This window comes from Nuphar pumila, chromosome 4, assembly GCF_984573655.1.
Source record: "Nuphar pumila chromosome 4, dmNupPumi1.hap1.1, whole genome shotgun sequence".
In the NCBI taxonomy this organism is placed as follows: domain Eukaryota; kingdom Viridiplantae; phylum Streptophyta; class Magnoliopsida; order Nymphaeales; family Nymphaeaceae; genus Nuphar; species Nuphar pumila.
In genome coordinates, this window is record NC_143252.1 from 143,763,214 (window position 1) to 143,835,302 (window position 72,089).

Consider the following 72,089-nt stretch of genomic DNA (forward strand, 5'->3'; position numbering starts at 1 on the left):
CCTTCTACCAAAATCGTTTTCTAGTCTAAAATACCACTTTGCCCTTGACTAAACTACAAACTAAATAAATAACTAATATATACTAAGGTTAATCTAGATATATTAAATCATACACTAAACACTACAAGGGTAAATAAATAACCAACCTACGAAATTAAAATACTACTAATTTAACACTACACAAAGATCAACTTTACTTCTAAATTACTTAAAACGCATACAATAAACCTAGACTTATGAATAAAAATTAGAATTTGCTAAAACTTAATGACTTATCAAATAGAATTAATTACCTTGCTGGACCTTTAATGGCCGCCCTACCTATGTGGAAGAAGAAGACACTTACATGAAACACGACCTAGCTAAAAAAAATATCACATGAGTAAAACAAAATTATCTAAATCTAAATATACTACACAACCTCTAAACACTCTTAACCTATATGAATCAAACCTTATAAGCTAGGATATTCCGAAATTACATACTATGAATTAAACAAAGCATTACATGAATCTACGAAACAAAACTACATCAATTCTATCACTAAGACACGATAATGGCAAACCTAAATTAAACTAAGCCAATACACGATTATGACTAACTAATTAAACTAAAAATATATAGACTAAGCAACTAACATGCTGAAACTTAAATCAAAACAGAAAATGACTTCTAACAAAACCCTACAAATCGACTAAACAATGAACAAAACCGAAATTCATGAACTAAACTTCTACACTATTAAAAATCTAATAAAAACCTAACAATGATTGACAAACTAAAATTAAAATAGCAAGCAAAAACAAATGACAAACTGCTGGACGTCCTACCTAAAAATCAGAACAACAACAATCGGCTAGACACTTTCACAAAATCTAAAAACGCCTAAGACATCCAATGACATTTACACATCTACTAAAATACTAAACTTGATTAAACACAATATATGAACTTGGAAAACACAAGAAACCATAGACACACAGATCTGAAACTCACAGTACACGCACACACCCAAAGGATACCCAACGTTGGATTGAAAAACCTAAAAGTAAATGACCCAAACACCTAAACATCATATGTGCTGGCTTTTGCATGAACAAAAGCTACACTAAGGCTGACAAAAATACAGAAAAACACCCACATATTACACACGCACATGGTAGGTTTTAACTAGAAGCAATGGGTGAGAAGACCTACCTTTTGGCCGATCCGAAGAATGGGGGGATGAAGAGAAGAGCGGACTTTGCTTGGCTTCGCACCGTTCGGGACCTCGTTGATGCTGGAAATACACCATGGTACCATGTCCTATAGCTGCAACACGTTGGAAATCCACCGAAGATGAAGTGTGAACCGATTCTCGATCGAGGGGCGTAGAAGACCGGATGGAGATAGAGCCGGCCCTTCTCGTTGGAGTGTTTCGCACTTCCACCCGAGAAAAGTGTTTCCCATCTCTGCTGCACCTGCAAAACACAACAACAATGGAGATTAAATAACATGGAAGATAAAGAAATGAAAAGAGTTGAAAGGGAGACAAGGTAGAATGCTTGGTTCTCAAGCTTTTCTCCATGTCTTCAATGGAGATGGAAGGAGGTGGAAGATGAGAAGGGGCTGAAGCTAGAATCGTTCCCCTAGGGCACAAAAATCAAGACAAAGACAGGTGGAATGGGCACCCCCTCTCCATTTTGACGATTTGGCTTCTTTTGGCTATTTTACAAAAACAGGATTAAAATAAAAATAATTGCTGGGCGCCTCTTTCTGCAGGGGGTTTTTAGAAAATGTTTTTACAAAACTTAAGTGGGCTGGAGCTGGGTTAAATCCATGTACTTTGGTCCAGATCCAAAGTCCAAATGGGCGTCTGGATCCAAATCTCTCAAATCGGATCCGATATTTGACCTGTTACACTGTAAATGTCATAATTCTTTCAAATTAACTCCGATTTTGATGAATTTCAAACCAGAGCTCCCTAACATCATTATACACCTAAGTGTATGCTTTAAACCTATAGATGATGCATTTATGCAGTGAAAATGTATTAATAAAACGTGATATTTATGCATCATCAAATACCCCCATGCTAAAATAATTGCTAGTCCCTAGCAATACACTCTAACATGCAATAAAAATATGGACTACCCAATAATCATGAAAGCTCTTATTAAATAAATAAATAAAATAAAACTAACTCACTTTCATAGGAATCACGGTTGCATTTAGCACATGCAACAAGCCCTTTAAACCCCTGGGTTACCTCAGTGGACGAGTAAGGTCTCGTGAGGGTTTGCAGAGATGCTACCCACAAACATCAAAATCATGCATGAATAATTTTTCAGAAATAATAGGCAATTAAGAACTTATTGTAAACAAATATTTCATGTAATCTACATTTTCAAAACAAATTCAGAAATTTCTATGCCACCATAGTAAAAATCATTTTTCTTTCACTTCTCTAAACTTGTAATTATTTATGAATCTTTTTCAGAAAATCAAGTATTATCATGTTTTACTCATTTATCCTCACCTGTATATTTTCTACACAGTAATTCAGTAATTATTCTTAAGCATTGAATTTCTCTCTTTAAGCTCATTCTTTTTCTTTTTATATTCAATTTTCACTCTTTTTCAATCTTCTAAATTGAGCACTATTTCGAATATCAAGTCTCATGACCCGTGTAGCGAGCTTTAGGTCAATGACTCCCAAGTCGGCCGGCCTTAGGGCACTAGATACAAAGTATCCCTCAGACTTAATTGCTCGAGTCACTAAACCTTCAATTCTAATAGTTACGTATAGTTTTCCTCTCATCATGTGCAATGTCTATATCTCTTAGGCTTTCTATGCAGTCCATGTAGCAAGTTTTCGAATCGGTGGCTCCCAAACCAGCTGGCTTTAGGGTACCAGGTGTAAAACACCCTTCAGACTCTACTTACTCGAACCACAAAGGCCACAGATATCGACTAGATAAGAGAATGATCTCCTTCGTTATCCATTTCGTAAGAGACTCAAACATTTCAACTCGTGTCTGAGTTCCACTACTAGGATTCACAAAGAAATCAACAACTAAATGTAGCTCTATTCTATTAAGCTCATTTTTCAAAACATAATTAAATTGCTCACTTTTCTCATAAAACACACTGTGCATACTTATACTACAGTGATTCAAAACTTTATAACATGTAAATACTATCTTTTCTTTAACTATTTCATAAACAACTACTCTATTTAAATCAGATAAAAAAAAATCACATGGGGCTTATACATTTCTAAATTGTCAGATCATGCAGAAATACAATCATAAATGCTACAAATAATTCTTAAACACCTACTTTTTATGAATTTTCAAGCTATCAGACATAAAGAAAAAAATTTTAAAATCTGTGCATCTAAACCATCCCCCCATGCTTGAATGAGACTGTCCCTAGTGGCATACAGAATAATGTAAACATGTAATACAGATGCACACTATAGAACAATAAAATGAATAAGGAGAAATGATTGATTCAACCTGGCATACTCGACCCTCTGGAGTTGTCGATTGACTGGATTCTGCACTACCATTATGCATGTACAAATGCATAGTTTTCTGCTCATTTGGTCAATGTTCTAATCTTGAAGGCTTCTTCATATCCGATTTACTTGGACTCATACATTGAAGGATCGATTGTTCATACATGTAAACAATGAAATCCGAAATGAAATCAAAATAAAATTCAGAATAAAATACATGAATACTACTACTTTATTTTAATATACATATGATACATCATACACTATAGTTAATAACATAAGAACATTAATACATAAAACGACTAGACTATGTCAGAATAATATATCAATGCAATTAGTAAACCTAAATCTAGGTCTAAATCAGTAAAACAATGAACAAAAATAGCAGCTAACCTATGTTAGAATTAAACTAAGATAATCAATCTAATCTAAATCAGCAAGTTAACAACTATTCTATTTTAAACTATGTTAAACTAATCTAATTACTTTACAAAATAAAAGACAAATCTACTCTAAATCAGAAAGTTAAACAAGTAACTATTTTAAACTATGTTAAAGCTATCTAATTAAACTATTCAACTATGTTAATATTGTTAAACTAAGTTGATTACTTCTATGAAATAAAAGATAAGCAATTCTAAATCAGAAAATCAGTAAATAAAGGAATTCACACTATTTTATCTAAGACTCACATGTTTAATAAATCATTGAAGCATGGAATTCAGTGAATCTTTAAGAAAAACAGCAAATGAACCCTATATTTTTCTAACAATGTTAATTCTACAAACTAAAACAATTAAATAAACTAAGCTAAACTAAACACATATATTAATAAAATGATATCTCAGAAATAATCAGAATAAATCGCCGTTCCCCGGCAACGGCACCAAAATTTGGTTGCACTTTTGGAGTGAATATTTTTAAACAATATTTTGCAATAAGAACATGGGAAAATCGTCAACCAAAGATATAAAACCGACTTTCCACCGAAGTGGCGAGTACGGGTCGAATCCACAGGGAACGGGATATTTCTGAATTAATTCCAAAATAAAACTTTATTAATAAAAACAAAGTTTACAACTATGTCAATGTTTACAAGTTACATTAAATAACATTCTAAACTATGAAAATAAAATAAAATCGGAGGCTAAGTCTTCTGTAGGTCTCCAGGGGCATTTCTATCTTTTTACATCAAGTGCAGTCGCACATCACAATTGAATTGCATCTGTTAACCTGTTCTAACTTAACAACCTACATAATAAAAATAAAAAGTCAGTAACTAAATCAAGAAATCATCTAAATTAAATCTAATACTAATTCTAAACTATTTCTACATTAAACTACAGTTAATTTAAATATCTAAAATTAAAATTATACTAACTAAGTAAACTAACTAAACTAAACAACTCTAATTACTCTAAATATTGTTAATATACTAACTACAATGTTAGAAAACAGTAAAACTACACGAAATCAGACAAATAAGTAAAAGACTGTTTTGTCCCTAAAGAAGGCAAAAATGGATTCTGACAGCTTTTCGCAAAACGACTGTTTGAGGGGTCAAACGAATTTCAAATTTGGTCAAATCACTTCTATTATGTAAAAGACAGATCCGAGAAGCTGACACATTTTACAGAAGTGAAAAATACGTTCTGGATCTCCAGAACAAAGCGTTTCAAAATCAGGATAATTTGAGAAATCGCAGGACCCGAAATTCCAAAATCAGAAAAAGCTGTTTTCATAATACGCTTAAAAACCAGACCAAATCAACTCGGATCGAGCTAAAATTTGGTCTTCAGACAGTTAACACACCAATGTAGAAAATAGAAAAATAATATTTAGAAAAATCACGAAAAATCTATATGAACTAGCTAGTGCACGATCGGGTAAAAATTAGGGTTTTGGTTCAGTGCACTATTCATCTCTTTGAATCCATAAATGACATTTGGACATTGAACCACGTACAAAAACAGTCCTAACTGAACCTAACCTACTGTTAAACTACAACAAAGAATAACAATTAAGTTAAGTTACAAAATATAAGAACTAACCTAACCTAAACTCACTAATACTCTAAATAAGATACTTGAATTAATCTTAAATCTAATTAAACCTAATATATAACATCTAATATCACTAACTAAATTAACTATCTATTCTAATATTAATTCTACCCACCTAAAACAACTACTAACCTACGGTTAGTCTAACTAACTAAAATTACTTACTAACTAAATTAAACACTAACTATATTAACTAACTATCTAGGGTTATTTTTCTAACTACGGTTTACTATGGTCTACTAAGGTAATTAAGGGGTCGGTTAAGATGACTAGGGTGGATTAATATTAACTAACTAACTAAATAGGCTTTGATCTAACTAGTTCTAACTAAGTAGGGTTAATACCTAGGGTTAGGATAGGGTTTGACTATGGGTTAAGCACTAACTATGATTAACTAAGGGTCGGTTAAGGTTTAGAATAGGGGGTCGGTTAAGGATATGGCATTAGATTACACGCCACCCTAAGGTTGGCTTTTAACTAGGGTTAAGTAGGCTAACGTTCCTATGGGTTGACAAAGGTCGGTTAGGGTTAAGAGGGTGATTAGGGTAACTAACTAGGTTTAGGTAAGGGTTGACTAAGATTCGGCTCAACTAACTAACTAGGTTAGTTACATGGGGTAAACTAGGGCTAACTAGTTAATTAAACTAAGGTTAGGGTTAAATATCTAACTATGGTTAGGATATATTAACTACGGTTGACTAGGGTTTACAAGGGTTGATTAGGGTTTACTATGGTGGACAAGGGTCGGATGGGATAAGGTAGGGTCGACTAGGGTTTAGTTAAGACAAATGAGGGGTTTGACTAAGCTAGGGGCGACTAGGGTTTAGACTAAGATTAAATGCTATAATAATTAAGGGTTAGTTCCTAAAAACACTAAATTCAACCTAAATTAATTATTACATTAAATCTAAACTAAGACTAGCAACTACCTAAATAAGTATACACGATTTTAGAAAATCTAAATTATTACAAACATGCCTAAATTAAGAGCTATCTAATCAATGCTAATTCCAAATAAGAAACTAATAAATAGGGCTTTCAAAATATGAATCCACGAATTTGGAAAAGGGCCAACTCCTCATCTTCTTTATTGCCTTAATTGCACTTAGGGAAAGTTCTCAACTTCAAAAACCGTCCAGCCCATTTTCATTAAAAGCATTAACTTCTTTTGAAAACCTTTCCCAAAACACCAAACCCGTTTTTGGATTAGCTTTAAATGCTCATTTCAAATTTCCAATCTTTTCCAAAAACGTGTAGCCATATTTAGCATGACCTTTGGAATTCCACACTTTGAAAAAGTAACTCATTTAGAGCTGGGTTAGGCAATAGAATTTTGCTTAAATGTAATCCATGAATTTGAATGAAGATTATCGCTCTTCTTAATTGCCTTAATTGCACATTGAGAAAGATCACCTTCAAAAATCGTCCAGCCTCTTTTGAAATCCGTTTTCCTTGGTTCACTAAAAACATTAACTCCCTTTTTAGAAATCCTTCCCAAAGCATCACTCACGATTTTTGTGGGATGCTTTAAATGAGCATTTGGAGTTTCAAAACTTCCACAAAATTCGTGTAAATGCTTTTGGAAGGAATTTTGGAATTCCAAAGAGTTTCCAAAAGTCGTGTAACCTCTTTAAAAGAACCTTTGGACTCCCAAAGGGTTTCCTTGTTGGAAAAATACATCATTGAAAACTGGACTAGGAATTAGAGATTTCCTTAAATGCAATTTACGATTTTAGAGGGATTGGCCTTCTACCAAAATCGTTTTCTAGTCTAAAATACCACTTTGCCCTTGACTAAAATACAAACTAAATAAATAACTAATATATACTAAGGTTAATCTAGCTATATTAAATCATACACTAAACACTACAAGGGTAAATAAATAACCAACCTACGAAATTAAAATACTACTAATTTAACACTACACAAAGATCAACTTTACTTCTAAATTACTTAAAACGCATACAATAAACCTAGACTTATGAATAAAAATTAGAATTTCCTAAAACTTAATGACTTATCAAATAGAATTAATTACCTTGCTGGACCTTTAATGGCCGCCCTACCTATGTGGAAGAAGAAGACACTTACATGAAACACGACCTAGCTAAAACAAATATCACATGAGTAAAACGAAATTATCTAAATCTAAATATACTACACAACCTCTAAACACTCTTAACCTATATGAATCAAACCTTACAAGCTAGGATATACCGAAATTACATACTATGAATTAAACAAAGCATTACATGAATCTACGAAACAAAACTACATCAATTCTATCACTAAGACACGATAATGGCAAACCTAAATTAAACTAAGCCAATACACGATTATGACTAACTAATTAAACTAAAAATATATAGACTAAGCAACTAACATGCTGGAACTTAAATCAAAACAGAAAACATCTTCTAACAAAACCCTACAAATCGACTAAACAATGAACAAAACCGAAATTCATGAACTAAACTTCTACACTATTAAAAATCTAATAAAAACCTAACAATGATTGACAAACTAAAATTAAAATAGCAAACAAAAACAAATGACAAACTGCTGGACGTCCTACCTAAAAACCAGAACAACAACAATCGGCTAGACACTTTCACAAAATCTAAAAACGCCTAAGACATCCAATGACATTTACACATCTACTAAAATACTAAACTTGATTAAACACAATATATGAACTTGGAAAACACAAGAAACCATAGACACACAGATCCGAAACTCACAGTACATGCACACACCCAAAAGATACCCAACGTTGGATTGAAAAACCTAAAAGTAAATGACCCAAACACCTAAACATCCTACGTGCTGGCTTTTGCATGAACAAAAGCTACACTAAGGCTGACAAAAATACAGAAAAACACCCACATATTACACACACATATGATAGGTTTTAACTAGAAGCAATGGGTGAGAAGACCTACCTTTTGGCCGATCCGAAGAATGGGGGGATGAAGAGAAGAGCGGACTTTGCTTGACTTCGCACCGTTCGGGACCTCGTTGATGCTGGAAATACACCATGGTACCATGTCCTATAGCTGCAACACGTTGGAAATCCACCGAAGATGAAGTGTGAACCGATTCTCGATCGGGGGGCGTAGAAGACCGGATGGAGATAGAGCCGACCCTTCTCGTTGGAGTGTTTCGCACTTCCACCCGAGAAAAGTGTTTCCCACCTCTGCTGCACCTGCAAAACACAGCAACAATGGAGATTAAACAACATGGAAGATAAAGAAATGAAAAGAGTTGAAAGGGAGACAAGGTAGAATGCTTGGTTCTCAAGCTTTTCTCCGTGTCTTCAATGGAGATGGAAGGAGGTGAAAGATGAGAAGGGGATGGAGCTAGAATCGTGCCTCTAGGGCACGAAAATCAAGACAAAGACAGGTGGAATGGGTGCCCCCTCTCCATTTTGACGATTTGGCTTCTTTTGGCTATTTTACAAAAACAAGATTAAAATAAAAATAATTGCTGGGCGCCTCTTTCGGCAGGGGGTTTTTAGAAAATGTTTTTACAAAACTTAAGTGAGCTGGAGCTGGGTTAAATCCATGTAATTTGGTCCAGATCCAAAGTCCAAATGGGCATCTGGATCCAAATCTCTCAAATCGGATCCGATATTTGACCCGTTACACTGTAAATGCCATAATTCCTTCAAATTAACTCCGATTTTGATGAAATTCAAACCAGAGCTCCCTAACATCATTATGCACCTAAGTGTATGCTTTAAACCTATAGATGATGCATTTATGCAGTGAAAATGTATTAATAAAACGTGATATTTATGCATCATCAATAACCCACTAAACTTCATGTCAAACCAATAATGCAGTCGATTGGACATCACAAAGAACACTACATAAAACAATCTCCTGCAGAAAATTATCCCCAAAACACTTCCACTGTATTTATTTAAATTTCCAATTACTAAATTCAGTGGGGTTAGTATTGTATTGGCTTCAAGCCTTCAATTACTAAATATGGATTCAACAAGCCTACTCGCACAAAAAATTTTCAATTCCAACTAAGGATCCTCAATACAAGGCTCTGAATGGTCATCTGTCTTAATTGCTAGATATCTAGCCAACAATTCATTTTAAGCACAACATGGCATACATTCAAATTGGATCATACACTATGTTTTCCAGCATATCTTAAAGATGACTTTGAATTTCGACTTAATCCAGGATATCTCCTCGAATATATGCAGTCCCAGTAAACAAATTAGCTAAGTTTCGAGCCGATGAAGATGACGATGAATGCAACACTAACATTAATGACATTCAATCTCATTTGCACTAAAAAGAAGATGATATAGGATCCTTTCCTTCAATATACCTACATGAAAATCACTCATATCCACCCGCCACCAATAGAGCAGTTGTAATCTCATATTCATTGGGTGAAACCGGTTATTACAGAAAAAAATCCTTCTTAAAAAAAGATCCCTTAGGCTTTGTTTGGGAACCACTTAGATATTTCAAAGAATCCCATTTCTTCCAAAAAGACCGTTTCAGGACCCAACTCTTCACTGAAACCATCGCATACAAACCTCAGTTGGATGAACTCAAGTTATTGTCAATTATACATAAAGGTACTAAACTGCCCCTGCTGCATAATAAATAGCCAAAACATACATTTTTTTACCAAAAGGCTAAAAATGACATTTTACATGGACCCTAACCACGAAACTAATTTTCATTTCATGTCTCTGTTAGACAGTTTTGAGGGAAAAATCAGATCCTGATATCTTTTCAGAAAATATGGCTCTTTTTGAAATATCAGGCAAAAGGTGGGTCTCTAAATGAAATTTTCCAAAAAAACGTATTCAATTAAGCTTGTCTTGAGATGTAAGTTAACAACAATGGTCAACTCACAACTGCCACATTTTCATTCTAAGAAGCAAAGCAGATAACAATGAGGTGCCATCTTCCAATAGACACCAATAGGCTCACTGGGGTGATGCTGAGCAGTTGCGCTGCTAAAAGCAGCCAAAATGCATAATATAGATAACTTGTATCACAACGAAGGAAGCCAATAAATGATACTTAATATGATTAATCCATAGCAAAGAGTTCTATTTATCAAACTGCACAAAGTTACCATCAATCTTATTCCTCATGAATCTACTCAAAATCGAATTTATATACACAGTCTTCTTCATACAAGCTTGCGAATTTCTAAAAATCATGCCCATTGCTAATAAGAATCTTAAAACTTTCTGCCAATAACAGAAGATTGAAGGTGCCACACTTTTCTTAAAGATTAGGGAAACAAATAATGCTCTATTCAACCATATGAATAACATTAATAAGTTTGCAAAGATGCTTATAGTGAACCAACTACCAAGCTTATGAACATCTTGGCGTACACAAAAATGAAAGCTAGAAGAAAAGGTCAGCCAACCTTAACAACAGATGAAAGCACAATTACCTCAAATCCGAACAACACAACATGATACAGAACATAACTCTCACTAACACCAAATTCATGTCAGCCTCATCACTTTAGAGTGCAAATTTGCTAAATATGTACGTCTCAAAATATAAATAACCTTCAGACCCAAAATGAGAGCAGGATGTCCACCCCCATCATGAAAATTCTTATAACCATAAAGCTTACACACACACACACAAGATTCTAAAATTGAACTAGTACAGAGAGAGAATGGATCCTCCACATGCTAAACCTTCAAATATTCTATTGCACACAAAGAGCAGTGCACAGTGAACCACAACACCCACACGAACCCGAACCAATGACACCCCAACCCACCCCTTCTTCTCCCATCACATAACACATGCATACAATTCCATAGAAAACTTTTCTTGGGCAAGGTCCTTAACATTTGAAGAATAAAGCAGATTAACTGGCTCACCTTAGCCAAGCTGTCTCGGACAGAAAAGCATAACAAGTTTATTGATACATAACAAATAAAGATTGATCTCATATTCAATCTGAGCCTCTGAATTAAAATTTGCAAGTGGAAACTTATCCATACCTGGAAACGAAAAATAACAATTTCATGTCCATTCAATCTGTGCAACTAAAAACTGCCAATCAAAATCTGTACAAGATAATGTGAAACTGATTGCGATGACACGAATGACAGAATCAATGAGATGCAAGAACCTTTGCTTCTGTATATATAAGCGACAACAATTGAATATCTTATCCCTGCCAAATCCAGGCAAGCACCAAACAGATAGACAAAGTACTTCTTGAAGTAAAAGAGATTTTGCAATGACAGATGAAGGGTTGTGATTAGGATACACTAAACTGCAGTAAGAAATGAAATCTGCAAGGCATCACCATCTCTCCATAAGCTAGATATAAACTGAAAAGAACACATCTCCCAAATCTGCCCAGGAAAAGTAACTACTTGGTGCAGCTCCTTCTGTATAAGCTTAAGCCAGTAACTATAATATATCAAACTCCCATGTTTCACAGCAATGTCATTGCAGACCAGCCAGTGATATAACTCCCATTGCATTGCCAACTCTAATGAAAAGGAAAACCATATATAGGATGATAAGACCAACTCCTAACAGCTTACTTAGATGCATGTCATTCTTAGGCAAAATTACGAGAGCCCAGATAAGTCCACAAACAAGAAAAGCCATAGTATAAATCAGGTTGTTGTCTCTTGGAACTATGAATTCTCCAGGCCTATTAGACCATGCTCCAAGCAGCATTGAAACCCCTAATCCAACAAGTGTGTTAAACATTGGTCCAGCGTAACATCCTGAGAAAGCAATCTGCATGCCATCCCTCCCATTCATAGCCAAAGCAACATTAGACATCAAATCACCCATTGAGTTTCCCCATGCCAATACAGTCAATCCAAGGATTTAAGGGTTGATCCCAAGTATTACACCCAATGCAACTAAGAGAGCCACAAGTTCATTGGCAACAATGTAGAACCAGATGATACTCGTAATGAATCCTCCTGAAACCCATGGAAACAAGAACCTCCGAAGGGGATGTTCTGAATCTGTGAAGTAATAATATGCAAGAGTTCCAAGAGCTGCACCAATAACGGTGCTTATAACATAGACAACCACATCAACTGATGATGCCTTACTTTCTTGAGTATTATAAAGAAAAGCTAGCAGGATAGGAGCTAAGGTAGCGCTTGCAACAGCATATCCCTTAGACAATCTTTCCTCCTCAAAAATGGGTATTGTCAATCGCCTTGGAAATGTTAAAGGAAGCTCTAAAACCAATAATAAGAGCTTCAAACAAGAAAATAAAGAAAAATCACGCTCCTGATCATCGCTCCAACCCCATAAAGGCCTCAGTTCATCGATCACTGAGTATATCGCAACATTTGACGCCCACATCCATTGAGGCAATGCAGCATACAAGTGAGCAACATCATCAGGATTGTCCCCAAATGTTTCTATATCCAACAATGGACTGTACATTGAATCATCTTCTTCAATCCTCTGAGAAAATACATTTCCTCTTACAGGAAGTAACGACATCACTGCATCTAAACGCAATTTCTTGACATGCTTTCTCAGCACCTCATTCGCAGCAACCACGAATGCATACACCAAGTATATAGAAACAAAAACAATTGCTCCCCAGACACTGACCCGACCAACAATCAGAATCAGACCAAGAGATGCAAGGGTCACTAGAAAGAAGCAGACATCCCTAATAAAGCACCTTTGATCGATCTGAGTTTGGTACCCGGAGATACACAACGATACGGTGCCAACAACAACACAGGTGACAAAAATAGCACCTCTCAACACGCTGTTAAGTCCCACCTCGCCGGTGCCCGAGCCCACAAATGCAGCAATACTGGGAAAAACATCTGGTGCACCATTGCCAAGAGGAAGAAGCGAAACACCGGCAACTGTGGGCGGCAAATTCAAGAGGCTGGAGAGCTTCTCCAGGCAACAATAGAAGTAGTCCGCTGTTGTATTACCCAGCATATAGAAGAGGGCAGCAAGCCAGACGCCGAAAACCAGATAACCAACAAAACTCGCTCGCATGTGCAGTAGAAGAACGTTATGTAATCGAAGTACCCGCCAGAACCGCATTGCCTATTCGATCGTAAGAACTCGCAGCGATTACCATATCCTTTATGATCCTTCAATCCCGTGCAGAGTTGACGCCAAATCCCAGCGATTACCGTATGCTTATAATTTGCCGAGAGTTTCTCAATAGTGAACATATATTTAAGTATATCGCAAGAATTTCCCTTATAACGGGTTTGTTTCATTCCCTTTCACGAGAAACACAAAATTTCTAAAAAAATCCTCCCAGCTCTTCCTTTTTATATGAATGCTTGAATAAGGGGGTAAGCACTCAAGGATTCACACATGAAAAGTGGTAGGTGGTGAAAACATTGGGATTCATTTGTACCAGCATGACACTTTCTCACAATAAGGATTTGGTGTTTGTTTCATTCATCGTGAAAAAAAAAGAGGAAACGATGTCAGCTCAGCAGTTTCTTACGAAAGTTGCATGAAACAAGCAGGCTGCTGATAGAAATGGTTGATATGAAAAGGATTGCTTATAGAGTTGGTATAGATTGATGCCTGATTCCACATTTTAAAATATGGGAATAAGAGTAGGGCTGCACATGATCCTACTTGTATCAATTTGAAGCTTGCTTGAGCTCAACTTGATTCATATGTTTCAAGTTCAAGCTTAGCTCTGCTCAAGTTAAACAAAATTATCTAAGGCTATTATTTTTTAATATAAAAAGCAAATGTAATATGTTACAAATGTAACGTTCCAAGATTTTAAAACACGAAAAACACATGATTTTTTTTATCAACAAAACCTTTTTTGACTTTGATCTAAAACCTTAGGCTGGTTACGAATCATACAATAACGAAAAGACTAATTTTTTAATGTGGATAACATTTCTAAAGTAATTCAGTTCTAGTAAACAAAGAATTTTTATTTCAGAATAATTTATAATGTTTTTTAAAACCAGTAATAATATGTATCCAACATTTAATTTTCGAAAAAGAAAAACGACTGGCACTCGATGCTTTCACAACTTCTCGCAATCATTCCAGTAGACTATTAATTACCTGAAATTTTGTAGGGGGGCAAATATCCACAAACCCCTCACTAAGAATACAATAACAAAACATATATACATAGACAAAAGCATATATGAAACAACATTCTTTTCATGCGCATATGATAAATAAATAATTATCATTGCATAATTGGTTAACAAATAATTGTAATACAACAATTTAATATCCTATACAATAATCTTACTCATGAATGATCATTTAATTTATGCACGATTTAGCAGTGCAAACGAAACATTCACCTTATGCATGGGTAATTTATAATTTTTTATTTATATTTTTTTTCTTAAATAATGTATGTCATATTTCACTACATGCACAATACACTTTTATTTTTCTTTCGCAATACTTTGTGAGTATATCATAGACAATATATGGATTAGAGGTACGATAGGGGTATATTTAATTAATTTGTGTCTTATTATTCTGGTTTTGCATATCTTTTTTAGTTATAGGTGAGGAACAAACCTGTCGAGAGAGACCCTAATACCCTCAACCTAACATATTAAAATTTAATTTCATTTGAAACAATCTCACTACCATCCCATGGCATCAGTGGTAACCATCTCTTATCTTCGTGGTTGAAAAAACAACCCTCTGTGCTTACAAAACCCCACAAAGCCTAGTGTACCACTTACCCTCTCATTGTAAGTCACAAGAGAATTAACATGCATATCATTCATTATTTAATTAATTATCTTGATATATGTGCTTAAACATAATTAATCACTTAAAAGATCAATGGCTTTCATAGGGCATAAGTACACATGATTTTAATTAACCAATCACAAGTTTATTGGTCACCGCTTTGGAAGACTAACTCATACAAATCCAGTTGACCACATATAAAGTTGGGAGCCACCCATTTGAGGTCAAGCATTCACTTGAAAAGAAACAGTTGCATATTATATTTTTATCATGGTAAAGTTTAATCATTATGCAATACATACATGCATCATTCAACATGCATTACATCATTCATTATACACTACATCATGTTATAGGCATAAGCATCATGCTAACACACTTTATAAATCTTGATTTTTACAACTGCACTCATGCATTGTCAATTTGATTTTTTATTCGTACACATGCTTAAAACAAACTTGATTACATAACCATAATCAATTAAGCAAATCGGTTTCACTGCATCGAAACTTATTTCTTTTTTTTTAACAACATACAGGTCGAAAACACACATAGTTAATATCTCAAATCATTTGAAATGCAGAACATGCATAACCAACATTTTTGAAATATTTAGGATTCATGTATATACATATTCCTATAAAATAAAAAATATGCATTTGTAATTTCATTCATGCATATATATTTTATACGAAAAATATTTGTACTTCACAAATATACAAACTTTGAATCATGTAATCTAAATCTATGCATACACGCTAAGTCAAAGCAAACCTACAAAATTCCAAAAATATTTGTAAGAATTTTTCTCCAAAAACATGCAACCTGGATTGCGCTTGCCAACGGATACGAAAGCAAACACAGTTTAACACATGCCTCAAGTTCTGTGTCTCAAGTACAAGAGTGCATACGTGGTCTATCGCACTTCAGCAAGCCCGACGACGAAGGTGGTGGAGGTAATCATGCCGAAAGGCAAAAAGAAGTATGGGAGAGAGCGATGAACAAACCGAACATAAGGGCTCAACTAGCCTAAGCACCACTCGGTTGGGCCGAGCCTAGTTCAATAGACAGGAAGGGAGAAATGGTGGTAGTAGTGAGGTTGGTGGTTGCCTTTACCTCAAGGTAACAAAAGTGAGAGGGGGTGTTAAGGAAGAGAAAGACTTGAGAGTGAGCGAGGGTGTAAACGGTATTTATAGGAGTTTGGGCATGTTTTCAAGCTTGAAACAAGGGATGTGAAGGAAGGTGAGAATTTTAAGTGATCATGCTTGAAACAAGGGATATGAAGGGAGGTAGGTCAGGAATTTAGGAGATCATGCTTGAAACAAAAAATGTGAAAGGAGGTAGGTGAGGATTTTAGGAGATTGTGCTTGAAACAAGGGATGTGAAGGGAGGTAGGTGAGGATTTTGGAATATTTAAAGAGGGTTTGGTATGGGTTTTAAGGGATTTTGGAGGCTTGAGTGCACTAGGGATTTGATGGGTGAGTAAAGTGATGGTTTAAGTTTTGGGTCCTTTGATCCAAACCCAAATCCATAAACTAGCTCTAAATAGGGATTGAAAACATAAATTAGTTTTAATTTGGATCAGATCTGCCAAGTGGATCCAATCCCAATCAAGTGTGTTGATCCATTTAAATCTTCTGGATCCAAATAAGAATCCAAACACATCGAGTCCAAAATTGTTTCTGGTGGGTTGACTCGTGTGGATCTATTAAAATCCAAACCCAATTGTCTTTTGAATCTATTGGATGCAACATGTCTTAATTAGATATTCCAAATTCAGAATTTTGTAGGTGGGTCTTGATTGGATTCTTACTAAGATCCAGATTCAATTCTTAAATATATATATATATATATACACACACATTATAATATATTTTGTTAATTCGAATTGGGTCCACCAAATAGATCTAATAAGAGTTAAAGATCCAATTAGTGCAAATCCATTTGAACTGGGTTCAAATTCAAGAACCCTAGGATCCAAATAGTGTGGATCCTTATTGAACTAGGTCCAAAATCCAACCTATTTGGGTTGATCATTTTGGATCTCCACTAGGATCTATATCCAAATGGTTTTGAGATCCAATCCTAATTAAGTGTGTTGATCCATTTGGATCTCCTACAAAGATTCAAACCCGTATATTATTTTAAGATTCAATAGATCTTGTGTGCCCTAATCTGACATCTCGATCTTAAGTTTATGTGGGTTGATCCGCTTGGACCCCCCCCCCCCCCCCCCCACACACACATTAGGATCAAAACCCAAATATGTCTCAAAAACCTTATAGATTCATATTTTAATAAAATCTCACTTATAATTGGATAAAATTTAAAGTTTATCATCTCCTAAACCATTAGTTCATTTGCGAACCTCGTACAAATGTGAATTAATCATTATTTATTAATTGATTATAAATGATAATTAATTATAAAATAATTAGTGTTTACCCAAAAATATGCCAATAAATTATCAAATGAGGTAAATAATAATTAATTGTGAAGGAATTGAAATGTCACCAGTATTTAGGCTAATATTTTGTTTAAATATTCTTTAAAATTTGCAGGTCATACAACAAAGGCATAACACCTCGCCCCAAAGGGGTTTGACAAAGTGCAATAGGACCTAGGCCGCTAAGCTCACGGTCTAAGTTTAAATCCCATGGGCATCATTCCTTACACAAACTGAAGAATGGTGACTCCTTGGGAGTAAGGGGTAAGCCCACAAAGTTTTGAGCTATTAGGACAGTGATAATAAATATTGTTAAATAAAATGAAACGATAAAGCACGACAAAGGAGGGAAAATAATTTCTTCTCATTATCAAGATTGACTTAAGGTGTTAATATATACATGTTATACGGTTTGGAGAGAAAATTGGTTACAAGAAAAAATGGTTCATGATATCTCTTGTGAAAGAGATATATGTGATTCCTTGAACCAGAATGGGCAATTGCTACATCTCAAATGTAGCAACTGCACATATGATACAATGCACAAAATGGTTCATCCATATAATGTCTTATCCACTTATCGTGGATCTATCCTAACAACCTCCATGATAGTTGCAAAGAATCAGCAACAACCTCCACTTATCATGGAAAGATTTCATCTCCACAATAAGTGAGATGAGCCAATGAGTCCAACGTCATTAACAACATTCACTTATCGTGGAGTAAATCCCACGATAAGTGGGATACATCAATTACGCTTAACACTCCCCTTCAACATAGTGTGTGAGGGTTAATCACACCCATCTTGCCAAGAAGATAACAGAGTTGATCTCTGTCAAGTGCCTTAGTGAAAATGTCATCACGTTGATCTTGACTAAGAATGAATTGGGTAGTAATGATGTGTCGTTGAAGCTTTTCTCTGATAAAGTGACAAATCAAGATCAATGTGCTTAGTGCGTTCATGAAAGACTGAATTGGCTGCAATATGTAAAGCAGATTGATTGTCGCAATGTAGAGTGGCAGGTCCATTAAGAGGGAAACCAAGATCACTAAGTAAATATCTTAACCAAATGATTTCATTGGTAGTCATGGTCATAGATCTGTATTCGGCCTCATTAAATGAACGAGACACAATGTTTTATTTCTTGGTTTTCTAAGAGATGGGGTTGTCACCCAAGAAAGTGCAATATCCGGTGGTGGAGCACCTTGTAATAGAATAACAAACCAAATCTGAATCTGTATAGTAGAAAAGGTGCATAAAGTTGTTAGCACTCAATAAGATTTCTTTACCGAGATTTCCTTTCAAATATCTAAGGAGTTTCATGGTTGTATCTCAATGAGGTTGGCGCGGCTCCTACATAAACTGGCTAAGAATATGTACAAACTATGTGATGTCGGGCCGTGTAATTGTTAAATATATGAGCCTTCCCACAAGCCGTCGATATGAAGTTGGATCTTTAAGTATTTCGCCACTATGATCCAACTTTAGGTGTTGCTCCATTGAAATGTCATTGAGTTTGGATCCAAGATACCCAACATCTTTCAATGAGAGTGAGCAACCTCAATGTTGAGAAAATATTTTAATTTTTTGAGGTCTTTGATGTGAAATTGCTCATGAAGCAGGGCTTTCACTTTGAAAATGAGAGAATCATCATTCCCAATTACAATCACATCATTCACATAGACAATAACAAATACCTTTTTAGGCCCCATAATAAAAAAAAATAAGGAATAGTCGGCCAAAGATTGCTTGAAGCATGCGTGCTTGAGAGCTTGAGAAAATTTTACTGACGAGACACATGTTTAAGTCTATAAAGAGACTTGTTGAGGCACCAAACCAATTTCTCTCCCTTTGTGGTGTATCCGGGTGGCAGCTTCATAATCTCTTCCTCTAGGTCTCCATGTAAGAAGGCATTATTGACATCTAGTTGATATAGGGGCCAATGAGAAACAACTGCAACTAATAATAAGTACTTCATTGTAACAAGTTTGGCAACCAAGGCGAAGGTATCATGGTAGTCCAGACCCTCTTATTGTGTGTATCCTTTTGCCATCAAACATGCTTTGTACCTCTCAATGGCGCCATCAAAATTATACTTGATCTTGAAAACCCATTTGTTTCTAATCGCTTTTTTTCTTTAGGGCAAAGTAGTAAGAGTCCAAGTGTTGTTTTCTTCCAATGCCTTGATCTCATCTCTCATAGCCTTACACCATTTCTTATCTTTCATAGCAGCATGGTAATCCGATGGTTCATCATGACAAGATATAGAAACCAAGAAAGCTACATGCTCTTTAGAGAAAGAAAGGTAGTTTGAAAGTGAAAATGAGGACTTCTTTACCTTAGAGTCAGATGTGTATGTGTAAAGTGTTGTGTGCGAACATTGGTAATCTTTTAGGTACACAAGTTGGCTTTTGTTTCTGGTAGATCTCCTACATTGATCCGGTGGGTCTATAGGAATTGTTTTAGGTAGGTGTGCAGGATCAATTGAATTGGGCGAGATGGGTTTCAGATCTTTGTGTTGGTCATCTAAGATGGGAAGAGGTAACACGTGATCACTGATGGCTTTCTCAACATATGAATGAAAGAGAAATACCTTCTCATGAAAGATGACATCATGGTTCACGAAGATTTATTGTTTATCAAAATCAAAAACCTTGTATCCTTTTTTACCATGAGGATATCTAACAAAAATATATGTATGCGCACGAGCATCAAATTTTTGTTTGTAATTTATATTGTGTGCAAAACATAAACAACAAAAAACTTTTAAATGTTAATGCTTTGGCTTGGATTTATGTAACATCTCATATGGCATTTTGCAAACCTCTTTATCCAACCGTGAAGTGGGTAATCTATTTATTAAATAAGCTACCGTGAAAATACATTCACCCCAAAATTTGATAGGCAAGTTTGCTTGAAATATCAAGGCTCTTGCAACTTCTAAAAGATGTCTATGTTTGCGTTTAACAACTTCATTTTGTTGGGGTGTTGAAACACAAGAATGTTGTTGCAAAATGCCATTAGTAGAAAGAAAATCATGCATGTCATGAGAGAAGAACTCAGAACTATTATCAGATTTAATGCATTTAACATGTAAATTAAACTGCACTTTAACCATATTGATGAATGTTTGAAGTAACTTTTTAGTTTGGGATTTGAAACACATAAAAAATAGTCAAGTAGCACTTGAAAAATCATCCACAATAGTGAGAAAATAATGTGCCCCAATAATGAAAGGAATGAGATATTCTCCCCAAATATCAATATGAATTAAGTCAAACAAAGAAGAAGCACGCGAGTTACTTTTGGAGAAAGGTAAAAGAGTTTGTTTTGCCAACAGGCATATAATGCATTGGCAATTATTAAAGGGAATATATTCATTGTTTTGAGATAAATGCTTTTGGCATTGGGATGATGGATGGCCTAATCGCCAATGCCATAGGTCAAAGAGTTTTATTTGGTTCGTGGAGGTTACAACAATATGACTCAATTCCATCTCTAGGTAGTATAGTCCTAGGCGCACTTTACCCATACCAATCATCCTCTTCGATCGATGGTCCTGTATTTCACAATGAGTAGAAAAGAAGTAAACTTCACAATTTAAGGATTCAGTAAGTTTACTAACAAATATCAAATTGAATTTAAAAGATGGTACTTGAAGGACATGGTCCAATGCAATGTCTGGGGAGATGACAGTCTTTCCAATATGGGTCACATAAGAAAGTATGTCATTTGAAAGTCTAACGGATTGTAAATAATGAGGTTCGAGAAAAGATAATGTATATAATGGGCAACACATATGATTGCTTGCTCCAGAATCAAGAATCCACACACTAGAAGGAGATTGAGTTAAGTTGGCAAAGTGATTACTTGTCATGTTCAACATTATTTCTTTACCTTTTGATATGAGAGATAAGAATTTGTTGTATTGATCCATGGTGAGTTGAGGAGCAAAGCTATTGGTCGAATGTGCTGGTTTAGATTGAACTTGTGCTGCAAAGCTTTGAGAATGACGCCTTTCTGCATTTGGGGCCCTAACACATTGATTATTGAAACCGATAGGTTTGGTTGGAAACCCCGTGAATATGATAACAACGATCCTTAGTGTGTCCTAACTTTCCACAATGAGAACATTTTGGTTGTCCCCCTTGGCCTTTACCCTTGGAGCGAAGTTTTTTTGGTGGGAATCGATTTTGTCATCCACCATGTTCAACAATTGTCACCACATTATTCTCAACTATGGGCTTTATTCTAAGCTCTTTTTGTTTTTCTTCTTGCAACAAGTTGTATGCTTTATTAACGTTTGGCAATGGATCCATGATTAAGATTTGACTCCTTATAGGAGCATAGGATTCATTGAGACAAATCAAAAAATCTATAAGTCTCTCTTGTCGAAATAGATCCGAGCGAGATTTAGAAACTTTGCAAACACATGTAGGAATAGCGAGTTGTGTTCATAACTCGTCCCATAGAGTTTTCATCTTTGTGTAATAATTTGAAATAGATGGATTTTTTTGATGAAGTGTCATAATGGAGTGACGAATTTAAAAAATTTATGGTCCATTGGTTTGGGAAAATTGCTCATGAAGTTCTTTCCACACCTCGGCTATCGTTTCTCCATAAAGCATGTTCTCTGTTAAATCCCTTGATAACGAATTCAATACCCACGAGAGGACCATGTTGTTGCATCTAGTTCATTGGGCAAATGTGGGTGAAGACGTGTTCGATTTCATAACGGACCCATCAACAAATCCCAATTTATTTTTGGCTGATAGGGCTACGGTCATGGCTCGATTCCAAGATGCATAGTTGTCACCTGTGAGCGGGTTGGTAACTAATATTTGTCCAGGGTTATCCAAATGATGTAAAAAACATGAATTATTATTCGACTCATTGATAGTCGACTCTTGTTCATTCCTGCCACTGCTGTGAATTGATCAAGCTTCTCCATCTGCCATGGTGAAAGTATCAAAAGAGAACAATTATCGACTTAGATCTGATACTTTGTTAAATAAAATGAAACAATAGAGCACAACATTGGAGGAAAAAATAATTTCTTCTCGTTCTCAAGATTGACTTAAGGTGCTACGTATATACATGTTACACGGTTTGGAGATAAAATTGGTTACAAGAAAAAATGGTTCACGATATCTCTTGTGATAGAGATGCATGATTCTTTGAATCAAGATAACAATGTAATCAGCAACAACCTCCATTTATCGTGGAAAGATTTCATCTCCATGATAAGTGAGATGAGCCAATGAGTCCAACATCATTAAGAGCATCCACTTATCGTGGAGTAAATCCCATGATAAGTGGGATACGTCAATGACGTTTAACAAATACGACAAGCAGAGCTAGTGCGGGTAAGTCTCTGACCCTAGGGGCAGTTTCTCCATATAAATATTAAAAAAGGCATAACACCTCAACTTGCAAGGTGAATTCTCTTTTTCGTCATTATATAATGCTAGATAAATTGTCAATTTGGCCATGATGTTTTTCTTTCCTTAGTTTATCTATAAAAAAAGACAATCAATTTCCCATGATGGTGCGCTCATTTGGTAGGGGTGACTCATGGACATCACCAAGGTGAAGAGACATCATGCTTTTAAAACCCACGTGTGTACCTCACTTGTCATGAGGTTGAAGCCAAATGGACTCTCTAGTGGACAAAGGGAACACTTGTTACCAATGAATTGGGTGGTTTTCTTCAAAAAAGATAAATAGTCCATCCTCTCTCTCGTATAGTATTTGGACTCTTTATGTTTTTTTTTTCCTCATTGGTGTCGACATTCCTTTAAGGGAAAGCAAGAATTTCTTTCCTTGCTTGTTATTATTTGTTTCTAAGGGAAAGAGAAGGTTTTTCATTCAATTAGTAGTAGTGCATTGCTATTATTATCCCAACCAGTTTTTTGATGTTACCTGCTGCCAGGGGCGGAGCCAGGAATCAAAATTAGGGTGCCCACCGACACTCATTAAAAAGGGCATGGTATCCACCTGGTCAAGCAGGTTGAGGTAGAAAAGAGAAAGATCATTTATGCTAATTAATTAAACAAAAAATATTAATATTCTAACCAAAATAAGCATTCATTGTTCATGAATTCATGCTTAATGCTAATTGAAAAAGAAAAGCACGTAAAAACCTCAAAACCATAACTAAACATTCACGCCAATATAAAAAAACAACTCAAATCCCTATTCTTTACAAACAACATAAATTATACATTTATGATAATTGATAAAAAAAACTAAAATCAAGCATTCATTATTAATGAATTCATACCTAATACCTAATAGTAATTAGAAAAAAAACACAAAAAGCCTAAAAACCATAGCTTAATATTTATGTCATAAAAAAAATCAAATCCCTAAATCCTAACAAACATCACTCATAGATATATTAATTAAAAAATAATACTCCTAAAATTCTAACTAAAATCAAGTATGAATTCATAAAACCATGTTTAATGCTGATTGAGAAAAAAATACAAACAACAACAACAACAACAACAACTACGCCTTCATCCCAAAACAATTGGGGTCAGCGATATGAACCAAAAAAGAAATTCATTTTGGGTCTTCCACATGAATCCTTTTCCTCCAATCATTTCTATCCAACGCCATGTCCTCGGTGAGGTTCAAAGCATTCATATCCTTTCCTATCATCTCCATCCAAGTCTTCCTAGGCCTACCCCGACCTCTTTTAACTAATATATTTTCCCATTTCTCCAACCTTCTAACTGGAGCATCATTAGGCCTTCGCCGAATATGTCCAAACCACCGTAAACGATTCTCTCGCATCTTATTTTCAATGGGTGCAACACCTACCTTCTTACGTATCTCTTCGTTCTGAATCTTATCTTTTATTGTATTTCCACACATCCATCTAAGCATCCGCATCTCAGCTACACTCATTTTTTGAATATGATGTCTCTTGGCAGCCCAACATTCCGTACCATATAGTAAAGCGGGTCTAATAGTCGTCCTATAAAACTTTCCCTTCAACCGCAATGGCATTCTACGATCGCACAGCACTCCAGTAGCACTTTTCCATTTCATCCACCCAACCTTTATCCTATGATTTACATCTCCATCAATTTCTCCATACTTTTGAATGATGGATCCCAAATATTTGAAATAATCATTCACCGGTATATCTTGCTCACCAAGCTTCACTACACTCCCATCACTACTTCGTTGCTTACTAAACCGACATTCCATATATTCAGTCTTACTCTTACTCAACTTAAAACCTCTAGCTTCCAATGTCTGTCTCCATAATTCTAACTTAGCATTAACCCCAACTCTAGACTCATCAATCAAAACAATATCATCAGCAAACAACATACACCACGGTACATTTTCTTGAATTGATCTCGTAAGCTCATCCATCACTATTGCAAATAGGAAAGGGCTTAAAGCAGATCCTTGATGTAACCCAACCGTTATCGGGAAATTGGTTGTCACCCCTCCACAAGTGCGGACATTGGTTACTACTCCTTCATACATATCTTTAATTATACTAATGTACTTGAGAGAAACACCTTTCTTCATCATTGTCCACCAGAGAACGTCCCTAGGTACTCTATCGTATGCCTTCTCTAAATCAATAAAAACCATATGCAAATCTTTGTTCCTCTCTCTATATCTTTCAATAAGTTGTCTAAGAAGATGTATAGCTTCCATAGTTGATCTTCCAGGCATAAAACCAAATTGATTCTCCGATATCATGACAACCTTCCTCAACCTAGACTCAATCACCCTCTCCCAAAGTTTCATAGTATGACTCATGAGTTTTATACCACGATAGTTTGTGCAATCTTGTATATCACCCTTATTCTTATATAAAGGCACCAAAGTACTCTTCCTCCACTCATTAGGCATCTTATTTGTTCGCCAAATCAAGTTAAAAAGATTTGTCAACCATTCTAAACCTTTCTCTCCCAAGCATTTCCAAGCCTCGATAGGTATACCATCTGGGCCAACTGCCCTTCTTGATTTCATTTTCTTCAAAGCCTCTGCAATTTCTTTCTTTTGAATCTTGCGCATGAAGTCACGATTTATCTCATGAAAAGGAATGGAGAAGTCTCCAAGATCTTGAGCATGACTATCATTAAATAGCTTATCAAAATAATCTTTCCATCTCTCCTTAATCTCCTCATCTTTGACTAAAACCCTTTGCGTTTCATCTTTGATACATCTAACCATACCCAAATCCTTCGATTTCCTATCTCTCATCTTTGCAAGCCTATAAATATCCTTCTCGCCTTCTTTGGTATCCAACTTGTCATAAACCTCCTTATATACCTTAGCCCTTGCGTTTCGAACAACTTTTTTAGCTTCCTTCTTTGCTATCATATACTTCTCCAAATTCTCATTATCACGACTCTTACTTAGATTTCTATAACACTCTCTTTTAACCTTAATAGCTAATTTGACATCCTCGTTCCACCATGATGTATCCTTACCTAGTGGTGCACCGCCTTTAGACTCACCCAATACCTCCTTAGCTACTTTTCTTATACCACCCGCTATCTTATTCCACATTGATTCTGAATCCTCCTCGAGACACCAATCAACTTCCTTAACTACCTGCTCTACAAACATTCCTTGTTTAGCTCCTTTCAGTGCCCACCACTTAATTCTAGGATCTATCCTATGTCTATCCCTTTTGCGGCATTGTCTAATTCTAAGATCTAAAATTAAGACTCTATGTTGTGTAGCTACACTTTCTCCTGGTATAACCTTACAATCGATGCAACAACCCCTATCTCTCTTTCTAAGTAGGAAAAAATCTATCTGACTCGTATTAACCCCACTTTTAAATGTTACTAGGTGAGACTCCCTCTTCCTAAACCAAGTGTTTGCTAAGATCATATCATAGGACAAACAAAAATCTAAAATCCTTTCTCCACTTTCATTTCTTTCTCCTATACCATAGCCTCCATGGATATTCTCAAATCCATCCCTACTAATGCCTACATGTCCATTAAGGTCACCACCGATGAAAAGCTTTTCTCCATAAGATGTCTCTTGTACTACTCCATCTAAATCTTTCCAAAATTGATGCTTAATGGAATCATCTAAACCTACTTGAGGTGCATAAACACTAATAATATTAATAATATCCGTACCTAATACTAATTTAATAAGTAAAATTCTATCACCCTTCCTACGGACCTCAACTACATTATCTATAAACTAAATCCTCATGTTATTGAAAAAATCAAAATAAAAACCTAAATCCTCAAAAGAATCAAAGCTTTAGGGGTTTGATAAGTGATAACTAAAAACCAAACATTCATTAATAGAATCATGCTTAATATTAATTAAAAAAGGAACACACATAAAAACCCTAAAAGCCTAATTAAAAATTCGTGTTATTTGAAAAAATCCAAATCAGCACCATAAATTCTAAAAAGATCATACATTTGTGCTAATTAAAAAATTCTTAATATTATAATAAAAATCAAGCATTCTTTATGTGTCTAATGTTAGTTAAAAAAACTTAATTAAACATTCATGGTATCTAAAAAATAAAATAAATCAATAATCTAAATATTAAAAAATACCATGCATTATACTAATTAAAAAAAACCAAATATAACCCCTAAAATTAAAACTCTATCAAGCACTCATAAAAAGTATGAACTCATAAAAAGTATGAAAAGAAAAAACGAGAGGAACAAGACCCAGTGGCCGGCCACAAGGGGTACATGACGGAGAGGCTATTGATGGCCGATGGTTGGATGTAGTTTGAAAGTTTATATATATATATATATATATATATATATATATATATATATAGAGAGAGAGAGAGAGAGAGAGAGAGAGAGAGAGACTCAAGGGGCGCTGCCTGCGCACCACCAAAGAGGTTGTCTGAGGTCCACCGCTATCCGGCGGCGGCACCGAACAACGAATGGGCCACATAGGAGAGAGAGAGAGAGAGAGAGAGAGAGAGAGAGAGAGAGAGAGAGAGAGAGAGAGAGAGAGAGAGAGTCGATGTCGGGAAAAGGGAGGAGGTGTTTGGTGTGTCATATGTAAAATGGGTGAGGTTAGGTCAGGGTGGGCAATCATACCCGATCTTTCACTAGGTGGGCAGTCAGGTTAGGGTGGGCACTGACCCGATCCTTCATTGGGTCGCCACCCTGACCGGACCCCCCTTATTATGGGATGTCATGCCCACCCTGACCTCAATGTGGCTCTGCCCCTGCCTGCTGCACGCAATGGGATCCGAAAAAGACACCACCTTTGTTATGGACACAGTCACAAGTATCGATCTCAACTATATCTCGGTGGAGCAATTTCTCGTGACACTATTAGTTATGAAAATAAATATTGAAAAAAAAATTAGAGTTTAAAATATATATGTATATATATATATATAATAACAAAAATAAGAATAAGAAAGAAAATATCACCTTTAGACAATAAAATACATATATAATAAAAAACAAGTAAAAATATAAAAGCAAAAACAGATTTAAAATATATAAAATAAAAAAATTGATAATGCTGTGATATTATCTTGAGACTATTATGATATTCTCGTGATAATCTTGTGATATAATTAAATTGGTGATATTGTCAAAATATTGCAATATTTTACCGTTCTCTGAAATACAACCATCATATCATGATATTTTTTAAAATGTCATCGATATGTAACTATGGTTACAGGCTGCATTTCGTAATATAGAAGTAATGCTCTGTAGAGGTGGGCAATGGGCTGGGCGACCCGGCCCAGCTTGAACCGGGCCTCTGGCCAAACACGGGATGGCCCACTGGCCTGATCGGGCCTGAATATATATATATATATATATATATATATATATATATATATATATATATATATATAGATATATATATATATATATATATTAATATAACAAATTTTTATAATATATATTATGATTATATATAATATATATGTATATATATATATATATTGTGACGTCCTGTCAACTTGACGACATTCAGAAGTTGTTCAGTTGTTCTTGTGGACAAATAAAAACGACAAAAGTTGGCCGCTTTATGCTATTCATAAATAATGTTTCATATGAGAAAAAAAAAGATAGCCGCCTCTGTAACAAGTTAATAAATTTAACAAGGTGATGGAGGAGTCGGTAGAATATGAGAACTGAAATATGAGCTATCCAACCATGTGGATTTGCTTGGCATGTTGAATTTGATAGGAATCAACTATTGGATAGTGTATTTTCTATGAAAAAATATGATTTTTAACGCTTAAATATTTATGAAGATTATGAGTTATTGTTTCTTTAAAAAAATCTTGTTTATGCATCAAAATCGAATGATTTCAGAGCGGATTCTTATAAAATCAAATATGTAGATCACATTCATACAGTTAGATTCAAGAGAAAAAACAGAAAATCCATAAAAATCACCGGTTTACAGTTCTCGTATTTACAGTTCTCGGTTTCTATTGACTCGGTGATGGGGTATTTGATGACAATGAAGATGACTAGGACGACAACAACAAATTATAAAAGAATGGCTAAAATATCAATACTTTTGATTTTATTCCAAACCTAGGGAAACAATCCCATTAAAAAAGCAAAAAGAAAAAGTCAAGTAAAAGATGAGTGGTTTCATTCATATATGATGCCATGTTTTAGTATGGTAATAATTTCATGTAGATACCTTTATTAGAAATTTAAAGCTAAACCAATATTTGCTCTAATTTACGCATGTTTTTCTCCAAAACTCCCAAAGAGAGATTGAAGCTAACCAAAGTCACAAACGTTAAAAACGGCAAAATCTCTCTCTTTTTTTTTAACTCACAAGAGTTTGAAATTTTTTCATAAATCTTGCATTTTTTTGGCAAAATCTTGCAATAAAAAATAAATTAAAAATATAAAATTTATTTTCACTACAAGAAAATTGTCAATTAGCGACAGATATTTGCGACAAATTTTTTCCGTCGCCAAATTGCGGTGGATTAATGAAAGAAACTAATCCATCGCTAAGATTTGTAATATTTACGGCCTCCGTCGCTAGTTAGCGACGACAGGTTTTTGTCGCAACACAACCGACGGTTAGCGATGGATTTGGCGACAGAGGTTTTTTCGTTGCTACGTAGCGACGACGTTAGAGACGGAATTCGGCCATCGCCAAATCTGTCACTAATTTTAGCATAAATCCCTAATCAGAGCTTTTTTTTTCCTCTTTCCTGTTTCGCCTCTCTCGCCCGCTCGACGCAATCCTCCGCCGCCCGATGCAATCCTCCGCCGCCCGTCGCTCCCCGGTTCGCCGCCCGGCCTGTCGTCCCCCGGTCTGCCGCCCGACGATTCCTAGGTAAATCCATTTTTAGGTTTTTTTCGATAAAAAGGGCGCCTGCCCCTTTTATTTTTTTCGGCAGGGGGGCGACCCCCTGCCTCGTTGTTTTATTCAGGCAGGGGGTCGCTCCCCTGTTTTTCGGTAGGGGGTCGCCCTCCTGCCTCGTTTGTTTTTTCCGGCAGGGGGGTCAACCCCCTGCCGCGTTTTGTGTTTTCCGACAGGGGGCGATCCCCTGCCTCGTTGTTTTATTCGGGCAGGGGGTCGCCCCCCTGACGCATTTTGTGTTTTCCGGCAAGGGGGCGACCCCCCTACCTCGTTGTTTGATTCGGGCAGGGGGTCACCCCCCTGCTTTTTCGAAGGGGTTGTCCTCCTGCCTCGTTTGTTTTTTTTCGGTAGGGGGGCGACCCCCTGCCTCGTTGTTTTATTCGGGTAAAGGGTGGCCTCCTGCCATTTTTTTTTTCGGCAGGGGGAACCCCTGCCTCATTTTTTTTTGGCAGGAGGTCGCCCCCTGCCTCGTTTTTTTATTCGGGCAAAGGGTCGCCCTAGTGCCGCTTTTTTTTTTCGGGCGAGGCTGAATGAATCACATAGATAGACACGTCTCAACAAGAAAATTGTTATATTTGTTCAAAATAGCTTTAAAAGTCTAAACTTATTTTGGTAAATGTAAGAGAAAGTGATTCTATGTATTGAATTAGTTTGGGAATGACATGCATTTTTTGTGAATTTTATAACCGGAAGAAACTGCACTCGACATGAAGGCCTGATAGTACTGGCTCAACCTGTCATACTTACAATCGTCTTGCCGATCGATAGTATAAAACTCTGAGGCTAGGACCCCTGCCCCCGAGGCCTATGCTATGCATTGGCTTGCGTAGAGGGGCAACACCCGTGATAATCAAACCTTGATTGCTTGTCTAGCATCCAAGGCCCCCACCCCACTGCGCAAACCCCCTTGGGTCGTGTATAATTTATTATTATAGAATTTATTTATTTTTTATTGTGCATTTGTGAGCTTAAATTTCTAACTCCGCCATTGGTAGTGGTACGCCTGGTACAGTATAGTGCATGGAATACCAATGCAACTGTTATTTTAGAGTAAAATTCAGAGTTTTTATAAAATGTAATTATCAAATATCTGATACTTATTTGAAAAAATCAGTAGAAGATAGGCCCTCACATGAAATTCTCGCTTTGCTAGCTTAAATAACCGCGCAAAAACGGTACAGTACGTTGAACCTCCCACGTATTCCGTTGTGTGTGGCATGCGTATACACCCAAGACTTTCCAAAAGAAAATCATATTAAACATGTAAATGCTCTCTGACCTTATGGTAAGATATAAAACAAGCATAATGACTTGTGCTGCCACGTATGAAGTAAAAGTTCCAAAGTGTCTTTTGTACTTTATATAATATATATGGCGTCGTAAGAGTAATGAACCTTAATTTATGAATTCACATTAAAGAACTCCATAAATGGAAGTCACCTGAATATTAAGTAAATGACGGAATCACCCTTCTGAGTTGTGAATTCACAGACAAGCGGTCGCTGCAAACAGTAAGGGACTTTACAGTCAATTATGATAATATGGACGATGTTTACATAATTTCAAATATACGAAACGGATCACATTAACTGATGCAGAGGCCCCATCAGTCGCCCGCGATCACTTTCGCTTCAGTTCCGTGAGCGCATCGTCGCCTTCGTAGGTCCTTCCGTTGACGTCTTCATCGTCATCCTTCTTTTCGTACTCTTCGTCGAACGAATCGTCGCGTCTAAACGCCCCCGAGAACTCCCGAGATCCCAAAAAGAGAGGGAGTTATTTCTCACTCTTTCGTCTTCCCGCTCTCTGCCGGAAAACTCTCTGATCGGCAACTTCTCGTCTGGAGAATCCATGGCGTCGAATTTCTCCAAGAAGGAATATCAATTCCTGAGAGATTTAGGGCTAGCGCCTCGGAATCACGGGTGCTATGGAAACGGAGTGTGGAGGGGCCACGGTCCCTTGCTTACGTCCCTCAATCCCGCGACTAATCAGGTTCGTTTGGTGCCCTCTGCGTCATCAGAGCCCGATCACTTCTGTTTCTCAATCTGTTTGTCGCATTTCATCGTCGCGCCTCGATCGGAAGCGTTTCGATCTTAATCGGAAGCTGCAAATTGTTTGTGGTTTGTTACGGTTTGGCCGAGCATCCGTTCATGTTTGGTTTAGTTTGTTCGTGATCGGGATTTAATCTTGTTTTTTCTTCTTTTGATCGGTTCAGCCCATAGCGGAAGTGGCGGAGGCTTCGATTCAGGACTATGAGGAGAGCATGGTGGCTTGCGTTGGAGCTTCTAAGATGTGGATGCAAGTAATAGCGTTTCTTGTTATATTAACCGTTTTGCATTTCCTTACGCCTTCGTTTTCCGTTTTTTGTTGCTAAAAAATCGTAAAAAACTGCTAAGATATGAACGCAAATAGGAGTATTTATTGCTTTCATCTCGGTGCGTTTTCTGTTTCAGTGCTGGATCAAAAAAGATTGTAAAAAGAAGTGTGGTTGTTTCGTTTGAGATAAGCTGGTTTATGAGATCAAGTGAATTATGATGCTTATGCCGTCGAGCTTCATAGATGTTGCCTGGTTCCTTCTTCTCTTATGAGAATTGGGTATAATTATAGTTTGTTTGTGTTGATAGCTGGTATCATTGTGTGAGTGTTCATATTCGCAGAGATGCATCTATGTATCTACATTTCATCCTGGGCTTGTAGATTCGTGGTGTGTTTAGAAGCTTATGTATGTTAAGCACCAGGTCTTGTATATCATGCAGTCGGTAGTCTTTATTCGCTTTTTCTGTGAAATAGTGTTAAATTTTTTAAATTGAGCAGTTCTTGTAGTTAGTCCGATCCGACATGGTAAGTTGTTGATCTGGCGTTTGAAAGTAGATTGCTTCCATCTCCAGGGGATCTCAAGTGCACTTCAAGGAACTCATCTGAGGTACACCTGATCATCTGGTTGGACTGGTACAGTAAGAACCTCCAGTATTCTTCAGTTCTTGGGACAGTGCTCGTTCACTCAATCCTTTGATTTATAGGACTCACCTATCAACATAGATTATAAGTTTAGAAATACATTCCATGTTTAAAAGTGGTAAATTGTCAGCGTGAAAATCCATTGCCTTCAAATATATGAAATGGTCTGTCATAGGGTAAGAACAGGGGAAATCGTGAGAGAAATAGGTGTAGGAAAATCCTAAAGTTAAGAGGACTGTGAGAAGGGAAGAAAAAAAAATGCAAACAAACAGGTGGAAGATGATTCGTTTGAGATATGATTAAGAACAAAGTCTCTCCTTCTCTTTCAGGATCTCGGGGGCTTTCTTGCTGCATCTGTTTTTCCAGAAAAGTGGGATAAGCTGGGATATTGCATATAAAAAATGTAATATCCCAGCTTATCTCACGTAAAAAAACCGGTGCATCGGAGTAGACCCTTAATTGGAAAATTATTTTCTGGAAATAGCGTGAAAAGGCATAAAAGGTCTCGCAATGAGGTAATGCATTAGAAATGGGTAAAATTTTAATGCAACCGGATTCTTAGTTGTTGTGAATTGAGGTCCTACATATTTTCTAAAGGTCAGGGTGATTAAGTCAGGAGCCTTGATTGTTATGCATTGAGATTTCTTTTTTTGTTTTAATGACAAAATTCACAGTTCAGAGACTCTCCTTTCATGTGGGAAGCTGCACATTCTTTGTCTTTTTGACTGTCATCTACTAGATTATATCTCAAGTTATTTTATATGTCTGTTTGTGTTTTATTTTCATGAATAAAGTTGGTGATTTCGTGTGCTATTATTTTTCTGTATGGATCAGATTCCTGCCCCAAAGAGGGGTGAGATTGTTAGACAGATTGGTGAAGCCTTGCGTAGCAAGTTGCAGCAACTTGGTAGGCTTGTGTCACTTGAAATGGGAAAAATTCTTCCTGAAGGAATAGGGGAAGTTCAAGTACGTACTTGTGTTTACTTTTCTATACATTCTGTTATCAGCATGCATTTCCTATTTCTGAATTCTGAACAGCACCTTGATACGTGATTTGTTTCAGTTATGCTCTGAATGTGTAACTAATGTCTGAAGGGGGCATCTTTATTTTTTATATCTTTAATACTTCGAGTTATTCACTTTACCTTTCTTCAAAAATAAAACTTTTGTGAGCTATTCACTTTGTGATAAATGTCTATCATCTTGTGCATGACAACTCGATTGCAAAATCTTTCTAAAATTTACCTCCATTGTATTTTTCAATATAAGCAATCTGAACACCATATATACATATATATAGTTTTAAAATCCCGTATTTTTCTATACATGACTAACTTGTTATTCCTCTCTCTCTCTCTCTCTCTCTCTCTCTCTCTCTCTCTTTCTCTCTCTCTCTCTCTCTCTTTGTGAGTTCTTGAAAAACTATATTTCTGTGTATACCTAGTTCGGGCAACTAATTTGAAGCAGTGATTTCATTCTGTGGCCATGCATTTGCTCCTACTGCACATCTTGGCATTAATAGGGCAGCTGTTTTAAGTCATATGGAGATTTCCATTTATCTGGTTTACAGGCGCTCCTTCCCTTTGCTGGGATGTATCAGCTCTTCTACTGCTTGTAAACTTGGGTAGAAGATGTCGACAGTTGAATCACTATGTTAGTGTACCTCATGAAAACATAAAAATGAGATATGCATATTTATTTATTTTGAAAGGCAATCTGGGGTTAGGCGGACCCCTACCAGAAGAACAGCTGCCCCATGTGGCAGAGGAATTCGTTCCTGGGCCTTTAGCTTGACACAGGACTCCGCTTACCACATGGGATACCACCTCGGTGGTGAGACATGCATATATGCCCTTTCTGCTTTTTGTTTCTTCTTTTTCCTTCTCTGGTGAGGGCTCTTTTTGTTGCATTTTAGTCTAGTATTTGCATATAGTTGAAGTTTTATAGTTTCTGTTGGTTTAATGTCTGCATATTGGAAATACCAAAAATTTTCTTTTGTATTAACTTCTGAACCATGTTTCTTATAATCATTAATTGCAGGAGATCATTGACATGTGCGATTATGCAGTTGGATTAAGTCGCCAACTGAATGGATCAATCATTCCTTCAGAACGTGAGCCAACATTTCAATTTCAAGTATTTGATATTTGATATTTAAGCTCAGATATTTCAGTCATTTGACTAGTAGTAAAATAGATCACTTTTTATGCTTTTCACTAGAATTTTTTTTCATGTGTCTGGTTTGAATTTTGTGTAGGATTGTAAAAGTATCTCCAATAAGATACTAAGATCAAGACCTTAATATTCTTGATAATAAACCCGGCACGAATGCACAATAAGAACACTTGTGCACAAAAGCACAACTCACAAATAACTCACAAATGCGCAAAGGCATAAAAATAATGGAATCAATTTATTGAGCACTTGGGCTTTGACTCCAAGCCATAAGAAAATACAAAGGGGAGAACCCCTATTTATAACAACACAAGAGGGGCCTTGGAGGGGCTCCACTCATAGACGTTGGAGCCCCTCCAACGGTCACAAATGTGACCGTTGGAGAGGGCTCAACGTCTATGTTAGTGGCCCCCCCAAGGTACCTTTTGGTACTTTACATAAAAGAAATAAAATAAATAAAAAAAGAAAATAAAAACAAATTTACAATCACATCCATAAAGTGAATGTGCGTAAAACAGGGGAAAAGACTAAACTACCCATACGGCTAAACAAATAGAAATATATATTTTATATATATAATAAGTAGATACATATACATATATATTAATATATGTATATGTATTACCATATATATATAAAATATATATATTACATTATATGATTATGTACATAATTTAACACCCCCCCTCAAACTTAGGGTAGGATGACCGAGAGTTTGCTAAGAAAGAAGTTGAAACGCGGAGCACACAAGGCTTTAGTGAAGAAATCCGCCAACTGATACTCGGACGTGACATATGGAAGGTCAATGATTCCTTGGAGGTACACCTCCCGAACATAGTGACAATCCATCTCGATATGTTTGGTCCGCTCATGAAAAGTGTGTTTTTTAGCAATATAAATCGCATTTTTGTTGTCACAACATAGCTTGGTGGGCCCTTCAATTGTGATTCCCATGTCTTCCAACAACTGATGAATCCAAACAATTTCCATGGTAGTAGTCGCCATGGCACGATATTCAACTTCAGTTGATGATAGAGACACCTTTTGCTGCTTCTTGCATCTCCATGAGATCAATGAGTCTCCTAAGAATACACAAAAACCAGTGGTGGAGTGACGGTTATTTGGGTCACCTCCCCAATCAGAGTCAGTATAAGCAATTAATTTTAACTCAGAAGTGGAAGACGGAAAACTCCCTTATTAATAGTGTGCTTTAGGTATCTCACGACACGTAAGATAGCACCCATGTGAACAGAAGTTGGTGCATGCTGAAACTGACTTGTTGTATGCACCGCATGTGAGATATTTGGTCTGGTGATACTTAGGTACATCAACGATCCTACTAGCTGCCTGTAGGGAGTAGGATCGGAGAGAGGAACACCATCATCAATCTTCATTTTAGCTCCTACTATAGCAGGAGTTTCACAAATTTTATCGTCCGTAATACCTGACCTGTCAATAATCTCAGATGCCAACTTAGTTTGAGACAAAAAATATCCTCTATGAGAGTATGCTACCTCAATACCCAAAAAATAAGTTAAGAAACCCAAGTCAGACATTTCAAACTTATCCTTTAAAATGGATTTTATGCTTTTAATCCCGTTAGAATCGCTCTCAGTTATAAGCATGTCATCCACATATAGTAGCAGAATAACAATCCCTGCATTAGATTTTCTAACAAATAAAGTAGTATCAGTAAAGCAGGATGAAAAACCATTATCTAACATTACAGAGTTAAACCTATCATACCAAGCCTTGGGAGCTTGTTTTAAACCATAAAGTGTTTTTCGAAGGCGAAACACTTTTCCTTTAGGAGATTCCATTCCAGGAGGAGCATCCATATATACTTCTTCGTTTAGATCTCCGTTTAAAAAGGCATTCTTAACATCCATCTGATAGATGTTCCATTTATTGAATGAGGCAACAGTTATAAGACATCGGACGGTGACCATCCGAGCTACCGGGGCAAAGGTCTCCTCATAATCAATCCCATATTTTTGACCATATCCTTTTGCAACTAAGCGGGCCTTATATCTCTCAAGGGACCCATCACTCTTAGTCTTGACTTTAAACACCCATCTACACCCTATTGCTTTCTTGTCTTTAGGGAGGTCTTGAAACTCCCATGTCTTTGCTTTCTTTAGAGCTTCAAGTTCATTATTCATAGCGACTATCCATTCTGGACAATTTCGTGCTTCCTCGAAGTTCCTAGGTTCTATGTAAGAGTGAATGACGCTTAAACAGGCTCTATATTTAGGCGAAAAGGACTCATATGAAATGAACCTAAAAGGGGGTCTTCTTAGTCTTTCGGTCCTACGAAGGTTTTCTTTACTCAAAGGTGTAGACTCATTATCATATCTTTTGAGGGCACTTCTGAAAGTATTCCTATCTCTATGAGAGTAGGTTATGGGATCTCTATGTGGTTCTTCAGTGATATGTTGATGAAGTGTTCAGGACTCAGAATGGGTTTCATTATTACTTAAGTTATTTTGATTTGATTCATCATCACTAGTATCATCATCATCAGTCAATAAATCAAACAGAAATGAATAGTCAATATTCTCGTCATTAGTTTCAAGTTTTTCGAAACCACTAATATTTTCCAAGAATCTTACATTTCTGGAAACATATAGTTTATCACTTTTAATATCATAACAGCGAAAGCCTTTTTGAGTTTCAGAATAACCAAGAAAGGCACACGAAATGGCTTTAGGAGAGAGTTTGTCATTTTTATCAGTAAGGACAAAACATTTGCATCCAAAAACTCTTAACCTGCTGTAATCAGGTTCTTTTTCGTATAATTTTTCAAATGGGGAAATCTTGTTCAAGTTTTTAGATGGAAGTCTATTTATGAGATAGACAGATGTAAGGGCTGCCTCAGCCCAAAGTTTTTTCGGAATATTTTGTGAAATGAGCAAAGTTCGTGTTGTTTCAATAATGTGCCTATGTTTTCGTTCCGCCAACCCATTTTGTTGGGGGGTTTTAGGACAAGACTTTTGATGGGCGATTCCATAATTTTCAAGATAACTTTTGAATTCATTGGAAAGATATTCGCCACCCGAATCGGTTCTAAGAATTTTTAAATTTCCATTGAATTGATTTAAAACCATCATATGAAATGTTTTAAAAGTTGAGAAAACTTCATGTTTATGTTTAAGAAAATATATCCAACTAAACCTAGTGAAATCGTCCACAAAGATAACATAGCATGAGAAACCTCCCTTAGATATCACCGGAGCCGGACCCCATACATCGGAGTGAACGATTTCAAAAGGTCTTGTTGTAAACATGGATCTTTGAGGAAAATGAAGACTTCTCATTTTTCCAATAATACATTCATTACAAACAATGGAAATTGATTATTTCAAATATTTGGGATCCATCATTCAAAAGTATGGAGAAATTGATGGAGATGTAAATCATAGGATAAAGGTTGGGTGGATGAAATGGAAAAGTGCTACTGGAGTGCTGTGCGATCGTAGAATGCCATTGCGGTTGAAGGGAAAGTTTTATAGGACGACTATTAGACCCGCTTTACTATATGGTACGGAATGTTGGGCTGCCAAGAGACATCATATTCAAAAAATGAGTGTAGCTGAGATGCGGATGCTTAGATGGATGTGTGGAAATACAATAAAAGATAAGATTCAGAACGAAGAGATACGTAAGAAGGTAGGTGTTGCACCCATTGAAAATAAGATGCGAGAGAATCGTTTACGATGGTTTGGACATATTCGGCGAAGGCCTAATGATGCTCCAGTTAGAAGGTTGGAGAAATGGGAAAATATATTAGTTAAAAGAGGTCGGGGTAGGCCTAGGAAGACTTGGATGGAGATGATAGGAAAGGATATGAATGCTTTGAACCTCACCGAGGACATGGCGTTGGATAGAAATGATTGGAGGAAAAGGATTCATGTGGAAGACCCAAAATGAATTTCTTTTTTGGTTCATATCGCTGACCCCAATTGTTTTGGGATGAAGGCGTAGTTGTTGTTGTTGTTGTACATTCATTACAAACAAAATTTTCATTACAAAGATGCTTAATAAAAGGCAAATAAGAGATTTTAACAATGTTGGGATGACCCAATCTCTTATGCCATACATGAATATCTCTGTTTTGAGCAATATTACAAAATTGATTCTTGGGAATTTTAAGAAAATCAACATAGTAGAGGTCTCCTCTCCTAGAGCATTCTCCAATCAACTTCCCGGACTGGCGATCTTGTATCCAACATTTATCAGAAGAAAACTTTATATCGCAACCATGGTCCGAGAGTTGAGAAACGGAAAGTAAGTTTAAGTTTAATTTTGGTATAAGACGAATTTTTGGGATAAAGAAGTCTTGTTTTTCAAAATTGCCCATTCCTTTAATTTCAAGAGGTGTTCCATCCGCCGTTGAGACAAAAGATGAAAGAAAATTTTTAGAATAAGCAGAAAGAAAACAAGGACTTGGAGTCATATGAAATGAAGCACCGGAATCAAGGAGCCAAGATGTCTTACCGAGAGAGGATGAGGATGACATAGCGGCTCCAGAAATGCCTCCTTTGAGAATAGGTTGAAGAGCATCCATAATTTGTTGAAGCGAAAGAGACTCATTTGATGACGAAGGTCGTTCCTCTGATTGGGATGCTAAAGCCGCGACAAGAAATTTCTTCCATTTGGGACAAAGGGGTTTGATATGCCCCGGTTCTTTACAAAAATGGCAAGTTAATTTGCTATAGTCTCTCTTGCCATATCGATCATTTCCTCCTTACCCTTGATTTTTGAAATGGGGTGGTTTGTAGGTTTTCAAATTATTTCCCGGTCTTGACACGGCATTAACCACTTCATAATCACTTTGAGAAGGTGTAGCAAGGATACTCGGGTTATTTTTACTAATCCCCATACGTGTTTCCTCACCACTTAGCTTGGTGATGACATCTTCAATAGAGGGAGATGTGAAAGCGGATAGGAGAGAGGACCGAATTTGCTCAAATTCGGGTCTAAGACCATTTAGAAAGTTGAAGAATCGATCTTCCTCTAGTTGCTTGTGTCTTAATTCAATAGCTTCTCCGCTCCATTTTGGTTCGAGCATAGCAAGCTCGTCCCAAATAGATGATAGTTCGGCAAAATATTCCCGAATAGACAAATCATTTTGTTGAAGAGTCGAAGCTTTCTTTTGGAGATAATATTTGTGAGATAAGTCCCTTGAAGTATACATTTTTTCAAGGTACAACCAAGCTTCGGAGGCCCTTTTAAACTTAATGATGTTGACATTGATCTTGGTTTCAACGGATGAAAAAATCCAAGATAAAATTTTGAAGTTCTTCATTTCCCACTCATCATGCTTTTTGAATATTCTTCTAGGGCCTTTTGTCTATCTTCATCTTCAAGAATCTTAATATCTCCTTTTTCTATGATAGAAAGTTTGGGTTCGGGTTCCGATATGGAACCTTGAACGTATCCCCAAAGGCTTTTCCCTTTGATATGGGCTTCCATATTGCCGGCCCAAACATGGTAGTTCGAACCACTAAGTTTAAACCCAAGGGAGAAGTAGGAGTCTTTTTCACCCATTAGAGAGGTAAGACGATAGAAAATAATGCGTACCTTAAAGGTTTTTCAAACTTTTCTTGACAAAAGTTGCTTCTAAAATATTGCCCGAAGTAGATGATTTACTCCAAAACTTCACTTACTTGAGGGCACGATTTTCGAGGTACTTCACAAGTGGCGGGATGCACGATCCTCCTCCTTCAACGAGGCTCTGATACCATGTAAAAGTATCTCCAATAAGATACTAAGATCAAGACCTTAATATTCTTGATAATAAACCCGGCACGAATGCACAATAAGAACACTTGTGCACAAAAGCACAACTCACAAATAACTCACAAATGCGCAAAGACATAAAAATAATGGAATCAATTTATTGAGCACTTGGGCTTTGACTCCAAGCCATAAGAAAATACAAAGGGGAGAACCCCTATTTATAACAACACAAGAGAGGCCTTGGAGGGGCTCCACTCATAGACGTTGGAGCCCCTCCAACGGTCACAAATGTGACCGTTGGAGAGGGCCCAACGTCTATGTTAGTGGGCCCCCCAAGGTACCTTTTGGTACTTTACATAAAAGAAATAAAAGAAATAAAAAAACAAAAAGAAAGAAAATAAAAACAAATTTACAATCACATCCATAAAGTGAATGTGTGTAAAACAGGGGAAAAGACTAAACTACCCCTACGGCTAAACAAATAGAAATATATATTTTATATATATAATAAGTAGATACATATACATGTATATTAATATATGTATATGTATTACCATATATATATAAAATATATATATTACATTATATGATTATGTACATAATTTAACATGGATTACCACTGGACTATGGTTTTGTTTCCCCATTCTATGCAAAATGTCTGACTACATGATGTCTTCTGAAAGTGCATGTTATAGAATTTGGCTTACATTAATGTCATTGTTATTTTTTCCAGAAAACTGGTTTATTTGGCTGCAAGGTCGAATGATCAACTTCATGTCTAAGTAAAATGTGTTTATCCATTTTTCTTCTTGACTGAAATTCATAGTCCATCTCATTATACCTTTGAAAACCTACTTGAGAATTATAAAGAATTCTTGTAATTGGTTATGTTGCAATGATACTGTAAAGAGATTGGTTGGGCCTTTTGTCCTATTAGCACCAGTACCATGACTGTAATTTATTCTTTTACATGAATGACTGTTATTCTTCAAGATGTTACCCTTATTTCCTTCTAGCTTCCTTTCCATCTTGTGTAGCTGCATCTCCTTTTGGTTAATTACATCTGATCTTTCACTCCTGCATGTGCAATTTATTTGATATGCTCATGTTTGTGCATCAGAGTGTTTTTCATGAATATGTATGGGAATTTTCCACAGCCCTCAGTATTGAAATATACAAATGGTCACAAGAGAATGCAAACTTTCTTCTTGACGTTTGGTAGGATTGTTCTTCAACTTTTGTTTGGTGTTTATTAGGAAACAAGGCCCATGAGCCTTGTTCTTCTTCTTGTTAGAGAACTTCAACCTGCAAAAAAATTGTGGATTACAGGAAAGTGTAGGACATGAAATTTTGCCTATCTACAGATTTGGTAACTAATAGGTTGGAGAAGGACTACTTCAAGCCCTTTATGTTTGTGGTTATGCATATATGCTTTAAATATTATGCTGTTGCCTTTGAGAATTTGCTTTCCATTGTTAGGACATATGATGCCTGGTAACTTTATGCCTATGGGGCAAATTGGGGTTAAAATGTCGTTAGAATTTGGCAGCGATAGTCATGTTCAGCCAAACAGTTTGAGTCTGAGTTCCTGTAAGGGAGAAAGAAAGAAAACCCAAAACCTACACCAAGGTTAGATTTAGGTCGGTTATATATTTCCAACCCAGCCTAGACCCAATATGACTTGTTTTCAGTTTTTTGTATCTAAAGAACACATGATCTACACAGATCCAACTCTGTTTTGATCCATTATTATGTTTGATTTCATCCATTTGGAACACTTGGTAAACTTAATCTGGATTTTTAGGCATTGTTGTTCTCATAGTCACAGATATCGGTGATATTTTCAAATATTATCGCTGTAAATTCGGCAAACAATAATATAGGTAAAATATCGTGATATTTTGAAAATATTGCCAATTTGATAATATCACGATATTATCAATTAGTTTTACCGTTTTTATTTAGTTTTTAGTTTTTAAATATCTTTTTCTTCTTTTTAAACATGATATTTTTCTTACCTTTTTTTATTTTTTTATTTTTTAAGCCCCAAGATTTTCCTGAGATTTATCACCAAATCTATAATATCGTGAGAAATAACCTCGCCTAGATATAGCCGATACCGATATTTGTGACTATGGTTGTTCACCATTTTTTGGAGAATTGATGATTTCCCACCATGACTGGCTACTCTTGGTGTATTTAGTCAAAGCTCTTTTATTGGCTTATGGTGTTCAGACTTCAGAGTTAGAAAATGGGTGCATGAAAAATAAATAAATAAATATATATATATATATATATATATATATATACATATTATTTTTTGGGCTCTGAAAGTGCGACAATGACATATTACTTCAAAATTCTAGATTTTGATGCCACCATTATTAAGAAGATTTTCAAGAACAAAATTTACATAAAATATTCAGCCATTCTCTAGTCAATATGGGTATAGCTGATTATCTGCATCCCGTGCTGACTTTGGGTTAAGAAATGATTACAATATGTCTTGGAATTTGACCATTTTCACCCCCAATTAAATCACACTGTGGTTTAGTTTATGTATAGGAGATATGAGGTTACTCATCTAGTGAGCACATAGAGAGCTTTTGGGCTGATAAATGAGTCAAACAAGCTGAGCTTTTTCCATTTGCATCTGTCTAATTTTGGCTCATAGCTTGCTTGGGCTTCATTCACCAAAAGCTTGAGATGAGGAGCACCCAGCATATTCAATGGAAGCCACAAATCCTAACAAACATTTCTACAACACAACTTGTGATATGCAAGGGATAAAATATATAACTACTCTATGTTAGTTGTCCTAATCAAGCTAAACCAGGCCAAGAAGCCCGTGTTTGGGTTCCACTTGACAAGGATCATAAGCTCTTAAAATAGTCTTGTATTCAGCTGGCCAATTTTATAAGCCTGACTGAGATGGTGACCGAGGCAAGTCACAGGTGGTTTGGTTCATTTACTAGCCTAAGGAGCTTGTGAGAAAATCTGGATGAACATCCTAGCGGATGATCTTGCATAAGAGTTTGTGTTAGAGAGAATTTAAAATGGCATTCTACTTAATTATCGCTATAGTTTCCATTTAGAATTGCATTGCTTTATGGCTATGTGGTTCTGTCTAATGCAATGCAATGTCCAAGCTGCAGGTCAATGAATGACTTTGCTACCATATATGATGAGGATTCTTGTAGGATTTCCCCTAGAATTGGAAGATTTAAGGGCATCTGTTTTCTTTCCTTCCATCTTCTTTGTTGTGTGGGTATGAGATTCTCGTGATTAATGTTTTCCTAGATTGTATGGGATTTATGGTGGCATCTTTTGATTTACTTGTTTTAATGGACCTTTTCTAATGGTTACTCATTACAAATCTTATCACATGGCAAGAACTTGTGAATAATAAAACGTCTCTGACCTATTCTATTTCTTAGGTTACATGCTTATATTGTTTGGATGCTTTTAAGTAGGTATGAATTCTACTCAGAGTTATCAGAAGCTTCTTAGGTAGGTGGGAAGCTCGCTTCCCGGAAACTCGCTTCGGAAGCGCGATACTCCTCGCTTCCAAAACTTCATGGGAATCTCGATTCCCCCACGCTTCTTTATGCTTCCCATACACATGGTCTATCCATACTATATGCTTTTCTCACGTTTCTTTTCATTTTTTTCATGTATTTTTTCTCAAGCTTTCACTCACTTTCCATGTATTTTCTTTAAATTGGTAACCATCATTGTTAGATTTTAACAAAAATTTAACTCTTTTACAAAAAAATCATGAAATATAAAAATGATCAATTTTATTTTAGTTTTTATTGGTTTCTTGTTTGATTCCTATTCAGTTACCATATTGCTTCATTTTTTATTCATATTTCGCTTTTAAATTGATGCTTCGTTTCCCACTTCGTATAAATTTTAAAATGCCTCTCTTCTTGCTTCCGCTTCCCATATCGTTTCCCGCTTCCGCTTCCTAGTTTGGCAACCTTGATTCTACTGAGGTGCTCATTTCATTTTTAATTTGTTGACAGGTCCAAACCACATGATGTTGGAGGTGCAATTTACACTTTTCTTGTTGTCAGGGAGTTATGCTTTTTATTAATATGGAAGCATGCTAAGTGCTTATTGACAAGTTTCATATGATCTGAATACCCAGGTCTGGAATCCTCTTGGGGTAGTAGGAGTAATTACAGCTTTCAACTTTCCGTGTGCTGTTCTTGGTAAGTTGGTTTACAGCTACTGTATCATACTTCTTATCCAATATGGCATATATAACACTTCCATAAAGCGGAAGGCTGACTGGAAGGAGGTAGTTACTGTGTATAAGGTTTAGATGGCTGACTGGAAGGAGGTAGTTACTGTGTATAAGGTTTAGATGGTGGACCATTTGGATTGTCATTGGAATTTCAAGGAGCTGATGTTTAAAATATGTGTATATTCTTCTGATTTCCTCCTTTATTCACCATGACCCTGTTGCCAGGTTGTATTTCTAGCATTATAGGTTTTACCTTTTCTTTTACTTCTTTCTGTAGCTTCTTAGCATCCTTTAAAAGTCATGGACATTGCCCATATGCACGAACACAAGCATGTTGATGATCATCAGCATCATCATTATTTCCTTATATCTATTGCTCATAGCCATATCTGTATTCTGGGAGTAAGACATATCTAATCATAGAGTTATAACAGTAGATGCATATTTTGAATATGTGAACCATCTTGCAAATTAGTTATACTTGTCAAAATTTGATGATAGTATCATGTCTTTTTTTCTTGACTAATCCAATATAAGGCTTTTTTGGATATATTTTTCTTGTTTAAAGTTTGATTCGAGATGAGTCCGAAAACATACGAGTGCAGAGTGATTAGTTATATTCCCTAATCTGTCAGCTTAGGTTTAATTGGTCCTGCAATATTTTACACTTTTTAGTAACATTTTTTTCTCTTTTGCCTTAGGGTGGAATGCTTGTATCGCTTTGGTCTGTGGGAATACTGTTGTTTGGTAAGTCCCCCATTTGACTTTGTCATGTTTTTCTTAGATCATCAGTTATATTAAATTGTTTTCGTATTGGCTAAAAAGTTCTTGTTTTTATCCCTTTTGATGACAAATACTAGGAACTGTAGCTGCTCTAGTATTCTTTCTACATGGAGATTTCATCTTTATTTAATCGTTATGATTGCTTTTGTTGGCATACTCATGGATCTTGTTATGGGAATTTCTTGGTAAGAGAATATCTTGGGAGAACAATTTTGCTGTATGACAAAAAATATCAGATTAGGTTAAAAAAGAAATGCAGAAGTGATTATTAATTGCATTCATATCATGAGACTCTGAAAATTTTGTATTAGCATCATGACTATTGTTGAATGTATCCATATCAAAAGAGATTAAATTTCTTGGCAGTGTCTGGGATGCTAAATTAGAACATTTTAGGGAATTTAGCAGTGGATTTTCGACACCTCAACTTAAGTATTATCTTTTTCTTTTTCTAAATTTATTCTTCCCTGCCTCCAGTAAGCTGCTTTTTTCTAAATCAGTCCACAGGAAGCTTAAGGTATTTGTTTTAATTACATATCTAATTGTCCACTTCAAAATATTTTCTCTCTTTAAGTTTCTCAACTTTCCTTTTTAATTCATATACCTCTTGTTCATTTTGATGTGCTTACTTCTAAGATTAAATAGGTTCTGTTTTGTTGATTTATTAGTATCTAAAGTAAAGTAAGAGCTATGTTTAAATTTTAAAAGGACCTTTCTGTCACGATAGCAGTTTTCTTTAATGGATGGCTGAATAAACAAGTCAAAACATATGATAAAGATTAGTGTACATGCTAAATATATACCTCTATTTTGTGACACGAAAGATTCATGGGCATGCTTACAAAGTGTATCTACCCACTTGCACACATGCACGTGCATGCACTCAGACACACATGCACAGAGGCTGATGAGAAATTCCTCTTTTTGAACCTTGCATTTCCATAATTTTGTTCCAACCTGACTTTCATTCTTGGCTGTTGCTGTTATTAAATTTCAAGTAATGTGTTTTTTTGTTATTTGTTAAATTCCTAATAATCATTGTTTTTACTGGGAGATTGTTACTTCCTGTCTGTAGTCATGATTTAAAAAAGATTTTTCCAATCTTATTCTGATATCTCACACAGGAAAGGTGCTCAAACAACACCATTGATCACTATTGCGATGACCAATTTGGTGGCCGATGTGCTTGAAAAGAACAAGTTACCAGGTGCAATTTTTACATCTTTCTGTGGTGGTGCTGAAATTGGGCAAGCAATAGCTCAAGATACACGTATTCCTCTAGTGTCATTCACCGGAAGTTCCAAGGTATGAAGTATAGATTTTCTTGTAATTACTGAACTTTTTCTATAAAAGTGCCACTTTACTTCAGGAATATTCTCTTAAGGTTTTGAAATTAGAACATTGTTTCTCATCTTTGATTCCCCAAAACTCGAATTTCCAAGGATCATTCATTGGTCTTCATCTCAAACAAACCATTTATATTTCTTGCTTTCCATGCAGGTTGGGCAAATTGTTCAGCAGTCAGTTAGCAAAAGATTTGGCAAATGCTTACTTGAACTAAGTGGAAATAATGCAATAATTGTCATGGATGATGCTGACATCCAGCTAGCTGTTCGTTCTGTTTTATTTGCAGCAGTTGGTACTGCAGGACAACGTTGCACAACATGCCGTAGGCTGGTTAGTGTGTTCATGCTATCTGTCATTGAAGTAGGTTCTAGAGCTGAATGTTTTCAGTTTGTTGCAGCTTCTTCATGAAAGTATTTATCAGACAGTGTTGGATCAGCTGATCGAAGTATACAAGCAGGTGAAAATAGGGTATCCCTTGGACAAAGGCACCTTGCTAGGGCCTCTTCATACGCCTGCTTCAAAAGTGAGCTTTGAGAAAGGCATTGGGATAATCAAATCCCAGGCATGTTTCATCTCCTTAATTTCCAATTGCATTATCTTGTTAATTGACTTGTCCCTGAATTTCTACACCTACTACTTAATCACCAATTGGATAACAAACTCTCATTTGTTAGAACTAGAGTTAATAGATCTAAAAAATCAGTCTGTTCAAATAGTAAAATTTATCCAATGCCCAAAATTGTGTGTGGTAGTGATATTTCAGTCTTTTGATCTATGTTTATCATTCATGTAGTGTTCTCAATGCTAGTCTAACCAATGAAATTAAAATGGCTTTATGTCTTCATAGCTTACTTTACATGATAGTGAATTTGGGTTTCTTTCTGCAATTGAGATGGTGGCTCCTAATTTTCTAATCTAGTTCTTGTGTTCTTTTCATCAAATCAAGTCTCTATTCAATGGTGGTAGTATCACTTCATCAAGAACTGAACCTTGATATGATGTGCAAATAAAGTACAAAGCTAGATAACCAAAATAATGTATTATTCCCAATTACCGATACAAGTGGTAGCTGTTCACAGATGATGCCTCACCAATGAGGTGACATCCAAAGATGCATGTTTGTGCATCTTGTTATTCTGTCATTGCTTTGGGACAGACATTGCTTCCATTTCCTACAGACCTGTATGCCGTCTATATGCAGAAGTCATCTTCATTTCTGATGCTCTTTCAAATACGGTGATTCTGATATAGATGAGTCTCTTTCCCTATTAAGACACCTATTCAGAGGGAGGTGTTCGCAAATTACTTATAGTTTGCTTTGACTTTGACTTGTGCAACTGTTGCAGGTACTCTCTCTGTCTCTCGTCTTCTTCATTTTATGTGTTCAAGAGGATATCCCTTTCTATCCCTTTTTGTGTGTTTCCCTTAATCTCTCTTCCTACAACTTGAATCCCTTTCATAGTGGTGTTCTCTTGGCTACTATTAGATTGATTCCAGTTCGTGGGTCATGACAGAATGAAATTCCTAGTGTCTTTTTTGTCTGCATTTTTCTCACATGCCTTGGTTTCACTTATGAGTCTGTAAGGGAAATTCCATAATGAAAGAAATGCTCTGCTTTAGTTTTTGTGTCTGAGCTATTCAGATAGCAGTATCATTCTCACTATTTGTTGATCATCATCTTTTTTATATTAAGCACATTAAGAAGATGCAAAAATAACAGTTTCCCTGTCAAGGTAATTGTCTGTGCTTTTCTCTCTTTGTGCAGGGTGGAAAGATTCTATGTGGAGGGTCGAGCATAGAAAGTGAAGGAAACTTCGTGCAACCCACGATTGTTGAGATATCTCCTGATGCACCAGTAGTTAAAGAAGAATTGTTTGGTCCTGTTCTTTATGTATTAAAGTTTCAGGTTGCTTCATCTAATGAATTTTGCTTGTGCAAGATTGTGCTTCATTGTCTTATACTTGGTATCAGTGCAAAAGCTAAAATCTACCCACTATGCAGACACTGAAAGAAGCTATAGAAATAAACAATTCTGTACCACAAGGTTTGAGTAGCTCAATTTTCACGCGGAGGCCAGAAGTTATCTTTAAGTGGATTGGGTGAGTGTTGGAAATTGAATCAGTGAATTGGTTATTCAATAAAGATGATTTTCATCTTAGGTGTTCTCTTGTTGATTAAATAAGGATTAAACTTTTTTTTTATCTTTTTTATCTACTTTTTCTCTAAATAGATCATTATATTGTTGGATAGAAATACGACTTTGACTACAGGATACTGAAACCTCTATTACAGAGAACTGTGCCTTTAGAAACTCGTAGTTATGTCTGCTTATATTGTGGAGCATACAGGTTTCCCAGAACCATATGCACCTCCTTGTAAAAGTGTATCTCTACAAAGAAAAAAAAAGTGCCAAGCGATAACCACTAGCATGTCTGAGTCAGCTTGGGCACTGTAAATGATGACTTTGAAATGTCTCCTGCTTAATAAAATAATTATTTTTCACACAGTAAAAATTAATGAATTATGTATGATGTATCTCTTTAACCAGTCAGCCCTTTCTTCAGTTTTTTGCAATCTAATGCAGAATTTCTGTTCTTTCATTTTTAGAGGAAAACTTATTTTTCTCTAGGACTGTCTGTTTTCTATTTTCAAGGATCAAAGCGCCTGGCATAGTCGCATTGCATTGTGTAAGAAAATGCCCATATATCTTGTTCATGTAATGTTTTTTGGCATTTGAATAACTGGTACTGATCCTCCTGCTGTAATTCCCTGGTTCGACCATCAATTAAATGAAGAAGGTGATGGCCAGGTGTGGGCTGGTGAACATATAAGGCCATGTTCAAGCACCTACATAGGGCACAGTGTATGATATTGTATGTTTGTTTTTTGGTGGTATATAGCCTTTGCAGCATTATTGACGTAGTTGCTAGGTGAAAAATGAAGTGACCTGGTAAGATAGATCAGGACAACATTTAGAGGCATAAGAAAATTTGGCAAGCGTCATTTCCTCATTAATCAGTTTTTCAAAATACTGACCTAAACAAACACATTGTTGTACAGATCCCCGTGTTTGGGTGTGCCATATTAATGTCAAGAATTATACCTTTTATCCGTGTTATCCAATAGCTCCATAAGTGGCATAGAAGCTCATGGCCCTCTTAGATTTACGTTTTCCTGGGAGTGTACTTACAATATGTAAACTCTTTGCACTATTCACAGTCATGAATAGCTTTGAAACTGAAATTTGCGAAGCTAGACATCCAAATCTGAGAAATTTGAAGTTTCTTTTAGGAGGGAACATTTTTCCCCAGGGGGAATCATATGATTGCATCTCGAAAGCTTTCTGTAGGTTTTGGATTTATAACCTGAATGCTGTAATTTTAGCAACATGCTGCATTTTAATAATTATTAATAGGATGTCCATTTGCTTTTATGAGATATACTGTTATTTTTTCTGTTCTGATCATCTCGCAATACCGCTCAAGGTTTTTTTAGTTATAAAGGGAGGATGAATAATGGGGTTTTCTAGTATCATGTGACTTGTTTTGTTTCTTTTCACCTTTTTTCTTTGGTCAAATACTATGGAGAGCACGTCTATATTATTATTATAACAGTAGTAATATTCTATTGATTGCATTAAGTTGCAGCAGTAATTACTCTAAAAACAATATCCAGGAGAGCCAAAATTTTTAAGAAACTATAATTGCACCTTGATGAGAACGAGCTGTTTGCTTGTACTTCATGTTGACTAAGACACGTGGCCTTTTACCTCTATTCTTTCTTATCCACTTGTGCAGACCACATGGGAGTGACTGCGGCATTGTGAATGTGAATATACCTACTAACGGTGCTGAGATTGGAGGTGCTTTTGGAGGTGAAAAGGCAACTGGAGGTGGTCGTGAGGCAGGAAGTGACTCCTGGAAGCAATATATGCGTCGGTCTACATGGTATGCACATGCTTAGTTCAGTTGTCATATTTCCTTCGTCTTTTCTCTATAATTTATGCACCAAATTGCTTGATGTGATGTTACTGCAATCTGCGGTCTTACCTTTCAGTCTCAAGCCACAAGATGCGAAAACAGACCAAGTTCACATGCTAAGGATGGCCATATGTTGTATTATTGAATCAATCAGGATTTCAACTATGATGGGCCAATGGGTTTAGTAACTGAATCTTCAATTAGTGGAACTTTTTCATTATTTTTCTCTTTCATTATAGCCCTTGTTATCTCATTATTTAATGTGTTTTCTTTAATCCTAAGATGTTCTCCACCTATGTCACATAGGTGCGGGTGCGGCTATGGGTGCAGGTGCTTGCGAGTGGAGGAGGAGAGGAGGGGGAGGACTCGGGGTCGAGGGAGATGAAATGCCCTAAACTGCCTCCCCCCCCCCCCCCTTACTTTTTTTAGTCCAAAATGGACTCGGTCAGAGTTGATCGAGCCCGTTTTAGACACATATAGCCCTGGGTGCAGTTGACCGCACCGGGTGCCACACCCGCACCCACATTGTGTCGCGTCATGCAGGTGCAGCACGGTTAGCGGAGTCCATGTGACTTAGTTCTCCACATATTCAAGCCATGAGCCATTAATCTATGTTAAATTGGTTAACCTCTCATTTACAAACTTCTTTTCATTATATCCCATGCCTTAAATGGAAGCTTTATCCTTGATGGAAATTTTTGGCAGAAGTCGAGATTTCATATTCAAATATATAAATAAATGCGAATTTTGATATGTCTGCACGTGCAACAAAATAAACAATGAATGTTTATTCTCAGGCACTTCTTTTCATACGGTGGGTGCATATAGATTTTACTGTTATCCTTCACGAAAACACAAGTTTTCAAATTCTAGTAGAACTTCAAGTTTCATGTTTGAGAATGTATAAATAACCAAATCTGAAATTCCTGTTGCAGTACAATCAATTATGGGAGTGAACTGCCTCTAGCACAGGGAATTAATTTTGGCTAGACCATCTCAAGGTGAACTCATGTCATTTTCAATATTAATTTCTGTTGGTAATTTATTATCTCTTTCTCAGACAGCTACACATGCCTAATGTTGCGGAGGAATCTGGTGTGTGGGTTATATATGTATAAGAACAGCTTCTGACCAGTTTCAGTGAAAAGAAGAGGATCCGGGGAGGAGGAGCCGGTTGAATGTGGACCTGGTGGAAAAGAAAAAAATTCAACCATGAATTTGGGTGAACTGTGGAAACAATGATTTTCCCAGTGAAATGTGGTTTAAACTGGATTCACCACAGTTGGATCTATTGAGCCAAACTCGCTATCCAACAGCTCAGTTTAATAGGGCTGCACAGCGAGCCGAGCTATCTCAGGCTCAGCCCATTTAAGCTCTGCTGAAACTCGTCCAAGAAAATAAATGAGTCGAGCTTAAGCAAGGGCTGAAGCTTGGTTCATATAAATGAGCCAAGTTTGAACAAGCAATCGATCTCGATTAAGCTATTATATGTAGATATATGAGTCAAGGAATTCGGCATTTGCATGGGTGGGGCTGAGTTCGAATCTCAACCAACTTGTATTCTATTAAAAAAAAAATTAAAAGAAAGTTGTTCAGATTGAGCCCAGCCGCTTAGCTTGAGCTCGACTGGAGCCGGTTACCGACAAAGAGTGCTCAAGCTCGTTTCCCAAATTTATTTGGCTAGTCGAGCTGATCGATCAAGTCCAAGCTGAGCTCAAACCTGGTTCGTGTTCTGCCCTACAGTTTAGGTGTGGGCAACGGGTTGTGCTTGTTGTGGGCTTTGGTCAGCCTAACACGCTTGGGCCAGTTTTAGCTGAAGCTTTGTGCCTGAAACCAAATAGGTCAGGTCTTAGGCCTGGCCTGACAGAACTGGGCGTCAGCCTGCTGGGGTGTCCAATCACGGGCTGCTTGGGCCATTGCCCGCTCCTCACTCAATGATCTAATACTTGAAGCTATATTAGCTGGTAGTAGCTGGGCCGTCCCGACTAGGGCGTCTATGGTTCTTTATCCCTGTGTTTGTACCGTCCATGTGCTGTAGTTTGTCATTGGGCAGACTAGTAAAATTCAGGCTCTACGTTTGAGCATGAAAACTTTTCCCTCTAGACTATGAAATTTGAATTCTGGGATTGTTTCTTGTCATGTTTGCCTTCAGTAGTGGCCATGTAGGAAAGTAGATTGGCCTATTGTTCTCAATATGAATTACTTGTGCTTTTTATTTTCTGCCTAATGGAATTACGTACTTTCTGTACCAAATAATTATAATTGTTGGATTTCAGGGGGGCTTCCTTTTTGTTCTACTTGGCTCTTCTGCAAAAATAAAGGGATCCTTCTGATCAGTGGCAGCATTAAAGTTGGACTTGCATCGTGCCTGCATCATACAAATGTGCATGCAGCTGGTCTTACCAACGCTGTGCGTATGGGAACCTGTTCTCTGCGGAAATGGAAGGCTGAAAGGTGGCAATTTCTCTGTGATGCCCGAGTCATTTTTAATGTGGCGTCAATTGTGATGGTAATAAACAGGTTGCTGCTGGTACATGTATTGGTGACTTTATTTAACCTTTCGATGTGTTGGAAAACTCGTTCCTTTTTACTCTTGTAATTTCAGTTTTTTGATCGAGCAGTTTTAATGACCGTCTTTGAACCAAAATTGTGCAAAAAGAAAGAGAAAAGGGCCAACGTGAAGGCATGTCATGTGGGAAAACTTCAAACAAATCTCTAGGTTAGTACTGGTTAGAAAATTCAAAGTTCTGAGTTGTAAAATAATTTCCCCACAAAATCCTCCACCTTTTCAAAAGAACTAATTTTTGTACGAGTGTGAGCATTAAATGTTGGCTTATTCCCAAAATCAAAATCGGAATGCAAATAAGTACCAATAGATGCCATGAATGCTATGTGCGGGCGCTTCTAAAATAAGCCTGTAGTGGGAGGCTGGAGTCTAAAATGGGTCTGTACAGTTGCAACAACTGCTCTGTAACTTTATCCCATGATGTACCTATGTCAAACCGGTTCACATCAAGTTGGATCTGATTCATATTTCAACATTAAAATAATTGGGTTTCACCACCGTGGGTTCACCCCTGTGGCCAGCAGGGTGGTTACGAGGGTGCTGAGATGAAGGGATCAGATCAAACCTTGCCAGGGTATGTCCATAGCTTTTAGAGGTGGGCCACGTAAGGCAGGGTGGTCATGGAGCCCTACTCGAGGTTTTTCTCGCTTCGGTGAAGGTTCAAACATCATAAAAAAAAATGATTGGGTCTTGTGGTTGGTTCTGTATGGAATCGCAAAACACTAGCCTTGTTACAATTAGTAGTTAGGTTAAAGCATATTATTGCTCTTATTACAAATTAGTTGTTCTTTGTGTCTATCTAGGGCAGTCAATGGGTCGTGTTTGTATGGGATAGCCAAACTAAAAGCCAAATTCCTGGGCATGGGCATAAAAAGTTGCTGACCTGAATATTATTTGTGTCGACTCAACCGGACCCTAGTAATATAGGGGTTGGGTTTATATTTCCTATGTTTCTAGACCTTTTACTTATTTTTAATAATTTCATTTCTTTTTAATTTTGCTGAAACTTTTCATTATTTTATCAAAAATAAAAATTTTTATCTATGAATGTGGTTGCAAGTTAGTGACCGTTTGGAATCTAGGAACGGGATAGAAGTAAAATACATTTGGCAAAAAGTTAGTCAAACCACCGCTGTTTGAAAACTGATAGCTGGGAGTTGATGCATTTGGGATGGGATGTGGCATTGTATTTACACTAAAGCATGGAATTGACAGCTACCACCTCCAAATCCAGGATTTGGCAGATGCCACTTCCCATCCCAGCACTAGTTTCCAAACAGGGGTCTGCTCATCTGGCAAGGGCGACTTGTGAATGTCAGCGGGACGTACCAATGTTTTCAGTATCGGTATCGGCCCTGAATAGTTTGGCCAACGATTCAGGTGAATCGGCAGATACTGATACTCAAGTGAAGCGTTATGAGTCGATCAAAAAATAATTAAAAAAAACATTATGTGTCAATCAGAATGTGACACATGTTAAAGTCATTAAAAAAATATTAGAAAAATAATTTTAAGTATTTTCTATATTTATTAAAAAATAGCCAATTTAGGGGTGAAGCGTATCAATTTTCTGCCTATACGAGATATAATACAGGCGGATACCCACTGATACTGACAACATTGTTCCAAACCCAACTCACCATGAGCTAGGGGTGGCAAAACCTGACACGACCCGCCAACCCGCCTCCTAGGCGGGTTTGGGTTGGGCTTAAGCCAACCCGTTTAATAAACGGGTCAACCCGTCTAACCCGTTTATTAAACGGGTCGGGTTCGGGTTGGGGTATGCCAACCCGCCAACCTGGCTGATCGGTTTAATAAATGGGTTAGGTGGGTGGGTCAACCCGCCAACCCGACCGCCAACCTGACCCACCAACCCGCCCGCCAACCCGCCCACCAACCCGCCCGCTACCCGCCAACCCGTTTTCCCGACCCAACCCATTTATTAAACGGGTTGGCGGGTCATGTCGGGTTACCCGTTTATTAAATGGGTCGGGTTAGTGTTTGCCACAGCCAACCCATTTAATAAACGGGTCGGGTTCGGGTTGAGGTATGCTGACACGCCGACCCGCCAACCCGACCCGATTGCCACCCCTACCATGAGCGTCCCTTGTCACAAGGTTGAAGCTGGGGTACACTGCAGTGAGCAGGGAAAACCTGAGGCCAGCCAATGTGCAGTCGGTGAGATGATGGTTCTCCCTTGGCCTAGGGCTCACCCTACTCCCAAAAAAATAATAGAGGATGGTATAAAAAATACAAACGGTTTACCATATTTTACATGCTTCTGACGATGTTGCGGTATGTTTGATTTCATTAAAAAATAAATAGAGAGAATCTCCATTTTTATTTCATTAAAAAATAAATATTTTCAGAGTGTCTCAAATTTTGGACATTTGCTAAAGAATAAAGAACGTGTCCACGTGGTATGATCTTGCATTATTTTTTGACGTGTATGTTGGATTTGATGGGGATTGAAAAATCGATGATATAATATATTCAATTTTAAAATTTTATAAAACCATGTTTTTATGTTAAAAATAGGATTCAAAGGTTGATTGATATTATTTTGACTATGCCCAAAAACATCCATGAGGTCCGATGTGATCCAGAGTTTCAACTAAGAGGTTTAGAGTCCATGAAAGTACAATATTTTTGGTCTCTTAGCTAATCCATAAGATTATACAATATAAATTTTATTCACTCTCCCTCTCACTCTCATTCTCATGTTAAATGACAAAAAAATTTATTTTATTTTACTTGGATAAACCGCTTCAGGCACAGAGACCTAGCTGCGCTGGCTCAGCCTCCGTACTTACTGTCTTTGTCAATGTCAGCATAAAACTCCGAGAGCTTATCCCTCGACCCCAAAGAGTCACCAAGCTTTGGCTTACGAAGAGGGGTGACGCCCATGTGATTTGAACCTAGACTGCCCGGTCTAGGCCCCCCTTGGTCTAAAATGACAAAATAATTGATTGCTATATGGATCTACATTGGGGGTACGAGGGTAGGTGTGCTTGGTGATGTTGATGCTTGCATCCACGGGTCAATGAGATGTTTGATTAAATCAGTGAACTCCATTCACATCATGCATGCTTGCTAGGGGTGGCAATCCGGTTGGGTTGGCGGGTTGTGTCGGCAGGTTGGCGGGTCAGCATTACCTCAACACAAACCCGACCCGTTTATTAAACGGGTCGGCTGTGGCAAACACGAACCCGGCCCATTTATTAAACGGGTAACCGACACAACACGGTTAACTCGTTTAATAAACGGGTCGGGTCGACACGACCCAATTAGACTCGATCTTCTGATAATTCAAGATTCGAAAAAGGCAGAAGGAGTCTGGATAGAACAAAGAGACCGGTTTCCATTCAGAATAAAGGAAGAAATCCAAATCCAAAAAGAGAAACGGAAAAGAAGAAAACCTTCACCTGTTGAGAAGAGCAGCAGATTTCACCCAGAAGAAGAAGATCGAGACGAGAAGAAGTAGAATGTTCGTGACAAATGACAAGAAGTTGTATGCGGCTCTATCGAAGAGCAGTCAGAAGGCCGAAGCCGCCACGAGGATCGCAATGTAGACGTTTAGTTGCTTCCATAACAGGATATCAACAAATGCAAGAGAAAACCCTATTTCTGATCCGCAATCGACACCCAAAACCACAAAACTCTGGTTAATTCCATCTCAAATCGAGCGAGAAACCAACGAAATCAATAAGCACAAGGCCGATTGAAAATCATGATAAATGCAGACAAATTTTTTGCATATGTGGTAAAGATTCGAGAAAATAACCTGCTCCCCCCACCGAGGGATCAATGAATGGACTTCTTAGGGTTAGGGTTTTCTGAGGAAGGAGACGACGGGTTCTCATCCATCTCGAGGAGAGGGAGACGAGAGAAATGTGAGGAGAGAGAGAGAGAGAGAGGAAGAGGAGCAGGCTTTAGTCGGGGCTCGACCAAAACAATGGGAGAGGTCCCGAGCTCTGTGCCTGCGGCTTGTAAAGTTAGGAGTTAGGGTTAGGGTTAGATAAGTTAATAACTTTATATATATATATATATATATATATATATGAGTTGCGGGTTGACGGGTTCGTGTAAACGGGTTGACCCGCACGCCTAACCCGTTTCTTAAACGGGTTGGCGGGTTGGCATACCCCTAACACGAACCTGACCCGTTTAATAAACGGGTTAGGCGGGTCAACCTGTTTACGACACGAACCTGTTTAAGCCAAACCTGAACCCGACTAAAAAGCGGGTTGGCTTGTTGGGTCAGATTTTGCCACCTTTAATGCTTGCATGCACTTGGGGATTATGCATGAAAAATGTTGCTTTTGCCATTTCAGTTATGAGAAAAAAGTCGCAATGGAGACGAACACAAGCTGCACACGGTTTGGAAGTAACATGGCTTTCAGAAAAAACTAATACAATCGTGCATGCACATATTTTATCATGCTCTTTAAGGGATAAACTATCCTCCATTTCAAATTTTAGTGGACCCTTACTGTTGATATTTTTTTCAAAATATAGCACATTTTTTTAAAGTTTTGGTGTTATATTGTTTTTGAAAATATGTAGGCTCATGTTTAAGAGAAAAAAAAATTGGTAGTTTAAATAGATTGTTTTTTATTCATTACTTTGGTAGTTTAAACGTTTATGCGCTTTGTGTAGGAACGGACATGTTGTTACACTCACAACAGTGTGTGTAAGGTGTTGAGGTTCGTTTTGACCAAGCCATCTTTGACTTTTCATTTTCTCGAATCATTTGGCCATTTGAAAGGTTTAAAAAATGCATTTATATAACGTTTATGGGGCATTGTGACTGTTGGACGGTTTTGGAGGTCCTTGATCGTTAGTCAAAGATGAGTAACCGTTCATGGTCATTTTTATCTAATTTTCAAACCATTGAATTTATGACCTTTAATTTCATTTATCACAAAAAAGTTTTGGCCTTCTTGAAGTCTATAATTTTTTTTACCTTTTGTCTTTTGGTTTTTCTGATTTTCTGATTCTCAAGCTTTCTCTCTTTTTATTCTTTTCTTCTCGATTTGGCTTGCCAAGTTTAAGTGTGATAGAGGTCACTTGATTTTGCAAAGCAGTGACGTTCTTGAGGTCCAAGCCTAGTTGTATCTTGAGAACTCAGTCGTGAATAAACTCTTTCAGAATAGGGCATGTACAGTGCAGAGCTTTACTGAGTGGAAAATGCATCGAGTGTAGGAATGCACGGTATACGTGCGGTGGTAGCATGACACATGATATGCATCGGTATCATTGTTAGTGCATCATTGTGTGGTGGTACAAACATGGAGCGTTGTTTGGTTAAGCAATGCCAGCAGAACAGAGGATGTTGTCTTTGAAGATTTGGTTAAGGACCTTTCAACTTGCTGGATGTCCGACGCGTAGCGGTTGGACGCACGGGGGTGCGTGTGGGTTAGAGCTAATTTTCTCAGGGATCACATTAGGTGATTCTAATCGAGTATGGTGACTCGAAGCTAGGCGATTGAATGCCTAGGTGCTGGCGAATAAGTCTGAGTTGTGCTCTTCGCTATGGTGTTTAATCATCAACTGGTCTTCAAACTGAGGGTCATAAAATATTGTTCCTTCGGTGACGAGGTTTTGTTGTGTTGAGTGTATGGAGTTACAATATGCTCTATGGCACGCAAGGCTAAGGCAAAGTTTATGCTTCTTTCGAAACTAATAACTGGTATGGGATGACTGTGCACTAAGCGGCATTGACTACATAGAATATGCATTTGAAAATGTGTTTTATCATCTTTCTCTAGGCAACTGCGCACGAGGTGGTGCGCAGGGCCAATGAAAATGATTCATTACATGAAAAGGTGTTGGTATGAGCTTGGGCAGCTTGGCGCGTTGCGGGTTTGTGAAGCATTTTATGCCCGTGATAGAGCGATAGAAAGGCTTGCGGCGGTAATGAATGACTGTTGCACCGCACTGACTAATTGAAAAAAATAAGTCCGTGCTTGCCTATAAAAAAATGATAATAATAAATGTTTGTTTGTACCTTTGGTTGGATAGACTTGTCCCAATCTGACCACAAACAATGGACCTTGCTCTTCACGCTTCTAAATTATTGTCCAAACTTGCAATAAATGCATAAAATATCTTAATTGTTTTTCAGAGTTACCCATAAAATATCAAAGATTATCTTCTATTGTATCTCCCAAAAGCCTAGTCACCTAAGCACAACTATTTATCAGGCATTATTGCTTATTGTTAGCGGCAATCATCATACACAAGCAATTCTTTAAGATCCATGATCCCATTCGGATCCACATTTACATAAATATTGATGGTATGATCCAAATTCTCCTGGTATAGCCTATTCAATTACCAATGGCATCTTTCCATGAATCCAAATATTTGAATTGGATTGGCCAATACCAAAACATGATTTGAATAGGATGATTAGGTGATTTTTCCCACTTGGACTTAGGGGAGCAAAGATAGTGGATATGGAGCCGAATTATGCTTTATCCAAAGCTGAATTTTAAACAGTAAGTCCAAAATCTAAGCCTGAGGTCGATCCATCGAGTTACATGATACTACAGATCTGGTAAAAACAGATTGAATACATGTATAAACCAATCTGACCACAGAAGTTCAAACCGGATCTTCAACATCCACATCCAAAAATATTGAATAAGATTCAAATTGGAGGCCCAACTGAATCCGGATTTTCACATCTATACAGACAATTCTTAGTGAAAATAGCAAATCATGTAGGCCATGATCTGGTTCAGATGTCTGAAGTCAAGCTATTCATAACCACAATTACCTAGGGTGGGCAACGGGCCGGGTACCTGGCCAGTGCCTGGTCCCAAACTGAGTTTGGGATGCCATTTGCAGCCCAAGCTTGACAGCCTGATTAGTAAATGGGCCGGGCCAAAATATTTTTACAATGAAGTCTAGCCCGATTAATTGGTTGGGCTTAAAGGGCCAACCCGACAATACTCTAGCCGGGCTTTGGGTTGCCTGGTTTTATGTCAGGCCGGCCTGACCCAACCTGATGCCACCCCTACCATTTGCAATTTCTTTTGATAAACAAGTTATGTAATTTCATGAATGTTGGTCTAAACCAAGTTTTCTTAATTCATGGTGGTGGGGATCATCTGATTGCTAACTATACTAGTGTAGGGCTCCCATAATTGGTTGGTAACTCAAAAAAATCAGGAAACAATGCACTTTGGAGGCTTGCAAAGCTAAGGTAACTCCATGGAACTAGACTATCCAAAAGTTGCCATAAAAGTCTTGATTTTGCTGTTACATCCACAATTAATAAACTGTCCATATTTTCTCTGTCATTATGTCACAGACCACTCACCTAACCTATGCTCCTTTGAAGTCTTTATGCATAAGGGTGGTTGGTTGGAATTAAATACTCGTTGGATCTCTACCCATATATATTAACACTTTGAGGAAAATGATTTGTTGTATTATTTTTTCTACGCCAGTGCACGTTTTACATGAGTCGACTCACAAAGCCCACAATATGTCTGTTTCATTACCAAGGTGATTGCAATATCATTGACTTTAAATTTTGGCCTTAAAACTAGAGAATGAAAAAATATTCATTGCTTGAAAAGGGTGCTTCACTTCTCCCCTCGTGCTGCTCGTGCTTTTAAAAAAAACTGTGGAAATTTGGAAGATTCTCCCGTGCATGTGTGGATGGCAGGATTTGAATGGAATGGGTGGTTGGTGAAGTCTCCTGTTTCATGCTAAACTGGGGGTGTCAATGGGGTTTGGTTCGGACTCAGGTGAAATCAGACTTGGATTAGATTTTCGGGTAAGTATCGGGTCCAGACTCAGGTCTAATCGGGTCCAGTATAATTAAGAAAAACCATACCTGGACCAGATAAGAACTAAATGAACCAAAACACTGTAAAACCATATTTTTTATCATTTCTACATTGAAAAACTGCGGGTCTTAATCGAAACTCAGGTTGGGTCCGGGTCTGGTATAAATCTTTACAAACTATACCCGGGCCCATGTATATAATCGGACCTTCAGATTTGAACCTGGGTCTTCTTATTTATCACCATACCCAGGACCTATAGAGTTTGGTTTGGGTCAGGTCCGGGTAAACCATGCCGGTTGACAGCCCTAGTTCCAACCCGGCTGGTTGTGATCGCCTGTGCCTTAAATGCTATGTCATACATATCGGCCATATTTTCTTAATATTGCAATAAAACCACCATAGTGAGAAAAACAGGATATTTTGAAAATTTGGTGCTCTTAGGAAATATCGCATTTTTTCTTGACATTATTCGATAAGAACATTTGTTTAATGTTTTAATATATTATTAGAGTTTCTTTTATATCTGTATATGTTTTTATATATAGCGATATTTTTTCTGAGGTTTTGTTAGAATTTGACATGAAATCATATGGCAGTTGTGGAAAGCAGGGAGGCGGGAGGGTTTTTCTTGGTCACCAAGACCATTAACATGGCTAAATTCATGAGTCATGAAAGGAGGAAACCCACCAGTATCTCAACCTAGGCCATGGTCTCTTCAAACCAGTCAGACCCACGGAAAGGTCCTTCCGGGTTGAACCCAAGCCCGATCCGTGAGACAGAACCTAAAACAGCTCCAAATGGATCGTGGGCTACAACTCAAGGTCCTATGTGACTTGTTTGGATATGAGCAAGAAAAATGTCGCTAAGCCCGAGGAGAAGATCAATATCGATGTGAGGCATGATCCCAGTCTCACGGCAAAATGAGGCAACCACTACTCTGGGAATCCAAACACCTAAAGTTCGGTTTCATTTGTTAAAGTAGGATCCAAATCCAAATAGGGGCATAAGATCCAACTCCAAGTATGGGTACATGCAGCCTCGACTGCATAAACTTTCAGATGCCAAAGCGTGAACTCCTGCTGCGACCCTCCTGCAATATGGAGGATGGTGCAATGAGCCTTTCACAAATCAGCTATCCAGTGTGTTCCTTTCTTGCTTGACCCAGACTGCCCATTCCGATCCTTTACCTGGTTTGGAATATACCAGGTTCCACCTAACCCTAGAAACTGCCCTATAGGCATCTTTTGTTAATTTGTATCAGGTGCAATCACATTGCACAAAGTGCTTATGCGGCTGCACCTGACCGCCATCCATTTGCTGTTGGGCCTCACAGCTCGACCCAGGATCAGGTGCTATCACATGGCATACTTCTAAGTGTGACGCTCTACCTGATGCCCTCCATCTTTGGCTGACAGACTGTCAGTTGTGGGGCCCATAAAAGCAGATGGAGGGCAGTCATGCAAAGGCAAACTCAAAGTGTGCCATGTGATGACACCTGATTTTCACATGTAGAGATGAACAACGAACCAAGCTAGCTCGGGCTTGGCTCGACCCACAAATGAGCCGAGCTTAAACTGAGCTATGAGGCTCGGCCGAGCTTGATCGGCCTAACTAGCTTGGTAAGGTCTGTTTGGCCCGATAAGGTTTGGCTTGGCCTATAAATGAGTCGAGCTTGAGTTGAGCTCTGAGGCTCAGCCGAGCTTGATAAGGCTCGGCTCGTATTATATAATATATATATATATATATATATATATATATATATATATATATATATATATATATTAATTAAAAAATTTGCCTCTTGCCCAGCCTCAAGCCCATACCCCACCTCGGGCCCCCCACCCAACCTCAAGCCCCACCCGCCTCGACCGCCCTTCCTGCCTCGAGCCCCTACCCCACCTCAGGCCCCTTTACTCTCTCTCTAAGATTCTGAGGAGATTTTTTGGTCGGGATCCTTCCTTCCAAAGCCCAATCTGCCTGCAACCACCGGCTGGACCACTCTTTCGGCCGAATATTGCCGTCACCCATCACCACCCCTTCTGCCAATGCCATCTAGGATCACCATCACCCCAAGATCGCCACCGCCACCTCTTTCTCTCTCTTTGTGTGACCAAGAAGAAGAAGAGGATAAAGGACAAAAACAAATTTTTTCAGTCCCCCCTTCCTCCTCTTTCTTCCTTTCCTTGTTCTTATTCTTTTTTCTTTGAGTTCGGACAGAGCCCAAGCCATCTCGATCCATTGCACTCAGAAGTGTGAAATACTAAGTGACCGGACTCAGCTCAGTTCAGGCTTGGGCCAAACTCGAGTTGAGCCTATATACCGGTTAACAAATCATCCGTGCATGAACGAGCAGAGCTCTGCCCGAGCTCTACATCAGTTCAAGCTCGAGCGAAGCCTGTGCACCATTTTACGTGAGCAAGCCGAACTTGAACATGCCAAGCTCGGTTCAAACTCTTCTCATATGCATCCCTAGTCACATGCTGTCAGAAAGATTGAGGGTGGACACGTGCAGCAGCAAAAGCATTTTGGGCAATGTTATTGCACCGAGGGGTGGGCATCGGCCCAGCCCCAGCCCACCACTTGGTGGACCTGTGGCCCGTCTGGGCCCGTGTATATTTATATAACATAGAATATAATATATATTATATATTATATAATAGGCCCGACCCCTGTCCATTAGGGGCCCGGGCTGTTGCCTTACATCTGATCCAGCCTCTGAAGTAAACATACGTCACATACCAACCAAACCATCATGCAGTTTCGTGCTAAAATGACAAATAATTTCCGTGCTAGAACGCCTCGAATCTCATTTGCCCTTTGTGTTATGCACAGTCAAATTCTTAACATGAAAATGAACTTCTTTGATATTAAAAATGCGTCTTTAATGTTAATTTACACTGTTTCCTAAAACTATGTTTTCATGATTATTTTTTTTATAGAAGGGCTCAAAATTTATGTTAAATGACAAAATATGTTTGAATTACATTTTTATGCCACTTCCTACTTGGTTTCCATTGTTTTCTTTTTTTTTTAAAGGCAAGATGGGGTTAGGCAGGCCCCTACCAGTTATACAACTTTACCATTGGGTTTTGAACCTGTAACGTCCCAACACACGGTAACGTGCAGTAGCTGCTCCTACCAGACAAGCGGAGCCCCCGGTTGGTGCTGGTTTCCTTTATTGTTTCTTACTCACTTCTCTCTGTTTTTAATCCTGTCCTTAACTCTAAAATGAAGATGAAAATCACCAAAGGAAACAGAGATTGTGGAAACATATCGTCACTTTTGAAAGCAGACGAACTAGTCATGTTAGCTGTAGGCACAACCGACGCCTGCCTTTATTGTCTTGTTTAGATTAATCAAACACGAGTCAACCCAAAGGGATTAGTTAAGTTAGTGCGGGCTTCGGTTGTCAGGCACGGCTTCTACTCTGGCCGGCGGCAGCTCCTTGCGCAAGCCCAAGCAACAATAGGCCCTGGGGTTGAGGGCAGTGTTGTCAGCATTGGTGGGTATCGGCATGCTTATCATATCGCCAAAAAATCGGTACGATACTGACATGAATCTGCTATCTTTTAATACAACAACAACAACTACGCCTTCATCCCAAAACAATTGGGGTCGGCGATATGAACCAAAAAAGAAAATCATTTTGGGTTTTCCCCATGAATCCTTCTCCTCCAATCATTTCTATCCAATGTCATGTCCTCGGTGAGGTTCAAAGCATTCATATCCTTTCTTATCACCTCCATCCATGTCTTCCTAGGCCTACCCCAACCTCTTTTAACTAATATATTTTCTCATTTCTCCATCCTTCTAACTGGAGCATCATTAGGCTTTCGCCGAATATGTCCAAACCACCGTAAACGATTCTCTCTCATCTTATTTTCAATGGGTGCAACGCCTACCTTCTTACGTATCTCCTCGTTCTGAATCTTATCTTTTATTGTATTTCCACACATCCATCTAAGCATACGCATCTCAACTACACTCATTTTTTGAATATGATGTCTCTTGGCAGCCCAACTTTCCGTACCATATAGTAAAGGGGGCCTAATAGTCGTCCTATAAAACTTTCCCTTCAACTGTAATGACATTCTACAATCGCAGAATACTCCAGTTGCACTTTTCGATTTCATTCACCCAACCTTTATCCTATGATTTACATCTCCATCAATTTCTCCATACTTTTGAATGATAGATCCCAAATATTTGAAACAATCATCCATCGGTATTTCTTGCTCACTAAGCTTCACTACACTCCCATCACTACTTCGTTGCTTACTAAACCGACATTCAATGTATTTTGTCTTACTCTTACTCGACTTAAAACATCTAGTTTCCAATGTCTGTCTCCATAATTCTAACTTAGCATTAACCCCAACTCTAGACTCATCAATCAAAACAATATCATCAGCAAACAACATACACCACGACACATTTTCTTGAATTGATCTCGTAAGTTCATCCATCACTATAGCAAATAGGAAAGGGCTTAAAGCAGATCCTTGATGTAACCCAACCGATATAGGAAAATTGGTTGTCACCCCTCCACAAGTGCGGACATTGGTTACTACTCCTTCATACATATCCTTAAGTATACTAATGTACTTGAGAGAAACACCTTTCTTCATCATTGTCCACCAGAGAACGTCTCTAGGTACTCTATCGTATGCCTTCTCCAAATCAAAAAAAACCATATGCAAATCTTTGTTCCTCTTTCTATTTCTCTCAATAAGTTGTCTAAGAAGATGTATAGCTTCCATAGTAGATCTTTCAGGCATAAAACCAAATTGATTCTCTGATATCATGACAATCTTCCTCAACCTAGACTCAATCACCCTCTCCCAAAGTTTCATAGTATGACTCATGAGTTTTATACCACGATAGTTTGTGCAATCTTGTATATCACCCTTATTCTTATATAGAGGCACCAAAGTACTCTTCCTCCACTCATTAGACATCTTATTTGTCCGTCAAATCTTATTAAAAAGATTTGTCAACCATTCTAAACCTTTCTCTCACAAGCATTTTCAAGCCTCGATAGGTATACCATCTTGGCGAACTGCCCTACTTGATTTCATTTTCTTTAAAGCTTCTGCAGTTTTTTTCTTTTGAATCTTGCGCATGAAGTCACGATTCATCTCATGAAAAGGAGTGGACAAGTCTCTAAGATCTTGAGCATGACTTTCATTAAATAGCTTATCAAAATAATTTTTCCATCTCTCTTTAATTTTCTCATCTTTGACTAAAACCCTTTGCGTTTCATCTTTGATACATCTAACCATACCCAGATCCCTCGATTTCCTATCTCTCATCTTTGCAAGCCTATAAATATTCTTCTCGCCCTCTTTGGTATCCATAAACCTTATATATCTGCTATCTTTTAATAAATATAAAAACTAACTTAAACTTAATTTTTTTAATGTTTTAACATGTGTCACATTCCATTGACACCGAATATTTTTTAATTAATTTTTGGCTGATTCAGAACGATTAATTTGAGAATCTGTATCTGCCGATTCACATGAATAGTTGGCTACATGTTCGATTCCGATATTGACAACATTGGTTGAGGTTACCAGTAGTAGCGTTTTTCTGCCACACAAAGTCACAGAAAAAAAAATCAAACACTGAGTCCTCCCCGCCGTGTCGCCCAATTGATCAAGACACATTATCGATAACTAAGCAGGAAAAAAAAAGGATCAAATGCGCGCCACCTGAGTCCTTCTCCATTGGCATCGGAGATCTCCACCAAAAGGGGAAAAAAGAAAAAAAAATAAGAAGACAAAAAAGAGATTTACAAAATTGCCCTTCTTCAATTCACCAATCATTGACCAAGTTCTTTGCACAGAAGAAGAAGAAGAAGAAGCCTAGATTTCCTAAACTAAAGACAGAGCGATCGATAGCGGATAGAGCATTACGCAAGCGTCTTCCCTCTGGTTGTTCATCACTGAGCGAACGCCGGGTCGCAACTGTCGGAGCGCGAGAGGGCGGAGCGACGAACCCCTCCCTTAGCCACGGGGCTGCTCGGAGCCGAGCCCACCCGCCTCGGGCCTTCCAGACTCCTCCTGAGGAGCTGCCTCACCGCCGAGATCAGGTGCTTCTTCGGATCCGACGACCGGAAATTCTTGCAGAAGTTCATGTGCAGGTTCAGGGCTTCATCCGTGCCGATCAAGATGTTCGATCTGTAGACCTCGTCTTTCACCGCCTCAGAGCAGAGCCCGCAGATCCACCTCCCGTGGAACCTCTCCCGCACCATCTCCACATACTCAGGGGTGCATTCCTCCGTCAATCCGCAGCAATCGCAAGCCGCGATCTCGACATCCACCGGAACGACTCCTTTTCCGGCGACAGAGATGGCGGTCACATGAGATTCCGGCTGTGACACTTCGCTCAGCACTACAGACGCCATCGCATAAACTCGCTCTCCAGCCGATTGAATCCTTCTCTTAGATCACAGATATAACGAAAAATCAACTCGAATTCTTCGAAAAGGAGTTCGGTTTATTACTTATTAGAAGATCGCTGTAAATTCGCCCTTCACGATCGTTCTGTATATATTCCTTTCTTCAGACCAATCGATTCATACAGAAATTTCCAATCTTTTACCAAAATTCATCAGTGTTGGAGATTTCGTTACCTCCGCCGTCGGTGCTTCCTTCCTTCAAACGAACAGATTCCGTGTAGTATTTACAAAAAAGCAATCAGAGACCGCGAATTTCCATGGCGTATTCGATCTCAGCCATCTTACCGATTTGTCGAATTCCACCTGATTTTTAACGGTCTCTTCGTCCGTCTCTGCTACCGTTCTGTCTCCCAGACAATAGCAGCGTCATCCGCCTCAGAATCGCTCATGGAAGCCAAAAATCCGGCGATCGGACTCTACATTTCCGGCGAACAAATTTCGGCCGCCTCCGATCCTTATCCGGAAACTACTCCCTTCTCCTCCTAGTGTCAGCGCCCTTCCTGTATATATATATATATATATATATATATATATATATATATATATATATATATATATATATATATATATATAGCGAGAGAGAGAGAGAGAGACTTCGTTTTCCTTCGCTTTTTGTAACGTACCGAAGGAGGCGTCAATGATTGGCTAGCGAAACTCGCGTTGGCCACCGACACGTGGTGGTCAGAGCCTGCGAAGAAAGCACCGGGTTCCAGTCCCACCGAGAGTTACCATGCAAGCTGTCCTCGTTCGTCATTTCCGCGCGTTACTTGTTGGCCTACCTATCTAAACCAACTACAGGATGCCACGTGTTTTCCGCTCGTATGAACAACAAAGAAATGTCCCACGCTCGTTGTACACGCGCACGTAGTCAACGGGTTTGGGTTTGACATCCGGAACCCAATTAGTCGGTCCAGCAGCAAGCAACCGACTTCGATTCTTGGAGACCGGTTCCGCATCGAAATCCAAGATCCAGTGAAATCAAATCCATTACGAAATCTATTACTGAATTATATCGCTAAAATCTCCTTGACATGTGTGGAATCTTCGGCCAGAGCAATGTTTTTTAAAACCGAACTTAAAGCTGATTTGAATCGAATCGGCACTTCACCGATTAATCGGAAATAGATGTGAATATGCTTTCTTTTTTCTTTTGATATTCTGCGATAATTATGGCATTTGTTTATTATATTTTTTAAGTATTAAATGCATATTTTAGAATTTGATTGGACCTCGTTTTTTGTATCTTCCTTTTTAAGAAAAAAATTTCCAGAATTGTTTTTTTTGGGACCTTTTATTCAACTTTTTTAACTGAAATAATTAAAATCCATTTGATTGAAGCTGTTTTTTTTAGATCTTTTGGATTGGTAAACTGATTCTGACAAGATTGGGCCACCTGAGACTCGGTATAGAATTAGGGTGAGGTTGCAGTTGAATTGATGTGGAGTGTGTAATGAACATGTCCGGAATCCGACCCGAACTAGAAGAAAAACCTAGGATGGTTTAGGTCTGATACCTCCACACACGTCGGGTGTTGAGTTTGTGAGGTTTATTTGTGAATGTAAGTGGGTTTCACCCAACCACGTTAAGTAATAGTATATATAGTGTTGGATGTATGTTCTTTTTCTTCTTGGGTTTAATTATTCCTTGAGCTCTTTTTATCAAGTGATCGGCCAAGCTACGGATGTTTGGGTTGTCCCAACAGTGTACTCTGCTGGGTTGGAACAAGAAGCCTAACCGGTGAAGTCATCTAGCTTGGCCCATGAACAGCTCACCATGTAATGTGGTTCTGTGGATCCAAACCAGATACATCAAATTTGCGCTTCCGTCGCTGACCGAATAACATACAAGATCCAATTCTCGCCCATGTGGACTTTGTAGTAAATGTCTGGGACAGGTTTAAGGATCTGCCCTACGCCAATTCGACCGGACCAAAACAAGCAACTAGTGAGAAGGCATGGCAAGGTTTTGTCTTCATTGACTAGGCCTCGACCATGTCTTTTTTTCGTTTACTATACAGAGAAAACCACATCCAGGATCAGAGACCTAGATGTACTGGTCTTAAACCTGCCGTAATTATAGTCGCTGTTCTGGTAACGTAAAACTCTGTTGGCATATCCCCCCTTTACCCTAGAGGCCTCAACCATGTTGAAAACAACAATAAAGAGCTGTCAATTTCTCATGAGAAATTCAAATTTTTTGTGTTTCTCTGCATTTCTATACGGCAAAATATTACAAAAAATAAATAACTTCTAGATGTAAAATGCAGAACCATTTTTTTCAGTAGAAAACAAATGCCATGAAAATTTCATTTAAACAATATCATGGTAATTTCCCAAAGATTGCAAATTTTGTATATTTAAAATGGATGACCAAAATATCACGATATTTGTCAGCATGGGTCAAGCATAGTTTGGTGGGGAAGCCTGACAGGCCGAGCCATGTTAGTCTTTTGGGACCAACCATGGTGACAAAAGTTTAAAACGGCAAAATATCGGCAGTCAAAAACTCTGGAGATTTTGAAAAATTTCATAAATCTCGCATTTTTTTTCTTCAAAATCTTGGCAATAAAAAAATAAATTTAAAAATATAAAAAATTATTTTTTATAAGAAAATATAAATAAAATACATTTAAAAATATAAATCTCAGGGTTTTTTACAATAAATATATGTTAAAAATGTAAATCTCACAATATTCGTCATGCTTTGCAAATCTTGCCAGAAATTGCTGTTTTAAACTTTCAAGCAATTTTCTCCCGATACTAACGCTATTTTTTTTTTTTATAAAATCTCCTGATATTTATCACAGAGCTACCAGCTTTGGGTATGGGCTAGGTACATGTGATCACGTGGGCCTTAGCCTACATTGAAATGTTTGCTGCCCAAGTTGCAGACCATTGCACGAGGTTGGAAACGTCCCAAGATAGCCTAGATGGTCCCTAATTATAGGGATATGTGATATTTGTTAATAGTGGCCAAAGCAATCATCCTCTTATAACTAGTTTGAAAAATTGACACCTAATTATTTTTTTCTTAAACTCATTTTGAAATTTTCCTTTTCCAAAGGCAAGCATAGAGGATTTACAAAACCCTTTTTTCGTAACACGGATTAAAAACGAAGACCAAAATTCCCAAAAAAGCTTTGCCCCTTTAGCAAATCAAATATTTTACACATCTTTGTAAAAACCATCATTTTTTCTTTCTGTGTACCATTACCCCGGCTATAGCCAATTAATATCGTACCATTATGACACCAGCATAAGCATAAAACCAATGCTATTGTACCATTCCGGTACCTAGTCAATACTTAAAACATTTCCATAAAATACACAAGGTTTTGCACAAACCATTTTCATTCATTTCAAGAATAAACAGGTAGATTTCAACCAAACCATTTTGACAAAGTTCAAAACCAACAAAAGTCTCAGAAGCAGTCCCAAGTCTAATGCCATAGAAACCATCGAGTCTACCATGTTGAACCATCTGCCCGCCTGCTACAGAGCTCCTAAAAAATAATTATCACAAGTCTCAGCTTGATCCAACACTATACACTAATCACAAGACTAGCATAAGAAGTTCTACTATTGAAAAGTACACCAAAGCCAAACTCAAATCCCAACAATAGAATAGTCGAGCCTTTACTCTCAGGTTGACCTTCAAGTGTAAACCACAAACTGAAATGAGTCAACCCACAGTCTACACGACACAAGCTGGGAGTTGACTCTCATACACACTGGTGTCAACCCCAGATCAAACAATCTCAAAATTAAAGGATAATTGTCAAGATAATCTTAACATATACTTCCAAACTCAAGCCATATAGGCGAGTACAACTCACCCAAATGCAGGGAAAGACGATCCAATGAAAGCTTACTGATATCCGGTGGCACAATCCAATTGCCATAAGCTCACAACTATAACATAATATAGATCCATGCA

At 37.6% G+C, this 72,089-nt stretch overlaps 3 protein-coding genes across 6 annotated transcripts; 1 reads left to right on the top strand and 2 right to left on the bottom strand.

Moving 5' to 3' along the window:
• Window positions 1-12,032: 12,032 nt before the first annotated feature.
• LOC149841454 (cation/calcium exchanger 4-like) lies at window positions 12,033-19,240 on the bottom strand. Its single transcript, XM_090005271.1, is given in 3 exon segments — window positions 12,033-13,573; window positions 13,576-13,698; window positions 19,183-19,240. Coding segments are annotated over 3 exon segments (1,722 nt in total).
• Window positions 19,241-31,801: 12,561 nt separating this feature from the next.
• LOC149841455 (aldehyde dehydrogenase family 7 member B4-like) lies at window positions 31,802-53,966 on the top strand. 4 transcript variants are annotated; one of them, XM_090003842.1, is made up of 15 exons: window positions 31,802-32,074; window positions 32,298-32,384; window positions 33,875-34,006; window positions 35,081-35,153; window positions 44,986-45,008; window positions 45,111-45,174; window positions 45,911-45,956; window positions 47,117-47,297; window positions 47,493-47,669; window positions 47,737-47,901; window positions 49,105-49,245; window positions 49,341-49,438; window positions 51,137-51,286; window positions 52,255-52,320; window positions 53,596-53,966. In XM_090003842.1, the coding sequence occupies exons 1-14, from the start codon at window positions 31,934-31,936 to the stop codon at window positions 52,307-52,309; spliced, it is 1,533 nt and encodes a 510-aa protein (XP_089859968.1). In that variant the 5' UTR covers window positions 31,802-31,933; the 3' UTR covers window positions 52,310-52,320; window positions 53,596-53,966. The 4 variants fall into 4 exon arrangements, with proteins under 4 accessions (XP_089859968.1, XP_089859969.1, XP_089859970.1 ...); XM_090003843.1 differs by lacking the exon at window positions 53,596-53,966 and adding an exon at window positions 52,380-52,816; XM_090003844.1 differs by lacking the exon at window positions 53,596-53,966 and adding an exon at window positions 52,384-52,816.
• A 13,525-nt stretch (window positions 53,967-67,491) lies between these two features.
• LOC149841456 (uncharacterized) lies at window positions 67,492-68,614 on the bottom strand. Its single transcript, XM_090004806.1, has one exon. The coding sequence runs from the start codon at window positions 68,097-68,099 to the stop codon at window positions 67,635-67,637; it is 465 nt and encodes a 154-aa protein (XP_089860932.1). The 5' UTR covers window positions 68,100-68,614; the 3' UTR covers window positions 67,492-67,634.
• Between the last annotated feature and the right edge of the window lie 3,475 nt (window positions 68,615-72,089).

What these genes read in the sequence shown, in the direction of transcription:
- LOC149841455 (XM_090003842.1), top strand. Translation starts at nt 31,934, where the DNA reads ATGGCGTCGAATTTCTCCAAGAAGGAATATCAATTCCTGAGAGATTTA. An exon ending in TCAATCCCGCGACTAATCAG is followed by an intron (nt 32,075 to 32,297) that starts GTTCGTTTGGTG and finishes TGATCGGTTCAG; the next exon opens with CCCATAGCGGAAGTGGCGGA. An exon ending in GCACAACATGCCGTAGGCTG is followed by an intron (nt 47,670 to 47,736) that starts GTTAGTGTGTTC and finishes AGTTTGTTGCAG; the next exon opens with CTTCTTCATGAAAGTATTTA.
- LOC149841456 (XM_090004806.1), bottom strand. Translation starts at nt 68,099, where the DNA reads ATGGCGTCTGTAGTGCTGAGCGAAGTGTCACAGCCGGAATCTCATGTG.